The following is a 64,441-nucleotide window of genomic DNA, read 5'->3' as shown; positions in this document are numbered from 1 at the left end:
TCCCCCGTGCGGAGGTTTTTCTGTTTCGGACTCTCTCCTTTTCCCCTCTCACTCCCCGTAGAGGGTAGAGGGGGATCGCCTCCCACCCTGGAGTCTCCGATCCCGGCCCGATTTTATCTTCCCCGGTTCGCACTCACGTTAGAAGGCTCTCTCAGTGGATTCTGCGTCCTTTTTCTCCCAATCTCTCAGGTTTTGTAAGGTTTCCAATGTCTTCAGATCTTTTCTGTGTGATGTATGGGCGCGAGTGCAAGTATGGAGCTCCTTACTTCTTCGCCATCTTGCCCTCTCTCCTAAATAAATGTGCTTTTAAAAAATTATTAAAACTATTTACACATTGGGATGTTAGCCAACTGTCCATCATATTAGATGCACATATATATTTCTGGTTCATGTTTATATATTTATGCTGTTTTTAAGATATTCACTTATATGTTACATATAAATACCACATATGGTACTTATGGTGTTTGCCTGCATGTTTTCCTAGTTTATAGTTACATATTTATGGTTGTGTTTTATAGATCAAATATATTGGTTTCAGTTGTTGTTTCTTCCATTATGCTAAATATTGTCTTTAGGGTTTTACATTTTTCTTTTTACTGTTTAATCCATCTAGAATATGTTCTTTAGCTATAATATATCTTTTTAAAAATATTTTTATTTAGACATTCACATGGGTGATATATTTTCTGAGCACCTGTATATGGGAGCTCGTGGTACAAGATTTTGGCAAGTATATCAGGTCACAATATTTTCTTTTCAGTATTTTATGAGGATCCTCTCTGAATTTTGAGAGCTGGTGTCAGCCATGTAGAAGGCTTAGTAATATTGTCCTGACTCTCTTGAGGGAAGGGCCACGTGGTTTAGCATTTCTGGTATCGGGTCGATATGATGAGGTCCTTAATCACGTACCATCTTCAAAAAAGCAAAGACAGTAATTGTGAGTAGATGAAAAAGTGAAGGGGGAAAAAGCAGCTTTTTTCTTAAGAAAGTTTGTGCAGAATAAAAGAAGAAAATCCAGTGATTTTGGTGAATGCCAGTATAGCAGAGCAAAGACAGTCACTTTCTGTTGTGGGCTCTCAGAGCTGACCTGATGTTAATAAAAAACAGAGAAACTTCTTAGCTGTGAACTGTGTGCTAAGGTTCAAAAACTCCAGAAAAGAACATGATGACTTTTATTTCATGAAGGGCCATACAGATGGCATTTCACAGAAAGCTTCCTGGTGGCTGGCCTGGTTGATGGTCACAGTGTAGCTTGTAGTGGATGCTAATTTACCAGAGGACCTCAGTACTTCAAAGACTTTGGTACTTAAGTAGACTTCTGGCTGTAATGTTCCTGGGGTTTGCAGTAAGTGAAGCTGTTTGGTTTTGCTCATAGATGCATCAGATGATGAGTGTTCTTTGACGTTACCCTTCCCCCACCTCATCTATCAACCCTTCATCTCTTTGTCTGCCAACTCCTTACCCCTTACACTCTGAGCCTAGTAAAATCAGAAAGTTGTAAAGAGGGCAGCTTAGATGAAAATGTAAGAAGGATTTCCTTTAAGCTTACCACACTCCGAGTTCTGCTTTTGATCATAGCAATCTTCTGTCCAAGAACATGCAAATGCCCCACCAGCATGACTGTTTCTTTTACAAGCTGCATACAACACCCTTAGCAATCAATTTGGGTATCTCTTATAAAGAATCTTAAGGGGCTGTTGGGTGGCTCAGTCAGTTATGCGTCCAACTCCTGCTTCAGGTCATGATCTCATGGTTCATGAATTAAGCCCTTTGTGAGGCTCTGCACTGACAACATAGAGTCTGCTTAGGATTCTTTCTCTCCCTCTCTCTGTCCATCCACCTCACATGTACACTCTCTCTCTCTCAAAATAAATAAATAAATAATCTAAAATGAAATGCACCAGATGGCATGTTTATTGGTACCAAAGAACTTTCAGAAAGTTATTAGAAGAAAAAATATTTTTATCATAAGCTTAGTTCTTTCATTATTACATTTCTGTTAGAATATTTTAATTGTCTATTTTGTGCTACATTTAAGAAATATATGTAATATTTAATATATAAATTGTATATAAGTTGTTTTCACAGATTAATTATAAAGGAAAAATATTTGGATTTTATGCTTTTTACCACTAATTTCCTGTTACTTAAACAAATAGCTTCAGGTGTATCTTTGGAGTATTTATGCTTCTACTTTTTGAAATAACCTAGTTAGGAACTTGGATTCATATTCTGTTGAAACTAATCAACAATCTAATTGTCTTTTAGAAATTGGAGGTGCCTTGCAGACATTACCATCGAGAATGTGCCTGAAGCTGCTTCACTCTGGAATATTGTCAGATCTCCACCCTTCTACACAAAGTGGCATATGTAAGTTTGGCTTCATTGAGGGAGCCTACAAACTAGAAAATTATATAAAAAGCTACAATTCTGCTAGATTGGTAATTCTATATCCATATCTGTGATTTACTTTCTCCTTCCATGATATGATTTGTTTTTCTAAGCGAGATAAACAGGAAAAACTGAAATCTGAGTTTTACTTGAAGTTCTTCTGAAATGCAAGATAGAATAAAAATGATAAAAAGGATTTTGCACAATGGCCAAAACATAAAATGCTGCTACGTTTTAAAAATAAACATTTTTTACTCAAGTAGTCTTTGGCTTGAACTGTGACACATATATTATAAAAGTAATAAAACCTTCAGATTTTCAAAACTGGAATGTAACCTCTCAGGGAGGCGGGCTTCTTGCATTTTTATCATTGCTACATTCTAACTAACCCGAGATATGATAAAACTTACATGCATTTTTAAAAGTGAAAATATATGTTACTAACAAATAAGGTGTTTATATTTGCCTTATAATAAGTTATTAGGACCTTACAGATGGATTTATATAAAATTTAATATATTTTGAGTGTATTACTTATATTCACTCAGTACATTATTTACATTGATACCTGAAAGATGAGTGAAAAATAAAAGCATAATTGTTAAGAAAAAATTATCTTCCTGTATGTTGTGTTGTCCAGGATTGGTTGGTATCCCTCTATTTTTCCATAAACCAATTGATTTTTTTAGCTTGGAAACTTGTATAGTAATTACTTTTAAATTCATGACTATTACATTATATTACATTATAATACAATTTTTTTTTCAGAATGTGTCCAGATATTCTGCTTCATTCTTTCTGGATCAGGATGAGCCCTTTTGATTTGCATGCTTTGATCCCTTTTCAGTCACGTTCAGCCTGAACAAAATTCAAAATTGTTACTCTTTATTGGATTTCCCTGGGGCTTGCATCTCAGTTGATCTTCCCTTGTCTCTGTCACCTTCTATGTGGCATATCACACCAATTCACTTAGCTGAATTTCCTCCCATCGTCCACAGGTGTGTCCACCCCATCTGGGATCTATACCACCCGCCCTATAAGCCTACCTCCATTTTTGTCCTTCTAGCTTGTCCCATCCTGCTGAAGCTAATATTGTGTCCTCTGGTGATATGTAATATCATAACCTTCCCTGTGTGTGGTCTAATCCTTTAATAAACATAATATATCTAAATTTAGTAGAAAATTTAGAATTTTATGCCTCTGTCTTGCAGAAATTAATCTTGACTGGCATCTGATTTTTGTGTGAATTCTATTTATGATCTCCTTACCAACATAACTTAAAATCTTCACATGTTGGGAAATAGTCACAATGTAAGTTTTGCAATTTGCAATTTCATGTGAAGAGATATGAGAAGTGTCCTATAGTAAAGGGTGAGTTGGATGAAACACATTTTACACTCCTGGAGACAGAATCCTTTCCTGTACAGCTCCTATTTCCCTTCTACTAAGCACATTTTGGGAATGTTACTTGAGAGAAATCTCTTTAACCATCACAATAAACAGAAGGAAGTTAACTTAAACTGAGTACCACCCAGTGCCAAACATTATATATTTAATATGAATTAATTTTTACAAAAATCTTCTGAGATTGTTTTCTTACTGTCCTTTTTCAGTTACAGAAACTGAGGCTCACTAATTTAGGCACACTTGTTCATGGTCACACCTGGTGCAACGAAGAGCAGAATCTGTACGTGACTCCAAATTCCATGCTCTTTCTACAAAGTTTTGCTATACCCATTCATTACATTCTTTTTTGCTAAAAGTGGAGCTTCTGAAGGATTTGGGTAAAATCTCCTAAACTACCTTGGCTACTTCTATTGGCAAACAACAAAAACAACAAAAGAAAAAAATCACAAAAACTTACTTTTACCTGATTATTTCATCTTACTGGAAACCAATTTAGCATACACTGTCTCCCCAGTTGGTAGAGGAGTGAAGGAGGTAGGTCCTAAATTATCTGGTGATGAAGCAAGAAAGAATGTCCAAAGGAAAGTTAAAAGTTTGCCAAATAGTGTTAATAATAATTTTCTTTAAGGAACCATGATAAAACTGGAAAAAGAATTTAATTTTTAAATTAATATATGTCAGAACATTGGTTCTCCACTTTATTGTATCTAAAAAAATCCATTTTAACTTGTAAATCTTCTTAATAATTAATCTGCATTCTGGGATTAATCTTTACTGTTTTATGGGAAAGATGGATTTCTGTCATATAGCTAGAGCCATATTGAACTAAGAATAATATAAAAATAAATCAGAGGCTAGTTGTCCTTTTGGAGAAAATGATTCTAAGTTTCGCCAATTACTAAAATAATACATTTTTGTGAAAAAAATTAAAAAATTTGCTAGGGTACTTGAATACTGTAATATTTTGCTTAATATAAATTGCCAAATTCTGACTATCTTCTGTGCTTTATATAAAGCAATGATACTTCCAAAGATATTGAAAGGCCAAAATATATGTTGGAAATTAAAAGGAGCTTCAGTCTCCCTAGCCTCATTTCATCCTCCCTACAGCTGCTGGAATAATTTTCCTTCAACAATAGAAAGAATAGAAAGTGCCTCTATTTCTTTTACATCACCCATCACTACACACACAATACATTTTTATGCAAACAAAACACATTTCTAGTAAGTGACATTGACAAATAATAACACCCCAAATAGATATTTGATCAAGATGAGAGTTAGGATATGTGTAGAACTGATCAATTGTTCAAAAATGTACTAACTCAGACAATTTTGAAGCCATCAGCAATTTTACCTTAACTTTTCATTGAGGAGCTACCTTGTATCTCAATGAACATTCTGTTATAGAACAATCTGAAGTTTATGTTAGAGTTTAACTTTGCTGTGGGTGGGGGAACATCATCCCACTGAGACGTTAAAGCAGAATTCATTTGGCATAGTTCCTATACAAAGGAATTCTATTTCCTATAATTTATTTATTAACAACCTATGAAAATATGTATTACCAGTTATATGCAAGTAAGCACTTCAAAACAAGAAACAAGAAAATTAGACATGTGCTTTGGTGGTTGGAGACGTGGTTTGGTGGTTATCTTATTGGAACTTCTCCCAAGTTTGCCTCATTAAAATATCTTCCTTTTTAAAAAAAACTTTTTTTAACATTTATTCATTTTAAAGAGATAGAGCATGAGTGGGGGAGGGAGGGGAGAGAGAGAGAGCAGGAGACACAGAATCTAAAGCAGGCTCCAGGCTCTGAGCTGCCAGCAGAGAGCCTGACACGCAGGGCTTGAAGACTGTGAGGTCTTTGTGAGATATGACCTGAGACAAAGTCAGATGTTTAACTGACTGAGCCACCCAGGTGCCCCTAAAATATCTCCTAAAAGGGCTTTTTGGATTTAGGAGAAAATGCAAATGAAGAGGTGTACTTTATTTTCCATTATGGTATTTTCCACTTTAAAAGATATTAAAATGTATTGCACCATGATCCAAGATAGTATTTTGTAAGGCTGGCAAGCATGACATTTGGATTAACCCATCTCATTATATTATTATGAGGTTGACTTTCCATTTTTAAAGATATAAAAAATGTGTGTGCATTATATATATTTATTTCTCACAATATACTTGACGAGTACTCTCTGAGCTTTAACTTTCATGCTTGCAATTAATTAAGATTCATTTGTTTCAAACTCAAGAAACTCTTACTTAACAAATTGATTGGGGAGATAGTGGATTACTCACATCAATGTGAGTAGAACATGATATACAATATGTTGAAGAACATGACCAGTTCTAAGGTGCCAGGTAATGACCACAGTCTTCCCAGGACTATGCTGGTTTGAAGTTCAAATTCCAGCACCGGAGTGTCCGAATAGCTTGGTTTGGATCATATGGTTGCCTCTTGTTCAGGAGAGGGCAGGGCACTTTAGGTCAAACTGGGTCCAGTAGGGAAAGATAACTCTCCTAAAATATACTGAAGTGCTATGCAAAAAAAAAAAAAAAAAAAAAAAAAAGGAGCGGGCACAGGCATTTGAAAACCAAGAAACAAACGAGTCTCCGAAGTTCATTTTTCTTCTACTTCAGCATTGTGAGATCTGCCTGCAAAGAAGTCTTTGAATAGGGGGGTCTCATTCTTATTCTTGCCAGCTGTGTGTGTCTCTGTGGTTGACTAATGTGGGTCATCATCCTCTGGCTGTAGATACAAGAGAGGGAAGCCATGAGGTTCCCCCACGGATGTGCAAATGAAATCACCAGTCCATCTAAGAACCCCCCTGCCAAGTCCAAGAGCAGACTTGGAAAATCAGTTAATAAGATGGATTCTCCCAGAAAATTAATTCTCAGTAATAAGCACATCAGGAAGCCCTGAAGGTTGGGTTTAGTTTACCAAACAGTATTTCCTGAGTCTCATAAATTGTGCTTTCTTCTGATGTTAGAAATGAATAAAGTCAAAGGAGAGTAGAGAGAAAGTATTTTAACTTTCCGTGCAGTACACAAATCAGTGAGACTCACATATTCCCATGAACATTAAAAGTCCCCCCTTGTATTACTCAGCAATTACTGGCAAGTTATTTGGTTCTAGATCTCAACATTATCACTTCCTCTAGGAGTTTAGGATAGTGTTTGTCAGTATTCTTGGCAATATATTATACACACAGGGATTTGAGGCAAAATGGAAAAAAAAATTACCTTTATTATGCAAATTTTCAATTTGAGTAAATCTACCTAGACATAAATGGAGAAACTAGAGGCCTAAACTGTTGCCTGCAAGGTAAAGAGGTAGAGGCAGGGTGTGTGTATGTGTGTGTGTCTGTGTTGTATATGTGTGTGTAGTGAGTCTGTATGGTGTGTGAACCTGTATGTGGCGTGTGTGATATGTGTGCATATGTGGGGTATGTATGCGTGATATGTTTCCACACAGTGAGTATGGTGTGTGTGTATATGTGTGGTGTGTGTGGTGTGTCTGTATTTTGTGTGTATGGCATGTATATGTATGTGGTGGAGTGTGTTTATATGGTGTGTGTGGTGTATATGTTGAGTGGAGTATGAGTGTAGAGGAAGTGTGTGTGTGTGTCTGTGTGTGTGTGTCTGTGTGTGTGGTATATGTGGGTGTGTGCATAGTGTGCGCTGGTAGAAGTTTCCTTTTCTATAGAATCACAAATGCTTGAGGTATAACTGGTCCCCCAGAACACCATTTTTCTTGAACCAAAAGACTGATGAGCATGAAGAGGTAGATAGGTAAAAACGAAATGAAGCAAGAGAAAATATTTCTAAAATTATTAACAGTGGGGATTATAGAAAATATTTTCCTTTCTTTTAAGCTGTATAATTGGAGCTTAAGCAATTCTGAGCCAGGGAAAGAAGGATCTTAGTGTAGCTGCAACAGCAATGCGACTGATTCTTTATCACCTTAGGATCTAATATCATTGAGGTCCCTTGGAAGATGGGTAGAAAAATGGCAAAAAGGAAAAGGGGGCAAAGGGACCCTCAAATTGAGGAGAATAAAAGCTGCTAAATGACTCTGTCTCTCCCCACCCCCAAATATGTATTCAACCAAAAACAGTGGACAGTGACAGAAGCGGTGTGAGATGTTTTGTGCTGCCTAGACATTTTTGAAAATAAGCATGTATTCATATAGTTGTTGTGCTCACTTAGGCAGTACAAATACTAAGATTAGAATGATACAGAGAAGGAGCACTCCATCGGTTAAGTGTCCGACTTTTGATTTCAGCTCAGGGCATAATCTCATAGTGAGATAATAATCTCATTGTGAGATCAAGCCCTGGGTTGGGCTCTGCACTGACAATGTGGAAGCTGCCTGGGATTCTCTCTCTCCGATTCTTGCTGCCCCTCCCCCCCATCAAAATAAATAAATAAACATTAAAAAATGTATTGATACATGAGAGCAATCATTCAGGCTCATACTTTATACTTTTAAAGTATATATATGCACTTTAAAGTATATATAAGTATAAAGTATATATAAAGCATATAATGCACTTTATTTTTTTAATGTTTATTTATTTTTGTGAGAGAGAGGGAGATCAGGGGAGGGGCACAGAGAGAAAGAGGGAGACACAGAATCCGAAACAGGCTCCAGACTCTGAGCTGTGAGTACAGAGCCAAATGGGGCTCAAACCTATGAACTTTGAGATCATGACCTAACCTGAAGCAGACACTTACCTGACTGAGCCACCCAGGCGACCCCCCATGTAATGTACTTTAACAGTAAGTGTATATTTTTCTTTTCCCATGTAGTTGCCTAAATTAGATACTTCTTTAAGTTCTATACATACACAGTATCTTCTTTATCAAAATACTTTCTTGTAACAAATATGCTCTTGGAATGCAATTTTGTAAAAACCCAAAAGAACTATGAAAACAAGGAGAATTTGCCGGAGTAATCTAGAAAGCAGAATTACAGCATGCACAGAACTGGGTGGCCCTGGCCCACAATTTTGAATCCCGGCTCTGCCATTTTCCTGTCTTGAGATTTTGTGGAAATGATGGAATCTTTCTGAGCCCTAGATTAATTTTCTGTAATAAGAAAGTAATCATACCTCTCTTGCTGGGGGATAGAGCTTAATAAATAAAGAAAATCATGTGGAACTCTGTCCATGCTTAATAATATTAGCAAGTTAGTCTGAAATGTCCTTTTTATTAAAAAGAAAATGAGGTAAAAACAAAACAAAACAAAACACCTACACTAGTAGCAACAGAGGCTGGCCTAACTCCCAGACCTAACCAGACCGACCCTAAGGAAGGATTTCTTTTGACTTCATGTCACAATCAGGACAAAGTGAATGTGATACCCTCAAGATCAAATTCTCCATGATCATCAAAAACTTAAAATGGGCCCTAGTGGTACATTTCTTAGATAAAAGAGACTGTGTGGTAGGACTTCTTACCCTCAGCTATTCCTCACACAGCTATTCCTCACATAATTTCCACAAATTGTGTTGTGATAATGAAGCAAGTGCCACAGCTGAGAATAACCTTTATAATGGGCTGAGACAGAAGTCCCCAAACAAATGATTTGGGGAGAGGGACACAGGAGGGACTGGCTGGCTCTCGGGCCATGGCCACGGCCTTAGAAATCTGTCTTCTTGGAAGGGCAGAGCAAGGGGTCCTCTTCTCACATTTGCAGTTGCCCACTGGGAATTCAAATTAAATTAGGTCTCACTTAAATTGGAGTTTTTCCCATTACATTAGCATTGGCACCATCTCGCCAATGTTTGCCAACTTGCTAATTAATAATAGGAAGACTTCAGTAACAAAAATGGGATGGTTAAGTCCTGTTTTGTTGCCGTTGGATTGCCCTAGAATGAGTCCATCAAAGGGTACTTCTTGTATGTGTGTTCCGTTCTTATTCTGACAGGCACATCTCAGCTGGTAAACTTAATCCACCCCTCACAGTTGTTATTGCAATGACTTTCCCACTAATCTGAGGAAACGGAAATTTTAAAAAAATGTGCTTCGATGGCACTGACTTGTAAAGTCCATTGTTTTTCTGATTCACTTATGCTGAAGTATTGCTCAAGAATGGTTTGTCCCTTTAATAAGGAGCAGTGAAAACAAAAACAAAGAATTAATGTAAGAGAAGGATAGTTCTTTCTCAGGAATTGTGTTTTAGGTAGTTGGACTCAGGCTGAAAGTAGTTAACTTTCTAAGGCTCTTTCACTTCCCCATTACACAAAGCTTCAAGTATATTCAGAAACTGAAAAAAGAAAAGTATCTGAGCTGGAATTAAGCAGTATAACTTCTGGAAGTCGGAGCTAGATAATTTCAGCAGTATGTTGTATTGTTTTATTTGATTTCAGGTTCAGCAGACGCTCCTGGTTTTCTTTAGGTACTGCTAGAATCACAGATATCTGTGGATCTCACACTCCTGTTATACATCTCACAAAAAGGATCTCCAGTTGGTCGTAGCAAAAACCTTATTAAATAGATGAACGTAATACTTTTAAATCTGCTTAGTCTTTAGACATCTGTCATGCCACTGTACAACTTAATTGCCATACAATTTGGAAACATTCATTTTCCATTTTAATAGGCTTGAGAATGTTTTTTATCAGTAATTACTCAAATCCATGGGAAGAAAAAACAGAGTTAACTACAAATCCATGTATCTCTGAACTACTACGGAAGTGTATACGAACACAGCCAACACTATCATCATCACAGTAGAGTTTATCTTTCATAATCTATTCCACGTAAAAATGAAGTAGGCTCACAATTTTCTGTCATCTTAAAGGAATGATCTATTTAAAGAACAGTTTCAAGTTTACTGTGTTATTGAACCATTCATTGAGTTTCAGGAAGTATATACACCTCTTCAGTCCTATTGACAGGTTCACTGAGTCCAACAAAGATGAACACATATCTAGTCAAACTGGCTAAAGAACCAAGCCCCCACAAAAATAATGGGAGCAATGTTACAAATTTACCACTGCAGAAGCTTTTCCCTCAGGGAATATACACTTCAATCAACATATGACATCACTGCACCAAAAGTGGAGTTGCTGAAATTTTGAAATCACCTCTGTAAATCCAACAGCAATATGCTGGAGAGAGTTTCAAAGAACGGCGCATAATCCATCTGCCCAATCTCATGCCGAGGAAACAGGAAGTTGTGTTCCATTGTGTGACACCGGCTTCTCAGACTTGATCAGGAGCTTAGCTGTCACAAGTCTTTTCCTCTATCCATGCCAAAGGGAAGCACTACCAGGCACAAATAATGGAGTAGATGATATGCAGTTGTGCAGACACAAGCCACAGGAAAAAGAGAAATGAGGGAGCTTGGCCAAGTTTTCCCTCTGCCCGTATGCTCTGGCACTTGTGTGTGCTTCTACTGATTGACTTTCTTTTCTGAGGAGAAGCCTATGAAAAACAGCAGGAAAATGTTTCAGATTAAAAATTAAAAAATCATTTCTCTTCTGGTTTAAGGCTGGTAAAAAAGAGAGAGAGAGAAAAAGAAAGATATTTTATTCATGAGCTCCCATCAGTTTACACTGAGAAATCAAGAGGTGGGAAATGGAGGGTTATTATTTTAAGCATTGACATATGCTTACCACTTTGTAAAATCAGCTGTGTCCTAGTTCTACTCATGTCTGAAGAAGAATTGTCTGTACTACTTCTCATCCTTACTGGCATTTTGGTAGCTCAGGCATTTGCTTATGAAAGGAAGTCATATATGATACTATCGGGTTCAGTACTTAGCCCACAGAATGACAGCTGTCACATAAACTACTTTAAGTGTGGTAACGGGTACGTTATTGTCAAAGCAATAGAAAAGATCACAGTTCTTAAGATGTGTTAATGGACCATGAAGACCAATATGAAAAACATAGTATATTTTAGTAGGACTATAGGGAAGCACTATAGGGAAGACAAAATCAAAGATCTACTCATGGCGACAGAAAAAATATATATAAATTTCAAGAAATAAGGTGTTTTGCTATTCATGATAACAATTTAGAACACATTAAATGTTTTATTCTTGCTGGCCTGCATTTGGTATTTCAGATAAGCAAACACTTAACCTGACTCACTAACAGTTTCCTTTCCAGGTTTAAATAATATTCTTCTAGGAGCGCCAGGATGGCTCAGTCAGTTAAGCATCTGACTTTGGCTCAGGTCATGATCTCGCGGTTTGTGCGTTCAAGCCCCGCATCTGGCTCTGTGCTGACAACTAGCTAGGAGCCTGGAGCCTGTCTTCAGACTCTGTATCTCCCTCTCTCTCTGACCCTCCCCTGCTCACGCTGTCTCTGTCTCTGTCTCAAAAATAAATAAAACATTTAAAAAAAAAAGATTTAAAAAAATATTCTTCTAAGCATGGCAGCCATTACATTTTGTAATGTATCCAATATGTTAAGAACATAAATTTGGACCCAGGGGCATAGTTCACAGGTATAAACAATCTAAGGTTTAGACTTAATTCACTAATGATATCTTAAAACATTAAGAAAAATTAATTCCTCTGTAGTTTTTACCACACTCTTGTGAAATAAGTACAGAGGCAAGGGCCATTATCCTTGTTTTAGATGGAGAGAGGTTGTGACCCAAGAGATAGTCCATGGCAGAATGGAAATCTGAATGAAAGCAAAAACAGGTCTTTAGTTCCTTGAAGGGAAGGCAGAGTGTACCCATATAGTGAATGAGGGAAGAGACTTCTGTCATCAGACTTGGCTCCACGATTCTGATTGCAGGGCAAGGGAAATGTCACAAGGGAATCATGAGTTCTCACAGTGCTGGACACAGTCCGCTTTGCCTTATTGGCTGGTAAAGAATTCCACTCACTAATGTGTGGCTTATTACCTATTAGTGGTATGTGTTACACTCTATGCTTTTATGTTCACAAGAGTGCATGTTAAGTAGCACGATGCTGAAATGATCTGAATAGAATCCAGAGATCTTGGTGGCAGAGGCCATGTCTGACCCTGTATCAAGGATCGGCTGAATCTGAAGTCCCCTGAGAGGAGAGGGTGCACCAGTGCAGCAGTAGGGTTAAAAGGATTGAGGTGACTTTGCTCAATCTCTCTCTCTCTCAATACACAAAACTTAATTTAATAGAAATTTTGTTTGTAGCTCTTACATTCTCCGTGTGAGCCGAGCTGTAACCCACTGCCCCACCCAGAAGTGGATCAGTCTTGGGAGCAGGGAGGAAGGGAGATGATGGGTAAGGGTCAGAGGTCAGACTCTAGGAGCCCTGTTCTTCCTCAGTGCTGAGGGCTGGGGATGCCACCCTCTTCTCTTGCCCCCCTCCGGGACTCAGGAAGGAAAGTAGATGGAATGTTAGGCCTGGAGCTTTTTCTCCACACTCCCCTGCCCCTTCAGGTTTGAAGGGGACTAAGGGATCTGGGGAGAGAAGGGGACAGAATGAGGGAAAGATATCGATCAAGAAAAAGAAGGATCATGCCCACTCACCTCTTAGATTGTGGATGCTTACGCATCAACAGTAAGGAAACCTAGGGAAGTAAATATTCTTCCCAGTTGAAGTGCAACAGGGGATATAAACCTCACTTCCCTACAGAATTTTATCTTCCTTTTAAGAGGTATATTGCAGTTTTATTTACATAGTCGAATTGTGACTAGTCTAGCCTTATTGTGTGCATTTTTCTCATCTAGGCTCTATCTACCTACCTACCTATACCTATATAGAATGTTAACTACCTATACCTATATAGAATGCTTACAAACCAATGTCTGCATAGGAGTATATTTTACCACCTGTATTTTCATATGTTCCTGTACATATAAATATACATTTATATTTTATTTAATATTCCCTTCACAAAATCACTTAGTTTACCAATAAGCTGACTTTTATAGCATTCTAAGGTGAGGACACCTTTAATTTATCCTGCAATTCTCTGAAACTCCAGAAATAGGCATAAAACTGTCTCTAAATTTTGCTTAATACTCTCTATTAACTCCTGGTAAGACAATTATAAAAGTAATGTATTTTATAAAAGAAAAAAATTAATATTTTACTCATATGTACTGAAAACCACACAAGCATAGTCTCTAAGTTTCTTCTGTTTCTTACATCTCTTAAGAAACTTTTACTATTTACACTCCTTCCTGTATCTCCTCATGCCATCAGGTACTAAAAAAAATTTTAACTAATCCAGCCACCTTACTAATGTATAATTATCTGTAATGATTGGCTATAAAGAGAGCTACAAAAAGACACAAAATGAGAAAGATTCTAGCTTTCAGGACAGGGTCATTAGAGTTTATTTAAGTAGGGGTGCCTGAGTGTCTCAGTCTGTTACGCCCCAGTCTTGATCTCATGGGTTCATGAGTTCGAGTGCCATTTTGGGCTCCCTGCTGACAGCACCAAACTTGCTTGGGATTTTCTCTCTCCGTCTTTCTCTGCCTCTACCCTGCTTGCCAGTGCATGCACGTCCACTATTTCTATCTCTCAATAAGTAAATAAACATTAAAAAAAAATTTATTTAAATAAAATATATCAAAATCACAACATTATTATATTTTAATGTATAGTCTGGGGTTGTCCATATTGCTTAGTGGTTACAGTGTGGGCTTTGGAGCTAGACTGCTCAGGCTTGTCTATGTTGTGGGCAATAACCAGCTATTTGGACTTGAACAAGAGACAGTATGTCTCTGTTCCTCAGTTTCCACATTTATAAAACAGGAACAACAGTGGTACTCATTTCATATGGTTGCTATAAGGTTTTGATGAGATAATTTATAAATATATATAGCACCTAAAATAGTGTCTGACACAGGATTAGTGTTCGGGGTTGAATTGTATCCCCCCAAAAGATATATGTAAGTCTTAACCCCCGGTCACCTGTGAATGTGACCATATTTGGAAATAGGACTTTGCATACAGAATCAGGTTAATATGAGATTATACTGGATTAGCCTAATCTGGCATGACTGGAGTCCTTAAAAGAAGATGAAAATTTGGACACAAACACAGATAAGAGGAAAGACAGCCATGTGAAGAGAGAGGCAGAGATTAGAGTTATGCTATCATGAGCCAAGGAGCATCTGGGGCTACTAGAAACAGGAAAAGGCAAGAAAGGAGCCTGCCCTAGAGGATCTCGGGGGAGGGGGGGGTATATGACCCTCCAACACTTGGACTTCAGACTTCTAGCCTCCAGAGTGTGAAAGTATATATTTCTGCTGTTTTTAAGCCACTTAGTTTTTGATACTTGGTTATGGTAGCCCTAGGAAACAAATTCAGTCAGTGTTCAGTTAATGAGTTATTATTAGACATTAGTAAAGGCCAATTATAATAGTTGGTCTTTGATCTTTTGTGTTGTAAAGAAATAATTATGTTTTCTGATGACACAATCTCACATGCCTACATTTCATGTCTTTCCAAATATGTAAAAATTAAGCTCTAGCTCATTAGACGAAATTCAGCGTGGCACCATATGAAAAATTTGGAAGGTACAGAAATGACTGGCATGCAATATAGTTAGAAAGCATAGCCTTTTGCCATTTTACAAAGGAAGAAACAAAACATGTTTTCAAGGTTATCCTAACTTGACTATGCCATAATTGTTCTAGAAACATGGAAGTCATTTTGCATACCATTCTGTTAACAGATGAAATTAAATTAAAATGTTCTTTGTAAAATCACGTTTTTAAACGGAAATTGTAACCCCTTAACATCTGCGTACTTCAATATATAAAAATGCCATTATTTAGTGCTATGCAGAGAGAAAACCAAGTAAGTCTTAAATGTCTTGAAAACCTTTATTTAAGTCTTCAGTTTTTGAAAGAAGAGTTAATTTTCTTTGTGTGTGTGTGCATTTTTTTTTTTTTTAAGAGAGAGAGTACACATGTGCAAGTTAGGGAGAGGGGCAGAGGGAAAGAGAGAGAATCTTGGGCAGGCCCTATGCTCAGCACAGAGCCTAATGCAGGGGTCAATCCCATGACTCTAGAATCATGACCTGAGTTGAAATCAGAGTCGAATGCTCAACCAACTGAGCCACCCAGGCACCTCAGAAGAGTTAATTCTCATTGTGTCCCCAAAGCTTTATAAAATAATCAGAGACAGAAACTGACAGCAAAGATGGAGATTAGTTGATTCAAAGACTGTTCAAGAGTACTCAGTACCCATTGACTTAATCCTTGGCCAGGGAGTCCTTCATTAGGTCTACACTTTTAGAGGACCCTGCTGTGGCCTTCCTCTAGTAATCCCTGTCCCCCATGTGAGTCTTCTTTCTTCTAGAACAAGCTCCTAGTACCCACATGCAGATTCCCAAATTTCCTACCCATTGATCCTATTTCTGCTTCTAGACCTCATGTGGTTCTCTTTCCCAGACCTGAAGCCAAGGGGGTGCTGTTTGTAGCATAATGAGGGATATAAGGATGAAGTTGGGATATTCAACTGGGCTGTACTCAAATTCACACTCAAGACCCCTCCCAGTGGAAAGGTGGGAAGAGTAGGGGAGGGGATGGGCCACGGCTTAGGTCTTCCTGTGCCACTGTGTCCTGGAACAGAACTGGTTGGAATATGGGCATTTTAAATTTCACTCTGACATTCCAGGTATATGTATCAATAGGAGGATAGACTATAGTAACTTCTATGCATGATTCATGACATTTAAATATTCAACATGAAGTATGCAGCTCTCCGTGTATTCTTGCCTCAGGCTTTGGGAATGTTAAAGGAGGATCTAGTGGTATCATAGCAATTTAATCACTCATTACCCACTGTACCTTTTAAAAATCACAAGGCTACTGCTCTACAAATGCTTCACGTATAGACATCAGAGTCAGTATTTCAGGTTAGATGATCACAAGAGGAATAGTTATAAGGATCAAAATATAATGTGCTATATATATTGCAGTCAGAAAACTAAATTTGTCAGGAGTCAGGGAAAGTAATAAAAACTGAGAACTAGGGCAATGAACAAAGCACACATACAAATTAATATTAATTCAAATGTCCATATTTCTGAAAGGATCATTTTCATTTAAATACAAGTAAAACACTTACATAGTTATTATATGAATAGAATTTATACGAGTTTTAAAAATACTCTCTGTTTATAATTTAACAGAAACAGAGGCTACCTAATTTTTCCACCCATTTTTCCTTCCATTGTTTGAATTTTGGTATTTATAGCCCAAAGCACAGGGTATATTGACTAGCAGTAGGTTCCTGAATAGTGAAAGATAAACGTATTAGCCATATAGTAAGACAGAGTACTATCATTTAAAAAATCTGTATAATAAAAAGATTTCTAAACTCATATTTAACAATACCACAAAGTTACTTTTAAGAATTCTGAGCAATTGGGGGCACATGAGTGGCTCAGTCGGTTGAGTGTCTGACTCTTGACTTCAGCTCACATCACCATCAGGCTCTGTGCTGACAGCTTGAGATTCTCTCTCTCCCTCTCTTTCTGTCCCCCTCTCCAACTTGAATGTGTATGCTCTCTCTCCGTCTCTCTCTCTCTCTGTCTCTCTCTCTTTCTCTCTCTCTGTCTCTGTCTCTGTCTCTCTCTCTCCCTCATACCTATAAATGTTTATAAATAAATAAACATTTAAGAAAAGGAATCCCAGGGTCACCCTGGTGGCTTAGTCGGTTTAGCATCCAGCTCTTGGTTTTGGCTCAGGTCATGATCTCACGGTTTGTAGAGTTTGAGCCCTGCATTGGGCTCTGAGCTGACAGTGCAGATCCTGCTTGGGATTTTCTCTCTCTCCCTCTCTGCCCCTCCCCTACTTGTGTGCTCTCTCTCTTTCTCTCTCTCTCTCTCTCAAAATAAATAAATATGATTAAAAAAAGAAATTGGGTTGACCTACAAATCAAAAGGAGCTTTCCAATTAAATGAAACAAAAAATAACAAGACTCACCACCGAAATTAAATAATGACACATGAGATTTTTTTTGATGAGAGTGATTTCAGAGCTTTTGCCAGTTTTTATGACCTGGCTTGAACTTTGAAATAGCATCAGCTTGGGGAGCCTGGGTGGCTCAGTTGGTTAAGCAGCCAACTTCGGCTCAGGTCATGATCCCCCAGTCTGTGGGTTTGAGCCCCACATCAGGCTCTGTGCTGACAGCTCAGAGCCTGGAGCCTGTTTCAGATTCTGTGTCTCCCTCTCTGACCCTTCCCCACTCATACTCTGTCTCTCTGTCTCAAAAATAAAATAAACGTTAAAAATTAAAAAAAAAAAAAAAAAAGAAATAGCATCAGCTTGGAAGTTAGGAGAGAGCAACAGAAATCAAAAACAGGTAGATTTCTGAGTAAGGAATCTCTTTCTATGGGGTCCCGTGGCCATGATCAGCCCTCTTCTCTGCTACAGACAAGCAGAGCTGCAGAGCTGTGTTGGGATGGAGAAGGAAAGGTTTCAAATGGCAACATACCTCATCAGTTTCTACCAGGGCTGCCCAAGCATGAACTCATTTATAACATTTATCATGTACTTAATTTTGCATAGTACTGTGTCTTACCTATGATACTCAAAATATCAAATGAGTAGCGCAAATAATATACGTTATAAGTTCATAGGAAGAAAAGACTATTGATGGTTAGATTATAGTCATAATTATCAAAGTTAAAGCCCCCATTCTCATTTTACATCAATCATTTTAGAAAATTTTAATATAGTGAGAGGGTGGTTTTCAGGAGAACTACAGGATGTGATTCAAGGATGGGTTTTGAAGTTCTCTATATTTGGAATCTCATCTCAGGGCTAAATTTTATGCACTGTGTGATTTAGGCATGCTACTAAAATTCTCCAAGCCTCAGTTTCCTCATCTGTAAAATGGTATAATAACAAAACCTATTTTATAGCATGTCGTGAATATTTAAACAACATTTTAAAAACACTCAGGTTGCTACATAATAGAGGTTTCTTTTTTATTGTAATTTTGCATCTGTAGACTGTCACACAACATATCACACACCACAAACTTCATTATTTCTTCCCAAGTAGACAAAAATCTGTGGGTCTTACATACTGACTATAATATTCTATGTTTGCATAATTTTATTTAGTTTCTGAAGGTCCTAACAATTCATTTCTATTTTATATAATTATTAACTTCTATTGGTCCAAGAAGAATCTAGTAGTGATACATAAATGGCTTTATGATGTTAGTGAATTCTCTACTGCATAATTGTATTTTCTAGTGATTAAACTCCAACTCAGAGAGAAAATATCTTTAATATTCATTCCGTACCAATATAATACAAAGTGGAAAATTATAATTGGTGGCAGTTCAGCTTTTATACAACAATGGATTTCAAAAACACAGACATTATGCAACAATTATTATGGTTAATAGTATGCCACTCTAATAAAAGCCCACTGTTATGGCTGGAACCCAAAGAATTCATTAAAATCAATGGCTACATTCATAGTAGAAAGAAAAGAAAAACAGAGTCCCACAGTTTTCTGATAAATACCTAGACATTTTATTATAGAGCTCTCACTTTTTACCTTTTTTCTCTCTAAGGCTACTGTAAGCTATGGCCTTTGTCACTCCTAGTGCTGCCAGGTACAGCTGCCCAGGGTGTGTAAAGCACACTCTTTGTTGTAGGGGCTATATTTGCTTAGACTGCCATGAAGAACTCCTTGGACCTGTGAAGTATACAACCTGGAAAACTACACATTATCCCTGGCTTTCTATTTCCACTCCGTAATGAGTTCCTTGTACTAAAAACTAGAATTCTGTGATCTCATATCTGAACTAAATGAACTGAAGTTTCAAGTATGACCCAAAATTGGAATATGGCCCATCTTTAGCTTTTCTAGACAGATTAAAATCTCTGGAAATTAACAACATAGAGTCATAGGTGTGTGTCATAGGAGATTTTTAAGCATGTAGCAGGCATGGCTGACTTTTGCTGATATGTAATGAGAATAGAGATGAGATTATGGTTTTAGCACAGTTTATACAGCCCGTTCCTAGATGGCCTCTTGAGACCATAGAAATAAGTAGTAGAAAGTATGGCAGATTCTGGAAAGAAGAGGAGAATGGTAAACCAAAGAAAAAGAAGATAAAAGAATAGTTAGTTGCAAGTACTTTCTAGGTGCCTTTCTAGTTTTTTCCAGCATACTTAGAGGTGGGTGTTGTGGGCTACCTTGGCCTAAACTTGGAGTCTGACATTTAGTCATTAGGGAACACATTTCTAAGTCTTTGGCTTCCTCTGTCTGTCTGCCAGTGACATTTAAAACATCTGTCTAGCAAACTCAACCTGGAATAGTGGATGTGCATCTGCCCTTTGTAGTGGAATCACAGAGTTTTGCTGTTGTTGTTACAGTATAGCTCTACTTGAAGTTTTCCTTTCTAACCCCAGATGGAATACTGACTCTGAGACTGGAATGGGAACAGAAGCCAGAACTGAGATTCATGCATATCTGCATTCGAACATTTTCTTTTTCTGAAGGAGTTCAATGTAGCCCCAGGTGCATCAAATTACAGTTGTGTATGCAACACAACTTTAGAGAAGGCCCTCCCTGAGTACGAATGAATGTATGTTGAGTAAACATCCCAAAAAAGACCCCATTAAAATGTAAACATGAAAGAATGCTCAATACAGCTGTGGTCTTACCATTTGCCTTGTGCTGCACATCTGGCGGAAACTGGTCATGAGCATACCACTGATAGTCTGGCTGTGTGGAACAATAAAACATTATTATAGCAATATGGACTTCAAACAAAACATAGTGGTACATTAAAAATATAATTATACTATGTGGCTTTTATTATGCAGGCAACACAAAAGTAATTTTTATCCAAACCTGTTGCCAATCTTGCTCATCTTTCTTACCTCCATCGTCACTATTACCATCTCCCAACCCCCCTCTAAATCCACACTGTGCTAGCCAGAATGTCTCATACTTTGGGGTTGTGGCATGGTTTTGTTTTCTTTCTTTCTTTCTTTCTTTCTTTCTTTCTTTCTTTCTTTCTTTCTTTCTTTCTTTTTTTCTTTCTTTCTTTCTTCCTTTAGCAGATGTGTTTTGGATATCTGCAGAAGTATAAACACTTCTGTAAAACTTACTACAGCCCATAAATAAAACAAAGCAGTTTGCCATCAATAAATACTATGTTTAAAGCTCTCACACAGGAGGCAAAAGAAAGACCAAGAAGACAATTACAAGTTTAATGTTTTCTGGTACAAGGAACAAATCTAAGCCATTAAGTGAGGACATGGCTTATAGAGGCTCAGGATGGTGAAGCAGGGCAGATCTTCCTTTGTAGTGTTCCTCCATGGAAACTCTTCTCTAAATCATTCAGATGGTTTAGACTAGAGAGGCAGTGAGAGAAAAGGTCAGATTTGGGTTTTGCCTGTGGGATTTTCTTCTAGGTTTCACCAGTTAAGAAGATCTAGATATTGAACATCAAGGAACATGTCAAACAAACTGCATTGAATAAATCATGAGCTATAGATCTGAATTTCAAGATTCAGTTCTAAGATGAGAGTCTCTGTATTGAACCACTTGGAACAGAGCAATCTCGGGTTCACCTGCCCCTGAGGATGGTCTGTCTTCCTGCTGCCAATGCTCACCCCTGCCCCCTATCTCCCCTCAGACACAAAGAAGACAGACCTTTTGTTCTATTATTCAATTACCTCCTGAAAATAACTCTGGGAAAATTTCTCTAACAATGGGCCAACAGGGAGCATTTACAGGGCTGCCAGACCACTGAAAGTAGCCTTAAAGTTCAATTATCTGACAAGACACTAAGAAACGCTGCATTTAGTACAGTCTGACCCTACTTTACCCCCACTCAGACACCTAGGCTCTTGGCTCCTTTTGGTCCATGAAAAAGCTAAAAGAGGAAATGAGATCACCTCTGTTTTTTATCTCCTCGTTTATTTTTAGATGTCTCAAATAACACGTAGGATAAGTGACGTGAGCCTCAGTTTTATATTCCAGGAGAGTTGCCAAAAGAAGGCAAATATACTGTAATTTTACAAACACTATCACTTGTGCTTTAATTCAGGCTTAGAAATAAGCATAAAACATGAAATATTCCTTTTAAATGAACCCTGGGAGTTAAATTCTATTGTTATAGCAAGATCCTGTTTAAATGAATACTGAATAACTGAATACAAGCCATTATATACATGCCTTGGAATCTTTTTTCAAATATAGACCTTTGGTGATAATTTTGCAAGGTCTGGACCACTTTACCTTTTATAATTGATTGGGAAAGTTTGATGAGCTTTTAGAGTAGGTGAGTTTCTGCCTTCTTTCCATAAATGAATTTTGAAGAAAATAGTCATTTTTACTTCTGGATAACCTTGCCTGACTCATTGACTTTATAAGCTAACCTTTCACAAGAATATTTCTACAATTCCCCAACCTGTAGGAGCTAATTCCAAAGTAAATTTCTGTCTCTTTCTGTTTCCCACAATATTAATTAACTTCTACATTCTGAAAGCAAATTCAGGGAATAAGAACTGTGTTTGGGGATCCCCAGAAATGTTTCTGGTGAAGGTTGAAAAGTAAGCAAGCAGGTAAAGAAAAAAGGAAATGGGGTTGGGTCACAGAAGTGACCTGGGGCAACAACACAATTTCTCAGCAGTGTGCTGTGTCACACGGGGGGTCAAATAAGGGATGCTCATTAAATTCTGACATCCTACGCTACCCGAAGAGTCATTACCTCCTCCCTTGGGAAAAGGGCTTTGAGTCACACTCAAATACAAAAGTATGGCAACCAGAAGAATCATGCTCTCCATACATGCTCTGCTAGGAAAATGCCAGGTAAAATCTCAAGATTCTTAGCATAATTAAAAACACAGTTAAAAAAACTAAGAAGGACGAGAGTCGTCTGAACATTTCCAAAATGCAGAGAAATGATTAGTCTTTTTTTTTTCCTGTATAAAGATTCTGTCTATGTAGCCAAAACACAAATTAGAGATGCATCCAGACCATGGGGGATGGTGGGTAAAATACCGCTATGGAGAAAGGAAGGAAGGGTGCTTTGGTTCTGACTTATTCAGGCTGACTGTCCAAATCAATTCCACTCACAAATAATTGCTCCACTGTTCGTTTCATTTTGCCTGGGTAGACACAGCCACAGAGAGCAACTTAAGTGGGTCACTTTTTCTTGGATCCTTTAAGAATACCCTTTTAATTGGAAAATGTCAAAAACTCTGTGGCACAAATGTAACAACATCCACAGTAGTTCAATATAAGTTTACAATGGAAAAAGGCATCTCTCAGACTTGCTATTTTCACTTTGCTTTTCTTTACACACAAAAATGTCCTGTTGGAAGAGTCAGGTATTTCATTTAAAATGACCTCTATAAAATGTTATATGTTCATTCAAAGAATGACAGCTTAATTTGATACCTTTCAGTTAATTCATTTATATCTATGTGTGTTCTGTGGAACCAGTGTCCCCAAAAGATGATTATAGTGTAATTGACCACTGTTTTTTCGGTGGGGTTTTTTTGGTGTTTTTTTTAATATATAATTTATTGTCAAGTTGGCTTCCATAATTGACCACTATAACTGTAAAATAGAGGCTGAGATTAAAAGAGGCTCTTTCTGTGGAGAATATCACGTGCTCAAATTACAGAGACAGGCATAATTTCTACCAAAAAAAAAAAAAATACTATAACTTCTACCAAAAAAAAAAAAAATACTAGCACTTATTAGATAATATAAGCACTTATTGGTTGAAATGCAAGCTTACTTACTGAGTATTTCTGTAGATCTTGTGCAGCCCCAGGGTCTGCCAGTGCGCATGGATCCCGCAGGTGGAAATTCAAGGTGCAGTTACAGATTGGGAAATACATCTGAGGAGGACAATGTTGTTGGTTCACTGGGAGAAGGTGAAGCTGGGGAGCCACATTGACACTTCACAGACACTTGCTTCATACAGCCACTGGTTTGGCTTATGTCTTAAGATTTAGTCTAACTGTTGCATAATTTTAACTCAACACAGTAGACATATCAATGTAGACTCTGGACTGATATAGATAAGGCTCGTGGGTCAATTTTCACCTATGGTGAAACTCTAATTAGCTTTTCATTTTGAAGAACTTGGAAACACTTGAAAAGTATAGAGTTAACATTATGTTTCCAAGTTATCTTCACAGGGGATCTTTGCTTAAGAAGAACCAGTGAGTCAGCCATAAAACAAGTGTTCTTAAATTGTAGCCAGAGACTCCTATAGCATAACTAAAGTCCAGAGAGGAAATTAAGAATTAAGAGGAAATAATATTCATTCTTGAAGGCTACTAGAGAAGCAATGGGACAGAATGCTTCAGTGCCCTATAAGATACTGTATTTTCTCAAAAAAAGGCACAAATATTTGATATAATTTTCAAAATGTAAATTTTGTAAGCAGCTGCAAAAGATTCCAAGGAAATATATTTCCCAGGTGTTCATGGGTCTATGAAGAGATCTCCATTTGCATGAATACACACTAAGGCTTGTGCTACAGCTAACATGTTCTGGAAAGTATGTGTTTTTCATGTGCATTAGGGTTGAGAGACGTTGGTCATACCTAAGCCTTATGTATCCACTGACATTTTAGTTGAAGAGGAAAAGCATGGGTGTTCTGGGCAATCTACAGCAGAGCCTGAATATGCTTTTAAATGGAACCATGAAGAGCTGCTGTGATTGGAAATACATATGGGGGTGGAACATAAAATTGCCATTTCAACTATGACAAGAAGATTGGTGATTTTAAGTGAGGAGCAACGTACCTGTTTTAACTGCTTTTCGAGTTTTTCTTTCTCCATCTGACAAGTTTTTATCTATGAACAAAACAAAGGCATTTGTTTATCGAAAGAGTTCACATAGTTTGTTCTAAAGTTACTCTTTACAATCTTTTTTAATGTTTACTTATTTATTTTGACAGAGAGAAAGAAAGAGCACATGCAAGAGAGAGGCAGAGAGAGAGGAAAGGGAGGGAGAGAGAGAATTCCATCGTGGGGCTAGATCCCACAAACTGTGAGATCATGACCTGAGATGAAATCAAGAGTCAGACATTGAACAGACTGAACCACCAAAATTTGCCAGCCATCAGCGACCAGCTCAAAAGCTCACAGAGTGAAGCATTGATAGCAGCAATGCCAGCAGTGAAAACAATCAAGTTTGGGATTTTCCAGATCTGCATTGGTTCTATCTTGAAATTCCCAAATGAAGTTTGGAAAGTTGAATACAGTTTTAAACTGTATTCCTATTTGTTGAAAGTATTGTAAGTCTAAGTGTTAGGTTGATATACTGAGACACAGATATAAATAAATAGACATAGGGATAGATATAGATACAGAAACAACTTTCACTGTCAATTGAATGTATTGGAACTGGTCAGCTGTACATTCAAAAGCTTCCACCATAAATGTGAGAAGTTGTACATATACTTAATCCATGCCAGACACTGATCTAAGTGCTTTCCATACAGTACTGAATCCTCCCAGTGCCTCTGTGTAATACTTATTATTACCACGGTTTTGCAGATGAGGACACTGAGACATGAGATGTTCAGTAACTTGCTCAGTCACACTGCTGTACTTTATGACTTCTCACCATTTAAGGCCCAACCTCATTCGGCAGAGTTACCCTCTCTGGATTCCTTCAATATATGACACAATGAGAAAAAGCTGTTTTTTCTTTGACTCATTAGTCATGCTACTGTCATCCCTACACAGCGTGGTCCACATCCTGTGAGCCATATATCCCCACTGAATGATACCGTTCCAAGTCTCACCTATCAGAATTATTCTCTCCTCCCTTTGTCCTCCCATTTAACATTATACAGTTTCCATGTGGCTTTTTAGAGTCCTATATGTACTGTGCATGGTTGGCTCTCATTATCTGTGGGAGTTATGTTCTGTAAAGTCACCATGAACACTGAAGTGGCTAACCACCCAGTGCTCCTAGGGAAATGCAAGGTTAGACTCCTAGGAGCCTCCGGTCATACTATGTTAACTGATCAATATATAATCTTGTTTTTTGCATGATTCTGTGAAATAAGTATTTAACTTATACTGTTGATGGATTGGCATTGAGCTCTTGGCCTACACCACTACGGTAATCCCTAAACAATGCTTATCTAACACATGTCTTTTCTCTGTAAGGTACAGCACAGCCTTCCTGTGCTGAGGAACACTAGGTAGTACTTCAGCACTACGTTTGAGGGCGATGTTAAGCAATGAAACAACCAACAAAAAGAACAAGAATGAGAAAATGTGGCACACAATAAACCATGAAAAGGACATTTTTTACAGTCTGAGAGCCGAAGCAAAGAGGCAAAGACTTATTGGATCTCAACTGGGAACAAGCATATAAGGTGATTCAAGTTTTCCGCTGCATGTCCACAAATGACTTCAGGTGGCACTAGTATTGATTCTGGGGTGACAAATACATTTTAGTGAGTAGGCAAATTCATGAACATGGACTTCACAAATGATAAGGATAGACTATAGATGTCCCCCTCATTATATTGTGAGTTTTTAATAGCAAGGATCATTTTTTTTATTTCCTCATAGTACATAACAAAATGTCTTGCAGAAAGAAAGTATCAAAATTGAATTACAAGGAACTAAATGTGGCATGTTAATTATACAACTAAATTCTATTTAAAAACTTCCCCTTCCAATAGACGAAAATCAATTATGAAATACCTGTGATCCATAACCAGAGCTAGATATTTTTGTATAGATTTTTTCATTTAACCCTGAGAACAATGTTGTTAAGTCTATGAGGTGGGAACCATCATCCATATTTTACAGGTGAGTATACTGAGATTTAGTAACTTATTTTTAGCAATAGAGCTTTTAGAATCATAAGAAATATTTTAGAGATCATCTGGTTCAACTTTGTCATTTTTACAGATGAAGAAAAGGAAGCATAGAAAAGTTGGAGAACTTGCTCAGTGTCATTCCTGATTGTCAAAGCGGGCACAAACACAAAGATTTTACCCCTAAGTTTCTCCTACTCCTAAGTATCTCTAAGTATCTTGCCCTTCACCACACTTTTATTTTACCAGTCATGGGCTTAAAATATCCTTAGTGATAGAATGAATAAACTCTGGTATGTAAACAACTAGTGCCAGAGTGATTTGACCTAAAAAATTATTTCTTGGTTAAATGGCCCATTTGATCAGATATTATGTTATTCAAATAACATCATGCCAATTCTATTATTATATCATGGCATTTAATCTGCTGTTAATACATTTAACAGAGATTGTTAAGCCATCTACTACTTCGCCTTGTGAACTCTACTATCCTTTTACCAGAGTGAGACTTGTGAAAAGTAAATCTTTGGACTATCATTATTTAAAGAAATAATGATAGTTTCAAGATATCATTAAGATTATCCTTAGTTCATTAACACAATTACCCCAAACTGTATGTAGACAATGCATTATTTTGTTATATCAACAAAAAACTTAGTTTGCAGATGACACAGAAATGAAAATTACCTCTGGATTAGTCTATATAATTAGATGGTTATATGTTCCTGGACGCACTAGAACTTCTACAATGGCAAGGACAGTGCCAATGTCAGACACAAATTTATCATCAGTCTGAGCTTAATATGGTAGAATGAATCAAGTTAAAATGGCTGGAGGTAAAATAACTTGTGCAGTGACAACTTAGAACAAATTAAGGGAGTTCTGCATGTAAGGCATACAAATTCAGACTGATTTCCTCATTGAAAGTAATCAGGACTGAACTATTTTCACAAAAGCATTTTATTATATTTTTACCACTATTTTATTCCTTTCCATTTCTTAGAAAATAGTTCTGCCAAATAACTTTTGCATGGAAAATTAAGAACTTCAAGTTGAAAAAACATCAGAAATTAAATTTAATTCACAATATACTTTCTATTAGGAAGAAGGAGATGACAAATAGTTAAAAATTTCTTTGGAGACTAAAAATCTTGCAGCTCCAGAGCTGTCACAGCATGTCCCGCAACAATTTCCTATTTACTGAAAAGCACTGGATGATTTTGCAAATCAAAAATTCTGTGGTTCTTTTCTTAAACCAAAGTTGTGTTAGCTGCATTTTCCTCATTAACAGCAATCTTTACCCATTGTGGCAACTTCCTGAGTCTACTCTTAATGTATCCTATTGCATTTAATTGTTATATGCTTATATTTAATATATTTTATTTCAATAAACCGGAGAACGCTATGTGGTTTCCTTGAGAGTGCTCCAGTCACATTTAATCAGGGAAGCCACCAAACAAAATTCTCAGTTTCACTATATTTTATATATATGAATGACATTTAAAGATATGTATGTTTTTAGAAGACCAGAAAATGACAAGAGTTTAGAACAACTTCAATGCGCTGGTCCATTTTGGATTTGAATTGTGAGTACTAGGTGGTTCAACTCCCATTCTACCAAGATAAATATTATGAGAAAAAGATCAGAAGAACTGGACTTTATACAAGACTCTGGAATCCAAATTCTTAGGTTACTCCTTAATATATTTAAGTTAAAAGAAATCTCCAATCATTTTCATTCCTTTACAAGATTGTTTAAGAATGATTTCATCCCAGGTGCTTTCCTCTCAAAGAAAATCAATGTCAATTAACAGAAGCCAAAGTCTTGAAATTTTTTAATGAAAAAATAAAAAAAAATACGCATGAGCTGGCAAAGATTATTTTTGTTTTGACTGATACCTGAGAATTCAGCCTATTCAACTCGGATTGAGAAGTTTGAATAATTTGCTGTAGAGTCTCTTTCTCTTGATTAAGTCTTTCTCGGTCTGATCGTTCCTTTTTGAAGTCTTCTTCATATATTTGCACCTAGGAAATATTGATTTGCTGTTACTGTGAGCATCCTTTTCTCTTAAGCCATTTAAATGATTTCAGAAGAGTTATTATCTGGGTTTGTCCAGTCTGAGTAAATCTTATCCTCTTAATGAATAGTTTTTCACGGTGAGACTCTATTCCAATGAATATGGCCATAACTTTATCTCTCGCTTTGTTTAGAATGGTAGTTATCAACTTTCCTCCTTGAGTATGTGTCAGGAATTCAGAAGTAAAGTAACAACATCTGTATTTTGAAAAAACAATTCCCCTCACCCATTATTCTCCCCATTATTCTGCTGCATATTTCCTTATTGTGATGAGTATCTTCCCCCCCTCCCCCCCCCAGTGTTAAGTATCACTATTTTGGAGCAAGTCGTCCATCCCTAACACAAGGCTTTGATGTACAAAGGGTGCTTAAAGTTTGAACAGACAGTTTACTGACAATACCCTTAAGTGAAACCACTAAATACTGGCATGCTAGTTTCCAAATATAATAATAAGTTGAACACAAGATAGAAATGAAAGGCTCATGTATGTGGAAAAACAAAACATGATTGTTAAAAGGTACTCACAATTTGCCCCAGTAATTTTGGAGGTACATCATTTAAAAAAAAAAAAAAAAACATTGTAATCTTTTGGAGTACCTCTCAAGAAATACTCCAAATATTCCAGAAAAGCAATCAAACCAAAAGAAAAACTAATTTAATCATTATTGTTTGTAATTGGCATAGTGTTGAGTGATGGCTTGGAGACTAGTATGTGGAATTATGAAAATAAATGAAGTTTAGGGAGGAAGGAATTCATTCAAGACAATAAGTTAAAGTATAACTTACATGGGAACTTAGTAGCTAGATTTCTGTCTATTAGTATTAATGAGCACCGCACCTTCATCACCAATAATGCAGCACATTTTAACTAGAGGTTTATTAAGGTCAATAATAATAGAGCAGAATATTTATTAAGCAAGAGAGGATGAAATCAAACATTGTATTTAGATCTAGATGAAGACATACACATTTAATTTTTAAGGCTTTATTCACCAGAAACATTGTAAGGGAACTACACCCAGCTAAGCTGACATTTTGTTTTGGTTTTGGTTTTGGTTTTAGTTAAGGGTTGAGGCTCAATTCCAGACATAGTCAAACTAATGCTCTGTAAACAATTACCAGAGGCAATTGAAATGGGAGAAGCTCATCTGATCAGAACTGAACCCTCTTTATCAAATACAATATGATAGCGATGTCATCACGTTAATCAGGTGGCCAAGATTCTAAATCAGTTTCTTTGTGAATTTAACTCCTTTAGTGTATCACGTGACACTTGGTGATATAGTGATTGTGGCTGAGCAAATAGAAGTGTGCACAGTTAAAATATGTATACATAAAGTTAGCAAAAGAGCCACAGAAAAACTAAGAAGATGGATTCTAGACCTCTTGGGGATAATGAAAAAAAGGATACCTGCCATCGTCTGCATCCAATATGAGCTAAACCCTTGCTGTAAACTCTATGCATGTGTAAGAGTGACTCACTTGCATGTGGGATACATTATGTGAGAGCATCAAAAATGATTCAAGTGTCCGAACATAAGAAGTAATTTTTTTCAGAGGAATCCTGGCTAGTGCCAATGGTACTTTAGGGGTTGAGAATTTGGCAGAGCTTTAACACTCTGAATACTACCCTTATTCTCTTCATCGGCTTATTTTAAACTGTGTATTTGATCCTGAATGTAATGAGGGAGGTTATTCAAATGGGGTTGACATAAGAAAAAATACAACCTTAACATCAAGAGCTCTGAATTTTTTAGATTTACAGATAGGTTACTTCCTATGAAATAATAACAGCAAACAACAACAACAATAATAAAATTGCTTAATTCTTTGGTGTATTACATCAAGAATCCTTGTAAATGGCCTTGCTCAGAGCAAAACAGTCTACAAATCAGTTCCAGGGACATACTTCCCAGCTCTTTGTTACATAATATCCTCTCTCCCATTGCTAATATATTACTGACAATGTGTGCTTCAGAGATTAGAATTCCTAATATGTATCCTGTATTTATTGACATCGCCATGAACTGTTCCAGCTCTTTACCTTCATTAGTTTATTTAACCTTCTACAAGAAAAGAGATGGGATGTGCATGGGTGGCCACTTAGCTAAGCCGGCTCCAGGTGGCTGAACTAAATTTAGGCCCAGATAGGTTAGGCAGTGCTATGTGCCCATAGCCCTATGTTGCTGATACATATAGAAGCTTAGAGAAAGCTTCGTTTACTCTTCTCTCCACTTGGTGACATGGAGTGAGGTTGGGCGAGTGGGGAGGAGGAAGACGAAGTGAATCAGTACACTGCTAGGTGGTGCCATCCATATGCTGTGGTATATGAGCAGATCTGGCTCTTCAGAGATTACATTCAGTGCAGAATATTCCCTTTAAAACTAATCCCATCATTCAAAGGCATGGAAAGCAGTGGCTACAGAATAACAGTGTGGTTGCTATCATTTGCTGAGAAGGTCCAGGGTTTGGGTTAATAGTGTTTTCAAAATAAATCATGTCTACAAAAATTTCTCTAGACTGGTGCTAATTAAATCTCACCAAAAAGGTTAATTAGGAAGTCCTTCTTTTAACCGAATGATCTTGGACAAGCCATTTAACCCATTTGAAATTTAATTCCCTCTTTTATAAAGTGAAAGTTGGGCTAGCTGATGTATATTCTCTTATCAAGCTTCAAAATTAAATAATTCTAATGAAAACAAATGCAAAAACTTTGGACACATTTTGAATAGAAAGACTTCCAAAACTGTCCAAAGGAGCACGAACAATGGTCCTTGTGTTCTCCACATGATAATGCCACTTTCAACTTCTCACCTGCTGTTTGAGAACTTCCATTTCTGTTCTTATCTCCTCATGTCTGCACTCCAGTTCTGACTTTCCCAAACATTCCTCAGGAAATGAAGAACACTCGATTTTCAAGGCATCTTGAAGAGCCTATGTTATAAGATAAGCAAACCACTGAATTCAGAGTTACCACATCTTAAAAATTCTTCTAGCACTGTTGGAATTATCTCAAATGCCTCCCCCCAAGATAGAACTCCATTTTTGATGCCACTTTTATGGCTGAATAACTTTCATTCCTTCTCATTTTCTTTTTTTTTTTTTTAATTTTTTAAAAAATTTATTTCTGGGAGAGAGAGACAGACAGCGTGAGCAGGGAAGAGTCAGAGAGAATCTGAAACAGGCTCCAGGCTCTGAGCTAGCTGTCAGCACAGAGCCTGATACGGGGCCCTAACCCACAAATTGTGAGATCATGACCTGAGCTGAAGTCAGACGCTTAACCTACTGGGCTACCCAGGTGCCCACTTTCTTCTCATTTTCTAGCATACAATTTTTTTTTCAGAATCTGTCTTTTCTCCATGATGATGCTTATGTTATTTCACTGTCATTGTTATTTATGAGGAATTTTGATACTGATGTCAGGGATGTCCCCCTCCACAAAGCCAACCACAAAAAGAAAACATATCAATAGCCCTTCTCAGAGTTTCTGCTTCAGTCAAACACTATCAATAATGCTCAAACGTTAGAGTATCGGAATCATCTGCAGAGGTAGCAAACATGCCCATCCTTGGGCACTATCCCCAGAGACCCTGAATCAGTTGATCTAAGGAGAGGGTCTGAGAATATGCATTTCTCAGAAGCTGATGTTGCTGGCCTCAGATGACATTTTGAGTGATATTGTGCTCTACAGCCCTGCCCCCAATAGGAGGGAAGGAAACCCACAGAAATGTGAACCCATGCAGATCACTATTCTTTAGATTTATTGTACTGTCCTTCTCAGTACATAACGCCCTGACTTAGCCATCGTCATATTTATTCTCTAATAAAACATTCAGTAACTCACTACAGGGTGCAGAGAAGCTCTGCTTTCTTGACATCCAGTACAACTTAGTGGCTTCACCATGGGGTGAGGAGGTGAAGGAAACAAGAGTCTCTTAGATTTGCCAACAAGATAACCATCATTATTCACTAGACTATAATACCTTACATATCCTATATTTTGTCAGATCACATAGAATACATTCTTTCTATCCAGAAGACCCTGGTTCATGATCGAGTTCAATGAAACAGCCACCAAAATTAAGACACAACACACCTCATCCTGGTGTGGTCTCAGAGCCCACATACAATATGACTGCTTGCTCATTATCAAAAGAGTCGTTTATGCAAACAGAAAAGTTTCGCTTTCAGAACTCCAAGACTTCACTTCCTCTGAATTTCTTTAGTAGCTTCAATGATGTTCATTTGATGATACTATTCATAACTTTCTTTCCCACATTACTCTATGATATGATCATAAAAGTAGGAAAAGCAAAGCAAAGTTATGGTGTTAAATATTGTAGGAAGGCTAGGAATTTCCTAATAGAATGTGTTTATAATCTATGGATACTGTCTAGTCTAATGTAAATATCATTTTTCAGGAAGTTGTAAAAGAAACAAGAACTTTTTTCTTCCTCCAAGAAGAATTTAAAGAAACAACAAAAGCTGTTTCATAATTTATGTTTTGTTAGAATTTGTTGCTAAGCTACATAGTTTTAGGAAGTAGTATATTAGTTATAATTTTTAAAAGTGGAGAAAATCTAGGATGGGGTGAGCCAAATGAGTTAAAGACAATCAAATATCCCAATTTCATATTCTACACCTATGAACAGACTATTTTTGTGGGTCTTGTTATATTTGAATTTCCTGATCTACCTTTCATGCTCTTCAGGCTTCTAGAAAATCTTCAAATGAGTCATAACTGAAAGGTGAGTTTAATAGACATTTATTCCACCTTGGGTTTTTTTAATTTCCTTGAACAAATACCTGTAATTTATTCTAGAGTAGTAATTTACTGTCAGCACAGGCATACTAAACAGATCTACCCATCTCAGAATGGTGAGATGTTGGACAAATCAATTTTGCCCAGGGGTGGCATTGGCTGACTAGCCTCAGGTAATTTCTCTCACTTTGGTTAAACATCTGGCTTCTTTTCAAGAACTCGAAAACAATGCCCTTGGGTATTTCCTTCAAAGCAAATAAGCTGAATTGAGTACACAGAGTTGTGTGAACTTCTGAAAACCATATGTTAATTACTGAGCTGACATGCTACAAATTTCTGCTGCATGAATGGGTCAACAAACCGTCTGCTAGTGCAAGTAGGGTGGGCCCTGAATCCCAGCTGTGACGGATGGTGTGCACAATCAACTACTCAAATCAACATTCTGATAACTTCTATTTATTCCAGTGGTAAGAGAAGAGAAAAAGAAATCTACAGTGTATGTATATATGAATAGTAATTTCTTATATTTCCTTAGATATTAATACATTTACTAAATGAGAAAAAAAGTTTTCATAGCTCATCACTTTAGATCTATGCTTTTTAAATGATATTTTAAGGCATAGATGTAGTGGAAGTACATCTGGGTTGAAGTATCCTTTTATTATATTTTTTTAATACTCATAAGTAATGTGTTATGCCTGCTAAGGCATGAATCTTGGGGCCAGAATTGGCTATTGAACATATTATATACTAGCTAAATTATTTAATTAATTCATCCATTCAATAAATATTTAAGAATTTACTGTGAGCAAGGCCCTATTGTTGGCATCCAAAATACAGCAATGAAAAATTAGAAAAATTTAGGCTACACTGTTGTAGTTGTGAGTCCATTCCTCCAAATAAATGCATATTAAAATTATATTTTCTAACTGAATTCTTACAAAGATGAATATATTTAATATTAATATGTAAATGTTTTTTGACCTAAAGGTCCTTTTTTCCCCAGATTTTGGAAGAAATTAAACAATTTAATAGACCACTAAAAGTATTATGAGCCCTCAATACTGTGCCTACTATGCCAAATAGAGAAGTCAGTTGTGCATTCCCACCGTCATGGAGCTTACAATCAAGATTGGGAGACAGGAAACAAATATGGTAGTTAATATGAGACATTAAATATATGTTAGATAGCAATAAATTCCAAAGAAACATTAAAGTAAGAATTATCAGAAATGGAATATATAATTTTAATTAGGGCGGCCAGAAAAATCCTCTTCAAGAAGGTGACATTTGTATAAAGGCCTGAATTTTACTCAAATTAATGTCTCTCATTTTCTCAATTTTATTATAATCACAAGAGTTAAACAACTTCTACTAACTGAAAACATTGTGTTGACTATAAATACAGATACACAAAAATGAAGGGTACACACAAACAGGAGCAAACAAACAGAGTTCATGGCTGTTCTAATTTCTATAGGGAGTATATTCTTGTGCCAACATTTACAGAAATGAATTAGAGAGCAGAAGAAAACTTAATCAAATAATATATCACAAGCGGGAAAGATTTCAAACATAATCAACATTAGTTCCTCTAATTCATCTGTGGAGGATTTCCAACAGGATAAAAGAGGAAATTTATTTGCTCTAAATTTGTATCTCTGAACACTGTTTTCCTCTGTTAAAGCATAGAGAAGTGCGTTGCCTATGAAGTTAGTCTCCACTTTTCCATTTTCTCCTGACCAGTAACTTGCCCCACAAACAGATCAAATACAGCATCACATTTGTAAAGCATTCTGTCAATTATACAGGCACATACTCAACCCTGTGGGGATCTTTAAATGATCCTCTGAACCCTAGTTAACAAAAAGATACACAGTCCAAAATCCACAGTCATTGAGCACTTTTTCAAGGCCAATCATCTACTCTTGTTTTAGAAGGCAATTTCTGTTACTTTGGTCAAGAAATATCTAACTTGAGGGATTACTATCTCAACTCAAACATGTACTACAAGTACTCCTATGGTCCACATCTGATGTGGCCCTTTGAAAAATCAGAGCGAAGGATTTAATTGTTAACTTGAATAGGTGAGCAATCCCTTTCCCAGGAAAATTAAGCTCTCCATCCATAAAACACTCTCTCTTTCTCTCTCTCTCTCTCACACACACACACACACACACACAAATGCACAAATTCTCTAGAGCCATCCTTTGGCAGCACTCCACAGGTAGCCCTTTTGAACAGTTAAGTTGAAGCCAAGGCACTTAACCACTGTGTCTTTTTAGCACACCTACCCCCCCACCCCGTCCAGGGGACCCCACACTCTAATTAAAACTGAGGTTTAGGCTTATTCTCTGGAAGACCACCATCTCAGCCTTGGGGCTGGCATTTAGCATGGTTCCATATACTCTGCATCATACCCAGCTCCACAATGATGATTTTAAAGAGCAGCCTGTTTCCTCAGGAAACTTTTGCGGTTGACCAAGAGGTATGCTATTGTTCACAAACACCCACTTGCTTTACGTGGTTCTTTGAACTAAAAAAAAGGTCTGTCTTCTGAAGTTACTCCTCATTTCTCTTTTTCATGATGATTCTTTGCAGGGACACGTATTCCTGAAAGCCTCCTCAGCCAAGAAAGACTGAACGATGAGCTACGAGTGACTTATAAAATTACAGAGAAGGTCCAGTGCAGGCTCCCAAGAACAGGAGTTGTACTGCTGCACAGATTTTGTGGTGACTCTCAGTTAAGAACATACTCTTTCTACAGGGACCTCTCCTTCCCACTGCCCAGCTTGATCTGGCTTGGTACCTTATTGAGGCGCTTTATTTCACATTCATAATGTTCCTTCTTCTTGCTCACAAGAGCATGTTTTTCCTTCAAAAGCTTATTTTCTTTCTTCAATTCATGTAATTCTTCACTTAGGCTCTCCTTTTCCTTCTGAAGTAAATAGCAAGAAAACAAAACCGAAATCAATAAAATTCAGATGAGATAATATTGTAGGAATACTTCTGAAATACAATAAAAACAGGACCTTTTAGATTTTCATTTAACGTTCCATTAAAAAAATTGTTTTTAATTTATTTTTGAGAGAGACAGATCATGAGAGGGGGAGGGACAGAGGGGGGGGAGGGACAGAGACAGAGGGGGACATAGAATCAGAAGGCTCTGAGCTGTCAGCACAGAGCCCAATGCAGGGCTCGAACCCACGAACCATGAGATCATGACCTGAGCTGAAGTCGGATGCTTAAAGGACTGAGCCACCCAGGCACCTCTTGACATTCCATTTAAGCAATATTCTCTGGGTGGAGGACAGGGTTCAGATAGAAAAAAAAATTTTTTCTTTAATCCTTAGTGCTACTAAGTTTCATGACCCCAGAAAAAGCTCAAAATCCCCATTCCTCATGTTCAAGGGTCAAATGGGTTCACAGAATAAGCAAGGTCCCATGTACTGTTCAGAGCGATGGGTAAGTGACTTAGTAAAAGTAATTTAAATTTTAAAAAGAAAAAATAGTAGATTGCAACAAAAAATATGAAATATCTCAAAGACCAATCCTGCCTGCATCATTCTGAACTGAAGAGAGGGAAAAGAGGATAAAACTTCAGGCAAATAAGACCCTTCCCTACAGATAATTATTCAGAGAACTGTATTGTTGTGATTGTTGCTTTTAAAAGGGAGAGTTCAAAAAGTCCAAGTGCCATCACTCCTCCATGTTTCAGATTACCTTCAAGAAGTCCTCTGTTTTAAATTACTGAAGCAAAGTTAGTTGCCTTGACACTAAAGTGCTCTAGATTCAGACAAAATCTATCTTCTAATTCTTAATTTTATATTTTAGATAATAAAATTTTTGTGGAGTGAATTGAATTTTTTTTTAAGTTTTATTGATTTTTAAAAAGCAAGAGAGAAAGAACTCAGGTGTACAAGTGGGAGAGGGGCGAAGAGAGAGAGAATCCCAAGCAGGCTCCTTGTACTGTCAGCGCAGAGCATGATGTGGGGTTCAATCCCACCAAACTTGACATCATCACCTGAGATGAAGTCAAGAGTCAGATGTTTAATGACTGAGCCACCCAGGCACCCCTGGAATGAACTCAATTCTTAATGGCATTTAAATTTTAACTTAGTAAAACAAATAGTCCAGAATTTAGGTAAATCAAGATGAGAAAATAGCTAATATACATGTTAGAGTATGTTGTTTTAGTAATTAATATTTCCCAAAACAATAATTAAGATATCTATGTGGGGTGCCAGGGTGGCTCAGTTGGTTAAGCATCCAACTTCAGCTTAGGTCATGATCTCACCATTCCTGAGTTCAAGCCCCATGTTGGGTTCTGTGCTGATAGCTCAGAGCCTGGAGCCTGCTTCAGATTTTGTCTGCCTCTCTCTCTGCCCCTCCCTCCTCACTCATGATCTCTTCTTCTATCTCTCTCTCGCTCTCAAAAATAAGTGTTAAAAACTTTTTTCTTAAAAAGATATCCATGTGAGGCGATTCTTTTTTTTAAGTGAAAATATTCTTATTTGCTTTTACTTAAATAGAATGGGCTTATATACGCTTGGAAAATGAACCAATCATTTTCTAATTTGGCATAATTTAAAAATGACTTCAAATAGAAGATGGTTCCAACTGCATGAGGGAATAATTGCCATGATTCCCAGTCAGGAAAAGGAAAGGACTACAATAGGGCCAGAAGGGAGTTGCTAAACCTTGGTTGTTTTCCTCTGACTCACTGGGACAGAGATAGCCTTATCAAGATAAGAAAACCTACACCAATGGCTGTCTGCACTGATTTCAGCCATTGCCTTAAGATTGGCGCACGTGTTAAAATGCAGCCAAGGCTTCATATCTGTCACTTCACCTGAGACTATTTATAGTTCTTGTTTTTTTCTTAACATACATAAAAAAATGATCGGCCATTAGAGCTTAAGATTTTCCTCCCATTTTCTACAATATGCATAAGTCTCATAACTAAGTAAACCTGAGAGTATTTTAGAAGCCTGTCTGTCATCTTAATGGCCACCATCTTGTTCTCAGGGGGGATTAACGGAGATTCAGAGATTTTGAATCTGGAGGCTGGGTTCAAGTTCCATTTTCTCAGGGTTGGTAAGGTTAGCAAGTCTTATAACCTCATCACATCTCAGCTTTAAAATGGCAAAAATAGGGGCACCTGGGTGGCTCAGTCGGTTAAGCATGGGATTCTTGATCTTGGCTCAGGTCATGATCTCCTGATTCCTAGGACTGAGCCCCACATCAGGCTCTGCGTAGACAGTGTGGAGTCGGCTTGGTATTTTCTCTCTCTTTCTCTCTCTCTCTCTCCCCCACTCACGCTGTCTCTCTTAAAATAAATAAACTAAAAAAAAAAAATGGCATAAATACTATTTCCCTCACAGATGGGCTGAGAATTTTAAATGAGATCATGAAGGTGAGACAGTTTTTTAAATGTTTTATTTTTAGGATTACAAACGCAATACCTATTTGTAAAACGCTGTAAGCTCAAAAGCAGCTGTACAAACACAAGGTATTGTCCCATTATGATTAACACTCATAATAAAAATTATATCTATTATATAGATATCTATATAATTATAAATATATACTTATATAAATATAAATATATATATTTATACTTATAATATATATAATATATAAGTATAATATATATAATATATAAGTATAACTTATATATATACTTATATCTATAAGTAAAAGCGAAAGGGTAAAATTAAACTTCTCCTAGGCTGAAATGCTCTAGGAAGACGGCACCAAATCTATGGATCAGCTCTCCCTACTCCCTACTCCAGCTCCCTCTCCCTACTCTGTCTCCAGGGTAGTGCCAGGCGCAAAGGCCTGCCCATTTGGACAACAAAAGAGGAAGCAAAGCCAGCAGGACGTCTCCCTCCTGATCGCAGAGAATTAGCCCTTCTTTGCGACCCCCCAGGACTTGGACTTGCGTAACCCATCCTCCTCGGCGCCCAGCAGTCCCCGCGCACGCGCACACCCGTCCCCGCCCACGCGCACACCCGTCCCGCCACACCACTGTCCGCCTAGTGTGCTCAGGCCCCGCCTCCCCGAGCCCCTCCCACCTCCTCGCGCTGCAGCAGCTGGCGGGTCTGGTCGTGAAGCCGGTCGCTCTCTCTCTGACTCTGAAGCAGCTCTTTCTCCTGCGAGCTGAGGAATCTTTCTGCGGCGTCCAGTTTCATTTTCAGCTCTGCGACCTGAGGAAGTCGTATACACAATGTGGCAGACACTGCTTCTGAAATTCACGCCCCCTCCCGCGGCCGGATTTATTCCCCCACCCCGCGCCCTCAGGGACAGACACGCCCCCACTCCTGGGCGGCCCCCAAGGAGAGGTTCTGTTTCCCACCAGCCTTAGCAAAGGTCAGAACCTGTGCACTTGGGAAAGAGCTTCCGCTACCGGAAAAAGTAAACACCGAAACAGCCTTCAGCCCCTTCCCTCCTTTCTGCAAACCACACCGCTTCCGAGAGAATGAAGATTTATATCTTAGACGGGGACGCTTCTGGGCCTGTCATTCTATTCCTAACTCTCAAAATGTGACTTTCCTGACCTGAAATGGGTATCCAGGGATTAGGGGGTAAGTGAATATGCCTGGGCCAGAGAAAAACAGACATGGCATTTACTTTCTCAATAATTTGCAATGCTTGACCCTCTACGAAATGCCAAGCTAGTCCTCAGAGCGATGACGATACAGTAAGAGAGGCCTTAGAAAAGGGTGCCTCATCAAAAATGGGAATTATGCCCATTGTTAACTCAGGGTCTTCACACACCTGCAAGCCGTTCTTCCTGAGCAGCTTCCACATTTTCTTTGGGACCAGGTACTTTAAAATTTGGAGACCCAAAAGCTGCCCCAGACTGAATATAACAGGCCTGGTGTATTGGGAACATTATCCTGCACTTACTAAAATCAATACTTCAGTGTATCAAAATGGGGAAGAAGAGAGCAACACTGCTCTATTACTCACTTGTGGTCAAGTTTCTTAATTCTGAATTATTTAGGGGAATTTACTTTCTCCTTTTTTTTAAAGTAAAATAATTTAAATTACAAATTGACTTTACCTATTAAAAGATATTCTCTCCAAAAAGTTCTTTCTCATCAAAGCAAAAGATTCTTGACAGAGAACATACTTTAGGGGGAGGAGGGAATGCCCCACTCTCCCTCACACTTTCACTGTTACCATTGTTTACTTCTTTATCTGTGGAAATAGCTGATGGTATCTAATTAAAGAATTAGAGAAATAGCCTTATATAAAACAGTATGAACTTTAAGCCATCTCTTACCTCACATATAACCTTGTGTATTTATGACTGCGAGTAACAAATCCAAAACAGGATAATCCGTGAGCTATAATGAATGTGCCTAAGAGCTCTAGAGACATCTCTAATGTCTAGAAGCTATTTTTAGTACCTTTTTTTTTTTACCATGCTCAAGATAATTCGCTGATATCCTTCATTAATCTTCAGTATCAAGAGACCAATAATGCACTCAGCACCTTCCCCCTACCCCATCATTTTTCAGCAGTTGGCTAGCCACATGAATCCTTCAGCTGAAATCAGTGAGAATCTTCACAGACTTGGTGCTCCAGCTTACTGATCTAAAGCAAATACTAAACAGAGAGGTGTTTACCTTTCGTTCATATAAGTCTTTCATACTTCTAAATTGCTGATCCCATTGCTGGTTAACTTCCAGGAGCTGAAATTATTAAAATTTGGTAAATCAATATGGATTTCTGCCCACTTAGAAATTGGGCCAAAATGAAATCATTTTGGGGGGGGCTAGTAAGATTTGGCAAGCCATGGTTGAACACAGTATTCCTTCCACCAAGTTCTTATAGGGCTGGGATAATTGAATTGAGCACACTTTCCTTATTTTCATAACTGGCTCACATATGAAAAACCTTTTAGTCTTAGGTACATCTTGACTCGTCAGATGAACCGTTTATTAGCAACTTTCATCTGTGCTTAGTCATTTGAAATTTTCATCATTGATTAACCCAATCAATCTGGTAGAACTTTTTGAGTATGAATGGTTTTCTATAAGATTTATTAATATATGAAGGGTCTTTTTTTCAAATCTTTCCATATTTTTCTATGTGCTTACATTGATTATTATAAAGAAACATTTCTTCCAGCTTTTCCACAGCAGGATTTATATTAACAACTTCCAAATACCAATAACTTATCATCATGTGCTTGTAATATTGTGCTTTTAAAAATCAACACATGATTTGTAATGTGTATGCATGAAGGCATATCACCTTTTTGAAAGTGTAGATTTTCAAGGAATAATAGTTTTATCATAAGAATATTTAGAAATAATTTTGACAGTAATTTAGAAGCATTAAAATTATGTGCTAAATGAAAGGAAGAAAATACACTATGACCTGTGTTTTAGTTTTCTTGTAGGGGAAGTCTGTAACTTCCTACATAAAGAGAAATTCCAACACTTTCAATATGGGACAGAGATCAAGAAGATAGTTACAATGACTAAAAGGAAGCAATATATTCTCCTAATTATAAAACAAAATATCTAATCCAGACAGGCAGTCAGTAGGTAAATCTTATGCTGGAAAGAGATATGGGTTTTAGTATAAACTATATTACATTATTATATAAAGATATCTGATCACTTGGCATTGGTAACATTATCCTGCTATAGTTCAGTAATTTTCCAGAGGGATACAATAATTTTATGCAATATCAAAGAGGAGTAGAAGGGACCATACAGAAGAACATGAAGGATATAACATATATAATGGTTTAGGAAAGGAAATTAAAAATTGACAACATTCATGTGCTAAAATTGTTACACTTTTCACTTCTTCGTCTTCAAGAAGAATAAATAGGTTCTAACATTCATTAAACTCAGAAAAACAGAATTCATAATAATATCCATCACATTCCTAATGGCATTTTATAAACAAAAAAAATTTTTAATAATACTTAACGCCTATGTGGTTGGATACTCAGTTCATGAAGTCATAGCACCTAAGTCAATTACACTTAAAGGCTTTCACAGTTTGAGTTTCCAGGTATGTCAAGTTGCAAGGCATAAGGCACATGTGATACGCTCACATAGTCCATGGAAAAAACATCTAAGTTTTGAGAAAAATTAAGATTATGATTATTGGATTTATGACTTTGTCACTTTTCATTCATTTACACAAACACTGAGAGTCTGGGTAAAAGAAGTGTAGGTGAATAAGAAAAAAGCACTTGCTCTCAAAGTAATGCAGTCCAAAATCCTAGAGATAAATAGTGTGACCCAGTGACAAAAATAACTCTATTTTATTCTCAGCATTAACTCATGATACATGTTGTTTCAACTAATGTTTGTAAATTACCTCTTTTCTCTGTTTTTCCAAGCACCTTATCTTTTGTTCAAGAGAACTTGTCAAGTTCTTTCTGCTTGATGATTGATCGTGCTTAAAAAAAAAAAAGAAAGAAAGAAAGGGAAAGAGTGAAATAAAATAGTCTATAAAATAAGCAGGAGAAATGTTGTCCTTCACAAACTCCATGCATTTGGCCAACTGTCCTATTGTGATTTGTAAAAATATCTTACTCTAGGGGTAACAATCCTCACACCATTATTCCGTCATAGAGACCTGTTGATGGAGAAGCATTGTATTGTATTTCAGATTCCTTTATATGAATTAATTAACAAAATGTATACATTAGGCGAATGAGAAATTAGGATTTTATGAATTTGGATTTCAATCATTTGCCCCAAAAATGGAAATTCAAAGTATAATGCTTATAGAAATCAAGTAAGTTTCATGGATACATTTAGCGTATTTACATAGTAGTAAACATTTCTAAAAAGTCATTTCTGTAGACATGTCCATATCTGAAGAGTGGCCCTAGCAAAAGTCAGAGGAATAACAGAATCATCAAGAAAAACAGACCAATACATAAAACTAAAAGGCAGCAAATCCATTCTAAGACTATAATGAATTAGCTACCTCAGTGTCCTTCATACAGTTATATTATAGAGAGGTTATAGATTACCTGGTATTGTGCAATTTTAACCAGCCCTTTGAATAAAGCCAGCAAGTTATAAGTTTAGATAAATAATAAATCATTGGCACAATGAAAAAGTTAACCACCTTTCTTTTCAGGCCCCCCTCCCCCCCAGTGTTGGAGGTATTTATTTAAAGAAAGCACAAAAGCTCTGGAAACTGTAAGCCATCTGTCTAAATGGACCACCAACAAAGCTCACTTAAGTGCTGTTTTCTCTATAGTAACTCAATAGTCTTGTTACCATCTCATCTCTGAATCATATAAACAGTACAACAAATCTGGTGGTGAGGGGAGTCCTAAATCTGCTACTTAGTTTCAAGCTCAATAGTTATGGAGATTAATTAAAGATATTCATGAACAATTAAATACTTTCAAAACATGTTGGCTTTTGCCAAAAGCATTTACAGGGAATGTTTTTGTACAATCATCATGGGACTTCAAGGACTTTTTTCATCAGAAATGATTTATAAAGCTATTTTTCTATCTTTTCTCTACTTGCCTATGTCTCACTCAATTTTTTAGGGCTGGATATTATTTTACATCTTGATAGAAGCTGTCCTTAGTTTTTTTTAGCTTCTTCCTAGACCCATGTACAGTTAAGACTTCATTTTATTTTATTTTTTAATGTTTATTTATTTTTGAGACAGAGTAGAGACAGAGCATGAGTCGGGGAGGGGCAGAGATAGAGGGAGACAGAATCCAAAGCAGGCTTCAGGCTCTGAGCTGTCTGCACAGAGCCTGACACGGGGCTCAAATGAGCTGTGAGATCATGACCTGAGCTGAAGTCGGACACTCAACTGACTGAGCCACCCCCAAGACCTCTTTTTAAAAGAAATATTCTTCTGTGGGCCTATAAATTCAGAATTAATTTATTTGCTTCTGACCTCAAATAACTGGTTTAAGCTGAGTTCTCGAAGTAACATCAAAATCCAGATGACAAATATGTTGGGTCTTAAAATTGGGCTTTCCTTTTTAAGAAGGCTAGCCTCATTCTGGATCAGAACAGACTGAATATTAGGTACCTTTGATCTGGAAAATGCTGTGAGCCAACTGTATCTTGTGTGACCTGACCTCAGCATCGCAGAGGTACAGTGAGACCAGATTCCAGATCAGTGGTTCTTAGAACAAGAACATGTAAAAGTTACTGTGGAAGCTTGCTAAACATAGGGAGGGGCCCACGGACACTGAAATATAAGTTCTGAAGAGAGAGTCATAGCACCTCCATTTTCTTCTTAATAGACTTTATTTTTTAGAGCAGTTTTAGGTTCACTGGAAAATCTAGTGGAAGGTACAGAGTTTTCCCATATGCCTGCTACCCCCACACCTGCACCTTTATCAACATCTCCCACCAGAGTGTTACATTCATTAAAATTGATGAACAGTTATTGACACACCACCCAAATCCATAGTTTACTTTAGGGTTCATAGTGTGGTACATTCTAGGAGTTTGAACAAATGTTTAAGGACATGATAGTATCATACAGAATAGTTTCACTGCCCTAAAAATCCTCTGTGTTCAGCCTATTTATCCCACTTCTTTTTTAAATAAATTTCACAGGTTATAGTGATTCACACGAAAGTTCAAGGTTCTCCTATTTCAGACCATGCTTGGGAACACAGATTTGGGGTTCTTAAAAAGTCCCCTCACTATTTGTGATGTAGACAAAAAAAATCTGTGTCCAGCAAACATTTGTATGACCGAGGCTTCTGGGAATCCAGATTAAGAATAATTAGATAGTGTGCTTTTTTTTTTTTTTTTGGCCATATATAACTTTCTCTGGAAAGAAATAGTAAAACATTTGGACTTTGATTTTTTATTTATGAATAAGAGTTACTGAAAAGCTAGATACTAAACCTGCAAGTGAGAGAGAGAAAGCACAGTAATAAGAACTGCTGATAAGTCATAAATGTATCCCAGGAGTTTCTCTGGAGATTAATCAACATTTTACCGAGTTTCATATGTCTCAGGTATGTATTAAAATAGAGCAAAGTCAATCAAACACAAAATTTGGGGAGAATTTTTCATTTACATTTGCTTTGCTTTTCAGTTGCTAATGAAGATATCTGATGTTTCCATAAATACAAAGATATTTAGTCATTGGTTCTACTAAGAGCTCCACTTACAGGACAATTATTCCTTATACAGTGCAATCTGTGTTTAAAATGTGCGGGCATTTCTTTCTCATTTACCATAACACCGGGACCAACTTCTAAGATACTCAATTCTGACACCGCAAAATTAAGTATCTAAAGAACAAAAGAGTTCCCTTAATTTGCTATCATACCTTGGTTATCTCTCAATAAAACTTTTAGAAAGAACACTCATTCATTCATTCATTCAGTTGGGTAAGTATCTGTCGCAGTAACCAGTAACCAAACAAAAACTATGGTATTCATTGTACATATATAAATATTTTACTATGGATTCTCTTTCTATAATATGTTCTACTTCCAACTATACCAATATTTTTTTTTACATTTTACATTGAACCAGATTTCCCTAAATCAAGAGCAAATTATGGAGCCCACAGAACTGGTGAGCTATAAGGACTTTGGACAGGATTTAATCTCACTTTGTGAAAGAAGAAATGGAGGTCAGAGGGATTAGAGGAAATGCAGTAGTTACCCAGATACTTTTTCCTCCTTAAATAACATTGATTAAAACAGAGCAGAGGGGTGCCTGGATGGCTCAGTCCATTGAGCATCCAACTTCAGCTTAGGTCATGATCCTGCTGTTAGTGAGTTTGAGCCCCTAGTCTGTGCTGACAGCTCAGAGCCTGGAGCTTGCTTCAGATTCTGTTTCTCCATCTCTCTCTCTATCCCTCCCCATCTTGTGCTCTCTCTCTCTCTTTCTCTCTCTTAAAAATAAATAAACATTAAAAATTTTTTTAAAAATACAGAGCAGATATTATCTAAAGAAAGCACACTAGCCATTTCTACTCTTATTCATCATTGCATAATTAACCATAAGAAATCAACTGATACTAGATATGGTCAATTCTTCCCCTAGAAATGCATTCTTACCTCTTCATGCTCGGTAGAACTTTCTGCAGCACTCATTCTAGTTGTGCCTTGTACACAATGTGCCATGGAAGCTGTTTTTCTTGGAGTCTTGGAAGACAGAAAGAAAATGTCTCTTGCAGTATCCTTTAAAGCGCAACCAAATACACAAAATTTTTAAAAGACCACACTGTTAACTCATGGTAGAAAATGACAGCAATTGTTTTTCGTTAAAAATGAACAGAAGTGACTCTGTACATGAATTACACAGAATAAGCTTATAAGCACAGTGTCTGTGACTTTAACTTTTCTTCTCTTCCAAATAGGGATTTCCCAGGATGTCTCAAGTAGGCAGGCTGTGACTAAGAGAGGGGCCATTAGCCTTGCTATGGTATGTAAATTGTCATTCTTCCCTTTACTGGCAGTTTCTCCCACTGGAGGAGGAAGTTACCACAGAAAGCCTGGGCAAACCAAGTCTTTCCTCAGTAGCCAAACTGCCATAACTTCACTGTATTTCCCAGAGAATTAGGTAACTGTTGACTTTTTGACAACTCGATTACTTGCTTCCCTGAAGGCAAGATTTTCTGGCAGTGCCTTCTAACTGTGAGCTTAGCTGTGTGGAACTTAATGAGTCATATGTAATTCAGTACATGCTACTAATTCCTATGGAACTAAAGGAGAAAATTCAGTATAACAAAAATGGGCATTGTTTGGAAAGCTAATCTTTCACATTGGCAGAAAGTTGAAACTTGCTTCTCAAGTTTAAGGCTGTCTTGACCGTAGGTTAAGTCCAGATTTCTCCATGATCCATTTGCAGTTCAATCCTTCTTATTTTGTACTAATATTTTAATGTTAATGAGTTGACTCATCATTTTATAGGGCACTGAGGTAATGGAATACTGGGTAATGCAGATAAAAACATGAAAAGATGATGCTTGCAGCTACATAAATGGGTCATGGTAGAGCAGAAGACCTCATTCCAGACTTGGAGGAGAGGGGGCACAAAAGAGCCAGGAATACAGAAAGAAAAGAATGTGTTGCTGAAGGAAGTAAAGAAAGAATTTATAGTCAATCACTTAATTTACACTTTTCTTTACACCTTCCTATGAGATAGTCACTTGTATGAGAGATAAATCCTACAATTCCTGAGATTCAAACTCTTTAAGAGAGAACCGTGCGTGTCTAAGATTTGGATGTTGTCTTTTTTTTCCTACTTCACATCTAGCACTACTTTCCAACTCTCCTTGCGCCCCAGCCATCCTGAATCCCCTTCATTTCCTGAAATAGGCCATGTACCTACCACCTGCTGCTTTCTCTGGCTGGAACATCCCCCTGTCTGGGCCGCCTCCAACCAGTTGACCTGGGAAATCTGCCTAATGCTTCTTTTACCCCCTAACCTTCTTTGAACTCCTTTTACCAACCAAGCAGAGCCTTTACTTAGCATTTACATAGTTTATTTATATGTTTCCATATTCACCTCTGTATCTACACACAGCACGTATTCATACATTCTGCTGAATGAATAAATTGATGAATATCTACATGCCACATTTACAGACTTTTTGCCGTGTATATATGTGTACATGGTTTTGTTTTCTGCTAGTTTCTTGGTCTGGTTTGGGGGTACATTTGTGAAATGGAGTGATATTTCCTTAAGGCAATATTCAAAAATGCAGGTGGGAATCAAATTGTTCTGGTTTCTAAAAGTAAGAGTTACAACTCACATATGATCTGATTTTAGAGAATATAAGGAGAGATTTCCTGAACACTGACACTTCATTAACACTAAAACCTCCTCATCAAAAAAGAAAAATAAAACTATAACATAAAAATATTTTCTTCCATGGGCACCTGGGTGGCTCACTCAGTTAAGTGTCTGACTTCAGGTTAGATCATGATCTCGTGGTCCATGGGTTCTAGCCCCACATTGGGCTCTATGCTGACAGCTCAGAGCCTGGAGCCTGCTTCAGATTCTGTGTCTCCCTCCTTCTGCCCCTCTCTGCTCCCACTCTGTCACTCTCTCTCTCAAAAATAAATAAACATAAAAAAATATTTTCTTCCAATTGCTGTCTCCCACAACATAGTTATACATAGACAGAGATAGAGAGAAATAGAGGTAGAGATAAAGAGATAGAGGTATATAGATATAGTTCAAGGTTCCCTTCAGCCGTATCTGTGTATTTGGTAGTAATAACCCAGTGGATGTGGTAACACTGACCTAAAGAATTAGTTAGAAAGATCATTTCTTGCCAGAAAGTACCATCTTTGGTCTTGGTATCTTTTGGGTCTCCTCTGTACAGTATCCTGATGCACACTCAACTGTTGTAGCACAGCATGGTGTGCTGCCTTCTATTGAATGGAAATCCTATACCACTGCATTTTTTCATTATAATTCCTTTATCTCTTCTGCTATGCAGTTTCACAGCAAGCAGATTATCCATTAGCTTCAGAGAGACATGTGATAATTTATAAATTAAAAATAACTCTTCTGGAGAACCCCAAGTTTGGTTTAAGAAGACAGGAGCTTGCACTAGGCCAGTCTTAGAAATAAACTGGACATTTTCTGTTACATATGCCCTTCTTACCTCACCTCCAGCCCTCTTATATGTGCTATGTACTTAAGAGTATGGCTTTTAAGGGTGCCTGGGTGGCTCAGTTGGTTGAGCATCCAACTCTTGATTTTGGCTCAGGTCATGATCCCACAGTCAGAGGATCAAGCCTTGCATTGAGCTCCATGCTGAGTGTGGAATCTGCTTGAGATTCTCTCTCCGCCCCCCCCCTCTCTCTCTCTCTCGAGCACTTCCCCATTTGTGCTCTATATCTCTCACAGAAAAAAAAGAAAAAAAGAGTCTGGCCTTCTGTCAAGCTCTGTTTTGTAAGAAGTCTTACGGGCTGCAATAAATCTCAGAGAAAAACACATATTCCCAAGGGGATTCTGAAGAGTTCTCATTTCTCAAGTCACTAAAATATTACACAGAGGAAAATAATTAACAAAGAGAGATATGGTGAAGAAAAAGTACCAACGAACTACCAGCCACTGGTTTGTAACTTTCATCTGAGTTGATAATAATTCTCTCAAAACTAGTCTAAGACAGATCATCACAGTTCTATAAATGCTTGGAGGCATTCTTTGTCAGGTAAAATAAACAGGCCCCCACCTTTTTTTTTTTTTTCCATCCTTTTAAAATGAAGGTTGAAAACCTCTTTTGCTTCCTGAATCTATCTGCATGAATTTTTTTAAAATTTTTTTTAATGTTTTATTTATTTCTAGGAGAGAGAGAGACAGCGTGAGCAGGAAAGGATCAGAGAGAGAGGGAGTCACAGACTGAAACAGGCTCCAGGCTCTGAGCTGGCAGTCAGCACAGAGCCCGATGCGGGGCTCAAACCCACGAACCGCGAGATCATGACCTAAGCGAAAGTCGGACGCTTAACCGACTAAGCCACCCAGGCGCCCCTGCATGAATTTTTTTTTTTTAAGTGAGTGTGCTATCCAGGCAGGACTGAGAGCCTTGGTTGGTGATCAAAAAGGTCTGACTCTCAACTCAGGTCATCTAGATTCATATCTTGACTCTCCCAGTCACTACTTGTGACTTTGGACATGATGCTTAAGGCCTTACTAAGGTGCAACTTCCACATTTGTAAAATGAGAATAGTAATAGTGTCTTTCTCCTAGGGGCCCAATAGTGGTCTCCTTGCTACTTATGAGAATACATATAAAAACTTAGATACTACTACTAACAATATGATCTTAAGGATGGGGAACATTGATCAAATTATTTAGCAACAAATAATACGAAAAAAGGAACGGACCATCGATCATTTATGTTTCACTTGGCACTGAATGGATGCCAAAGGAAAATAAGCAAAGGTCCCTGCTTCCAATTAAATTAATGTGTATGCACATAACGTATATCTGCTTGCATGTAAGAATTCAGAGGAGAGAGAGCTTTTTCTCAGCCTTAATAGTTATGAAAGGAGCTACACTTCCTGCTGAGCCTTGAAGGTTGGATAGGATTTTGATAGATGTTAAAAGCTGAGGCATATTTCTATAATGTGAGCAACATAAACAGAATGGAAATAGATAAACTTAAGTATGATGGATTCTAACAAGCCCACTGTAGCCAGAGTAGAGCTCATCTAATGTTGATTAGTATCAAATTTTGAAAGCCTTTAAATTTCACATTAAGAAACTTTGAGATTATTGCATAGGTCAGTGAGAGCCACTGAAGATCCTTGAGGAAAGGAATTTTACATGATCAAAATAGCTTTTTCATAAAAATAAACCTGGATATATGTATGCATCACGTACCAAATGAGTGAGATTGACAACTGCAATACCACTTAGTAGATATTATCAAAAACAATATTTGAAATATTTAAGAGAGTGTGGGTAATCCAAATATTGAAAAATCAGTTCATCTAGGGCACTCAGAATAAACAGTAAGATTCCTATATGAATTGCCTACTTGTCATCTGTATCTGGATTTCTCTCTTTCTCTGCTTGCATAAAACCTATTTCCTGATCTTCCCCATAAAACTTGTCTTTCCCAAAGTCAATGGTGATTTTCATGCTCTATATTACAAATCTTGGAATTGATATATTTGCTTCCTCTTTCTCTCACAACCTGTATCCAATTTATCTGAGCATTTTGCGGGCACTTCAGAAGTATACCAGAAAGGAGAGCAGCAGCACATCGGCACGAGACCCAATTTAATGACAGAGTGTCAAGGTGAAATAAACATGCTTTTTAATAACTTTTTGAAAATGGGAACTTTAGTGTTTGTTTCCTGGCTTTATTCATTTGAAAATTTTTAGAGAACATCCAATAGGGGCTGAAATCTGTCTTTATGTCACATCCTACCTCTATGTTTACTAGTTATGTCACCTTGGGCAAGATGCTCAGCATCTTTGGACTGATCAAGCTACCCACATCCCTTACGTGGATTATTGCAATAACCTAACAGCCTCTGTGCTTCACTCCTGCTCCCCTCCCCAATCTATTATCAATATAGTAGCTATTGTGAGTCTTTAAGAATGTCATTTCTTGTTACTTCTTTGCACAAAACCTTTCAGCGACTTCTCCTCTCACTCAGAGATGAAAGCACACCTCTGTAGAGTGCCCCACAAGACTGAACACACTCTAACCCATGGTTCTCTGACCTCTTTCTCAGTATTCTTCCCTTTGCTCACTCTGTTCTGGCTCCTGTCCACACTGTTGCCCCATGAACTGTCATGAACCCTCCTTGTTCATTCTGCCTAGAACTATCTTTTCCCCAAATATCCATATGGCTCATCCCCTCACCTTCAATAGGTTAAATTCAATTGCTTAAATGTTACCTGTTTCTTGAGTTCTTATCTGACCTCGCAATTTAAAAATTGCTCTCCATCCCAGCAGTTTCTATCTACTTTTCCTGCTGTATTTTTCCATAGTACTATATATAAGATACTATATATTTTTCTTCTTTGTTGCTCTCCACCATTAGAACGTAAACTTCATTGATAACAATTTTGTCTCTTGTGTTCATTCCATATTTCTCAAATTTGAAATAGTGCCAATTATTTTGGTGCCTACTCATGTACACATAATGTTCAGACACACATCAAGGCTCCTCCCTACCCAACACTATATCAAGAATATTCCTGAATCAGCTGTCTTCTTAAGAGATTATAAAAGATCTAAAGATCAGAAATTTCATCTTAGTCTCAAAACTAGTAAATCACCTCTCTTTCAGACCCAAACCTGGGCTTGGACGAAGAGAGTTGGTTGAGAGAGGGATCCCAAATCCTATAACTTCATGGGGATAAATGCTTTTGTCTCTCCAGCCTGCAACACTGAAGCAATTTTTTCATGAAATAGAAATGTTGCTTGAAGCCTGTTTCCATTATACACTTTTAGCTTTTAGTAAATATCAGATACATCTTAGGGCAAATTGGCTTTTGCCAACTAGTCTGTAGTCTTTGTAAAATTGCAGACTTTATGCAACTTCCATGTCTGAAGATGTCTCAGCACTGCACAAAGCATTAAACAATCTGAGCCAGTTTGACCATCGGTCCCTTTTTGATGTCTCCCCTGGCCCTTCAGAGCAGTGTGAATTACTTCCTCCTTTTGTGATCCCAGGGTGCTCTGTGACATATAACTTCCAGCATTTACAGTAAAACAGTCAAAAATTTTATGTACCTTTCTTTTCTGTGAGGCTGTAAGCTTCTTGAAGGTAGGGTCAATTTTTATCACTTGAACATTGGGAACTAACGTAGTACCTTCAGAGTTCAGAGTAGTGATACTATTCATTTTTATTGAATGAATCGGTTTATGCATGAATTTTCAGTAGGAAATCATAGCACATTTCTGCTTCTCAGATTACAGCTCAGAGAAGAATGACCACAGTGATACACAAAGTTACATATTTTGCCTCAAAATAAAAAAAAAGATCAAGTAGGAATATCAAAGCAATTTTTTTACAAACGGTTCTATTTCAATCTATTTTCTATTCATTCACTTTATATGTAAATACTTTATCCTTCCCTATTTTGGTTATATGATCTATCTATATTTCTATCTATACATCTATATCTACATATCTATATGTACGTCCATAAAACTCCTCCTTTAAACTTTTTACTCTTAGTCTTGGTTACTATTTAATAAATAATCAATATAAATAATTGTACAAGCTATGGGGGGATTTTTGTTATTTTTAATGTTTATTTATTTATTCTGAGAGATAAAGAGAGCATAAGTGGTGAAGGGACAGAGAGAGAGGGGGAGAGAGAATCCCGAGCAGACTCTATGCTCAGCGTGGAGCTAGATCTAGGGCTTGATCTCTCCACCATGAGATCACACCTGAGCCAATATCAAGAGTTAGATACTAACCCACTGATCCAGCTAGGTGCCCCACTATGGGGGAATTCATATAAGGCATAAATATGGTCTTCAATAATATTTCCTAAGTGTGCACAGTGCTTTTTACATCTTAGGAGATAAATTAATATCTTGAAGTATTAACTGATGATCCCTCCAAATGAACAAGGCTCTTTGTTTTATGTAACTAATCCTTTCTTTGCAGGGCTGATTAAGTTTGCTGTAAATACCAAGGGAGAAACAGCCCTTTGTTGAAAACAGACTCTCCAAACTCTGGACCAAAGACCAACTTTGAAAACCAAACCTTTGAATTGCAAAAGCTAATATATTTTTTCTGAAAATTATGTTAAAAATTTTAAAGACAAATTCCTTTCATGCAGTTTATTTTGAAATGCCTCAAAAAATAACAGGGATTGATTGATGCCAAAAGGGGTGAGTAGGTGGATAGGTGTGTGGTAAACAAGTAGAGAAAAAACATTAGTGGCAACATTTAAGTGCTGGACATACAGGTGTATATTATAAAATCCTTTCAACTTGGCTCTTTATTTGAAACTTTCAGAATAAAATGTCTGAGAAAAAGTCAGAATCCAGGCATAAATTCCATTAACAACACATAGAAAAGATGGTAAATGAAAAGTCAATCTAACCTATTCCTTATCTCTTCCCCCCAACCCTCATTGAATAATAGGGAAAGTCTTCATGGCTTAAGGGAAATGAGAAAAGATCAGAGTAAAAGAGTATCTGGATAGTTGTGAGGGCTCATGAAGAAATGGAGCCCTATTCCCCTATTTCTAAGGACTCATCCATCATCTATCCAATTGCCCAGATTGAACAACAAAGAGCAGAGAGCTTCAGCCTCACCCCTTGGATGAATCCTGGGGAAAAGGCAAGTCTTGCAGAGAATTTCTCTATACCATCATGGTATCCTGCTGAGACTTTGTGGCATGTCTAGGTAGAGAGGTCCTGAGACACCGCAGCTTCAGAGTGTTGTGGAAGCAGAACCAAAAATTTGCTCCTGTCTTGAGAGGAATGCAAAGGTGGTTAACTGAGGAGGATGGAATATTTCCCAATGGCTCTGAGACATGGAAGCTTGAGTGACTGCAGTGAAGATATAGGCCAATGAGAAGACCATAAGGAATACTTTAGATTAGTGCCAATGGCATCATGAGATGGTGGATTATTGAAGGCTAAATGTTTTCACCCTAAAGTTGCCAGAAAAATACAGGACTTCCAGATAAATTTGGATTCCAGATAAGGTTTTTGTTTTTGTCTTTTTTGTATAAGTATGCCCCATGCAATATTTTGTTGTTTGTCTGAATTTCAAAGTTAATTGGGTATCCTGTACTTTTTTTTGCTACATCTGACAACCCTATTCCACCTGGATTACTTCACAAAATCTGCTTCACAGACCCTAGTTTCCATTATGGGGAGAAGGAGGGAAAGGAGAGAGGTTTTGCAATATAAAACTGCCTAAGAAAACAATAAAATGGCTGACATTTTCTGTAGCCAAACAGATTAACTTATCTTCTAAGAGATAAAATGGGGGTCCTAGACAGAAGCTAAATTCAGTTTAGGAAAAATATATATATATATATATATATATATATAATATATAATAAATGTAATAATAAAGCATAATAATAGAATACAGAATATATTATATATAAATATTTAATATGACAAATATACAATAAGTATATATATTATATATATAATTTTGCACACATGAGCTCTGTAGTTTGGAATATTTGCTTTTAAAAAAATTTTTTTTAATGTTTTATTTATTTCTGAGAGAGAGACAGCATGAGCAGGGGAGGGTCAGAGAGAGAGGAAGATACAGAATCTGAAACAGGATCCAGGCTCTGAGCTAGCTGTCATCACAAAGCCCGACATGGGGCTAGAACCCAGGAACCTTGAGATCATGACCTGACCCAAAGTTAGACGCTTAACCAGCTGAGCCACCCAGGCGCCCTGGAACATTTTATTTGCTTTAATTTGAACTTCGTAGCAGCCCTATGAGCTTGTCAGGAGAGGTATCTTTGATGGTAACAAAGATTAAGTTGAACTTTAGAGATGTTAACTGACTTGCCCATGGTCACTACATGACAAGCTGGTAGCTAAACCCATACCAGAGTCCACTTAGTCCCCCAGGTTTACTCCCCTCAAAGAACCTATTAGCTATATGGGGGAGATATGAATAACACAGCTGAAAATTATTGCACAAACATCATGTACTTGTTTAATGCAAGAGCCAGAGCTATTAAGGAATATCATTCAGGAAAGTATCAAGGGCATTGAGCTTTCTTGAGGTTTAGATATGAATTGGCTTGATCTCCAAGATTATATCCAAACAAAATCTTACCAATTTCCACCAATACTTGCCTAGAGATTAATATCTCCTATGAATAACTAGTTGTCAGAAAAGAGAAATTTAGCTTCCAAAAAACTGTAAGTCTATTTGAATTCAATTTTTTTCCCTTCTCAGCAAGGACATTAAATCCTTATCACTTCATATTAATGCAGATCACTTTATTTATCTCATCCTTTGCTCATGTGTTGACCTCAGTTTCATCCATGTATGCATTCTTATAACAAATATTTATTGATTATGGACTGGGGACTATGCTAAGTACTAAGATACAAAGATGCAAAACACAGACATGTCTTTCACATATTTTCTATTTTTTAATTATAAATCTGAAGATCAGAGGGACCACTCCATTGATGATGGCATTGTTTCTGTGTCATTTCATAATTGCCTAGTAATTAGTTTGGACATTTCAGGTAGAAGAGACTACTTTATTCCTGAGACAGTACTTTCCAACATCATGCACATAGATTTCGGTACTATTTTTAAATAAAAATATAACTGTATAATTAAGAAAAATGCATGTGCATATAAAGATGATTCTGGAATTGGAGGAGCCTGTGGTGATAACTAGGTGGAAACACAGGTGATGCAAAGAGTATATATCAGGAGGGTTTTGTCTGAAAATGAGGCTGACTCAAAAGTATATATGCTAGTCTGGGGTGCTGGGTGGCTCAGTCGGTTAAGTGTCCAACTTCAGCCAGATTATGATCTCACAACTCCTGGGTTCAAGCCCCACATCCGGCTTTGTGCTGACATCTCAGAGCCTGGAGCTTGCTTTGGATTCTGTGTCTCTGTCTGCCCCTCCCCTGCTTGCATTCAGTTGTGTTTTTTTCTCTCTCTCTAAAAAATAAATAAACACTTAAAAAGTTTTAAAAAAAGAAAATATGAAAAATATAAAAATTGCAAATATTTTCCAATTGCTTTTTAATGATTTAAAGAAAATGTATTTTAAAAAGTAAAGCTTCCTCACTGGAAAGGAAAAAAAAAGAATTGATCTCAGCTTTTGCTACTTATCCCAGAATCCTATAGGAAAAGACATCTATAAACTTTATGGGTCAAGCCTTATTTTCCCCATAAGTACAATATAAAGTAAAAAGAGTCTTAATACATTTCATCTAGAAGGTAGCTATTATAATAGTATGAGCATTCTTCAGTGAGAGTTGACAATGCCCACTTTGCTAGTACTTTTCCCATACTTGTGAAAGAAGTTGTTTCCAACCAAACTAGAAGTGGGAAGTCTTGCTTGAGAAAGAAGGCTTTTTGAGACATTAGATTCCAAAATCCAGCCAGGGTTTGGAAGTCCTTGTGAGTGATCTACAAACTGTCACACAACTAAACAGATCACAAAAATAAAGAACACATTTGTTAAACAACTCCTATGAACACATGATTCACAATGTCTCCTAAGCCAAATATTTCACTTCTTTAATACTATCACGAGTTTACAAACTTCTTTTTTTTATTATTTTTTAAACATTTATTCATTTTTGAGAGAGAGATAAAGTACAAATGAGGGAAGGGCAGAGAGAAAGGAAGACACAGAATCTGAAGCAGGCACCAGGCTCTGAGCTGTCAGCACAGCGCCTGACACAGTGCTCGAACCCACGAACCATGAGATCATGACCTGAGCAGAAGTCAGATGCTTAACCGACTGAACCACCCAGGTGCCCTGAGTTTACAGATTTCTTAATGCAGAGGCTAATGTTATTCTTCTTGCATGATAAAGAAGACATATCTAAAGTCTTTTTTTTTTTTTTCAAATTTGTGTACAGAAGTCTGGGAGAAGACAATCAAAGGCAGAGTAATAATTCTAAAAGGAAGGCTAACACCTTTGACCTGTTCTGTAGAAACATTGCCACTCTGAATTCTCTTCTTTCGCTTTGTAGACTCCTGGGTAGCTTATATTCTTTTAATCAGTTGAAATTATAAAATCAATGATAGTTTCCATCCAGTTGTCACTCTTCACTCCAAGTCTTGGTGGCTTCCTCCAGCAGCCACCTGCCTCCACCCCAACTCCCACTTCGTGTTGTCAGGCTGCTCTTCTGGACCCATGTGATCTCAATTGGAGCTGCCAGGATTACCGTTTTCCCTGATGCAGAAAGAATACTCTTCCACCCATTGCTTCCATCTTTCAAAAGACAACTTTCCTCTTCCAGTTTTCTGTAACTCCCTTTCTTGTGGAACTTGAGGCAAATCTTCCCAACAATGGAATGAGCAACATTTGAGTAAGGAAAAGTGTTCTTCTCAAAAATGTCTCAGTTTATTGCTTCATTTCTCTCACCCCATAGAGAGCCTTTTGTCTAACAAGTGGATGCCTCTCAAAAATTAGGGAGAACTTTTGTCTCCATTCTTTTTTAAGAGTTCATTCTTGCATCTCAGAGTGCAGTTTTTGTTTACAGACCCACATCTCTGTTTTCTGTTGTGCCAGGTGATGTACTTTAAAATAGAGTTGAAGATGGGCATACACAGCAAGATCTCAGTATCTGGACATATACCTAATAATCATGTAGGCTTTAAAAATCCTTGTAATTAATGGAAGGAGGAATAAGTCTTAGATTAGCCATGGAATCACTTTAACTCTGGAGATATTTTTGAGAAACACAACTTGGCTTCTTTACTCACTAACCTGTTTAGTTCTGAAGTTCGATTATCCTTTTAGAATTAGAAGACCCCAAACTAATAGCTGAACTTATAAATGGAGAAAGATACATGGCTCATGTAAGTGACTTCACCCAGGTTGCCAACACTGAGCTTCAAACACAAGGCATGGCCGCTGAGCTACAATAGGCCTTCTTGGTGCCTGGGAACATGCAGGCAGAGCTTCGGTAGCCAACTATGCAGGCATTTCCTAATGAAGAGTTAAAAGATACTCACATAACACGTCATATTTTTCTATTAGATAAAAAAGGATTAAAATATTCCAAAGCCACCACTACTGAAATTAGATTCAAAGAAGAAGCTACTCATTATATGAGAAAAAGGTAAAAAATAAAAAATAAAAATGGGGGGACTCAAACTCACCCTACTAGCAAAAAAGAATGATGATGGTTGTGGCAAAAATGCTACACTTGTCTAGCTCTTTATATTTATGAAATGCTTTCACTTTTTCACTCACTTTATATTCTTTTCACAATCCATTTTACAAATGTGAAAATAAGATTTTGATCATCAAAATTTTATTTTGATCAAGAATACTTGCTTAGCTTTCAAAAAAGAGAAATAAGGAAGAGGAAATTAGTTTTTCGGTTTTTTTAACAATGTGGTTACAGAAAACGTGTGTCAACTTACTGTAGTTTGCAGGAAGGTTTTTCCTTTATTGTCTTTCCAAGTGTCATAAGTTTATATTACTCTCTGAATCATCGAAAGAATTTTCCCAGGGCTTTTTACATTGGGAAAAATGTCCAGATCTAGAATTTGTCCTCGGTTACTGGGAAATCCTCCCTCAACTTGTGCAGTTATTAAAAGCCAACTTGGGGTACTGCCTCTCAGTAAAAATCAGAAATAGAATCCAAAGACAAGACAAGTTTCTTAAGCAAATTCAGTTCTAGTGAATCTTCTTAAAATTTGGATAGTTTTCCTTCTTACTCCCAAGTTGCATCCTTGTTTCTAGGAATTACTGGAAATAGGGGCGATGGGTGGCTCAGTCAGTTAAGCATCTGACTCTTGATTTTAGCTCAGTCATAATCTCATGCTTCAAGAGATCAAGCCCTGTGTCAAGCTCCATGCTGACAATGCAGAGCTTGCTTGGGATCCTCTCTCTCCCTCTCTCCTTTGTCTCTCTCCTGCTCTTTCTTGATCTCTCAAAATAAGTAAACTTAAAAAAAAAAAGAATTGCTGGAAACGTATTTGTCCGAAAAATACATTTTAATTCTCTTCTCATTTTCTTTTGTATTTCAAGACCTACAATGATAGGGTCCCAAAATCTCCATATATTAATTTTCTCATAGCATTAGTACCCTGTCTTGATTTAGTGTAACTCCTACTCAACATGCATTTTGGAATTTGAATATTATTCTTACTTGGGCAATTATTTTTCTTTTGCTTACAAGACTTTCAATGCCCTTTGTTGCCAACTGTCTACTTCATCAGTCCCAGGATATTAAAGCATGCTCTCATAATGATGGAGTTCCTCATGGTCATCAATAATGTTTTTCTGTTTCCTTAATGTAGAGTCAGTCTGTTCATTTTCTCTTATAGTAATCCTCCCTCCTATTTTTGTCAAAGGTAGTTGAGCAAAAAGGGAATTTGACATATGTCTCAGGCCCTTTCATTAAATCATATCTCCTTCATTCAGCTACACTTTTCCCATCTCATAAACTTAAAAAGAAATTCATTTTCTGCACCTGGAAAGGGAGTCTAGTATACTATTGTTCTTATTGTTACTTCATTCAGTGGAAAACGAGAGACACCTCCAGCTGTCTCTCTGTCATTGGCTCATGCTTGTCTTACACCAAAAAGAAATGTCACTTTTTCCAGTTTTATAAGTATCTTAGTAAGAATATAAAAGTTTTCATTTTGTTTTGAATGTAAAAGTCAGTCTCCCTGTAGAGTCCTATTGGGTAAATAGTAATTCCGCCAAGATTCCAGTTGGAAATTAAACTATATTTACTCAAGGAGTCAAATATTGGAAGATACCTTCAGACAACAATTGAGAAAGGTATGCCTGAAATCTAGTAGGATGAAAAGAGACTCTCAGGGGTTCTTCTTGGGAAGCTTTACTCATAGAGAGACTAAAGCACAGGTTTGTTTGTTTGTTTGTTTGTTTTTGTCTTTGTGAAACATTTTATTGGGTCAGTCACACATTCTGACCCTGTCTTAGGCCAGATGATGACAAGAAGGTGCCAGAAGCGCTGGGACTCTGAAGTGGCTCAGATGGAAACTGTAAGAATCATATCCAAAAGGCCTGTCTTCAGTGCCTCAGTTTCCCCTTCATGAAATGAGAGGGTTTTGTTCCCTTCTGATTTTGAAACACTGTTTGATAAGATAAAAGTAGGGCAAAAACCACAAGAAAGAGTTTCCCCACTTCCAGAACCTTCTCTGAAGCTCCTACCTCACACCATGGAGCCAGAAAAAGGGAATTTTCCCAAGAAAATGTGTTGCTCAGTGGCCCCTGCTGTGGGGGTAGGGAGTGTGCAGCTCTGACTACCTGGACGCTGGGGCAGAAACAAAGGGAGAGTCTTGTCTGGACAACATCTTGGCTTTCCAGGAAGGAAAACTGACCTTCCTGAGCCATCAGGACAGGGGCAGGAAACCAGGGAGAGCCCCCAGCCTTGTTCATCACAGTGCTTGACCCAAGGATTATGCTTTAGCTCAGATAGGAAGGGTTGCTCTGACAACCTGCTCTCCTGATAATAGCTTGAGCTCTGGCCCAGTTGCCAAATGACTTATGTGAGAGAGAAGGAATTAAAATCAGGAAGTGCAATTCAGAATAGATAGAACTGAGTTTAGATCCAGAATCCAATTCCTATTAGACCATGAGAAAATGATTTAGCCTCATTATTCCCATCTGTAGAAGGGCAAGGATTGTATTTAAATGCTTTTCAAAGTGCTGCGCAAAGTAATCACTCAGTAGATGGTAGCTAAAACACCCATAATGGAAAAACCATACACATCTCACTGTGAAACTCTGGATCTGTAAAGGAGCTTTGGGAACCCATGCAGCTAAAATTGGGAAAGAAAAAGCCTTCCTACTGAAGTGGAGACAGCAATAGTGTTTAGCTGTATTTGGTACCCTAGAGGCCATATCCCATACCGGGCATACTAGTACAGTGAGTGGTATCACAGCAGTCCCAAGGGAGGTACAGCTGACATATAGAAATAGCAGTGATAGGTAAGCACCTGACAACCATTGACAGTAATTTAGGAGACCAGAATGGACAGGAACAAATGGCACTTTCCACACAAAGGATGAGACTCTGGATCTTTGAGTATACATTTGAGATTTCCCTACAAACTTTGAGAATTACTTGGATGGATACTAGAGATAAGCTGAGTGTAAATCTAGCTTTATCATGGCTCATGAAATCAAACATGTTGTTTAACACTGGTGCCTTCTAGAAAAACCTATGTTGTGACACTTTATATCTTCATGTGACATTTTATAACTCATCCTCAAGAAGTCTATGGCTGGTGGGGATGGTATATCTATACATAAAAGATTACAAACCCAATGTGATAAAATGTATGAATGAACTATTAAGAAAGTAAATGGTTTATGACAGAGCAAGAGGACCTTGAGTCACTTATAACAGACAGTTCATCAAATAGGTGGGGAGACAAGGGTTTCCATAAAGAATAAACAGCATGTGCAAAGGCATAGCATATGAAACTACATGGTCCGCTAAGGGATTATGGTGTGGCTAGAGCATAAATCGCATCTTGGAGAGTGGCACAATATGTAGATGACAGCATGACATTGTAAGAAAAATATGCACGGGCTTGGCTTCCTATCTTGAGACTAGAACTTTACAACTTTGTGAGTTTAGGTATCATTTAAAAATTTCTGTAAGCCTTAGTTCCTTTATCTGTAAAATGAGGATAGAGATAGTCATATTTAAGTGTTGTTATAGGTATCAAACATAATATAACATACCTCCGTATCTGTTATGCTCATTGATCCACAAATATTAGATTCTCTTCCTACTGTTTTATTCTAAATGTAGGCTGGGACTAGACCCTGGAAGATTTTGTATATTAAGTCAAGGCATTTGGATTTTATGATGCAGGTAAGGAAGTCTACGTTTAAGTTCTAAGCACTTGTACATTAGCAAGACCTGTATTGGTGAATATGAATTGGTGTGGAGCAAAGCTTAAGAAGGGCAACCAGTTAGGCATCTCCTGAGAGTAGTCTTGGCAAGAAATCATGAATATGTGAACCATTGTATGGTAGTAAGAATGAAGGAAAAGAAATAAAGTCCAAAGATTTTATGAAGGTAGAAGAGGCAAGAAACTGAGGGTCCAGAGTGAAGGATGGCATTATTCTAGGAATGACTCCTGGAGTTTGGCAGCATGGTAGCCCTGTAGAAATCCAGGATTATACCCAAATTTGGATTATTTGGTGAATAATGTTCCATTAACTAATATAGAAAATGTAAGGGGGAAGAAAGAAGCAATTTTAGCAGGAAGGGTATTGAATTCACTTTGGAAAATACTGAGTGAAATTGATGTGCATGTAGGAAAGAACTCCATGTTTAGAAAGTGATGTATGTGTGGAGTCATCAGCATATATTTTATAGTTTAATGAGCCGAGGACTACGTACATATCCCTGGGTAACACTGATATAACATAGGCAAGTTATGTAAGTGAAAACTGAAAGTTAACGAGAAGGAAAGATCAGAGGAAATAAAGGTGTGTGTATAAGGGAGGGGGGATGATGAAAGATTGATTTTAGAGTTGTTGATTAAGTAAGACATTTTTTAAAAGATTCAATTAGTAAATAGCATCAAATGCATATGAGAAGACAAATGAAAAATCAGAGCAAAATGACCATTGGATGTGTCAGAGTAGAGTATATTAGTGGTGTGACAAGGGACCAAAAAGCTTTGGACACCTTGATCAATAAACTTGACTATGATGCACAAGAATGAGATAGAACATTACTCATAAATAATATGGGATCTCATGCGGTTAAAAGTGGAGAAGACCTGAACATATATTAACCTGGTGAGAGGTGATGGAGATATGGAAGATACAGGAGCTCAGAAACCATGTGGTGACTGGGCTTCTCATAAAGTGGTGGCCATCAAGCTCAGCTCCATCCTCACTGTGATTCAGCAACTCACTGCAGTTTTATGCCTCTTTTCTGTCTCCCACTGCCCACTTTATACCATCCCCAATTTCCACTTACACTGAGTCTCACCTCTTACCTTCTCACTTTCTCTAAATGTTTTTATCTCACACTTCACAAGGAAAAGAAACAAAACAAAACAAAATAAAACATCAGCTACAAATCTTCAGTCCTTTGCCTGGATGTGTGGTATGTAGGAAAATGAGCAAATTTCATCAGGGAAGAGATGAGAAAATCTGTATCTTAAAGAGATGTACAAGTTTTGGTTAAGTCCGCAAAATAGAGGAAACTAATTACCAAGAGGATGGCAATGAGGATGTAGAAGAAGTCTTTACCATATAAGAAGGAATCTAGAAGACAAAATGAACAGAGTTGAGAGGGAAGTCAGTCACGACTAAATGACTCTCAGAGGTTGATAATCAGAGCATATGAGGATCAGGGTACTGGAGGGAATTCCAAGTCTCACCATAAAATCTTTTTTCAGGAGTAGACAAAAAGCCCACTTGAGAAAAGCATACATTTCTATGAAGAAAGAAAGTCCTAAGTGGGAGTTAGAGGTATATGTGGGAGGGTTGGGAGGAGGGGGTAAGACAAGAAGAAAGAAGTGGAGAGCTAAGCCTTCCTTGAGTCCTAACCATCAGCAGATATTCATTTCTAACTTTAAAAATAGATACTACCTTTTCAGGAAGAAGTGACTTTCTAACAGCAGTACATAGATACCGAACAAACACACAATACATGTATAAATGCATATTTATACATATGCATTTATTAAATGCATGAAAAAAGAGTTACAGGAGTAACCATACACATTTTTAAAGTGAAAAAAGGTAGGTTCAATGAAATGCTGTGTGCCTCTGTGTGTGTGTGTGTGTGTGTGACAAAAAGAGAGACACAGAGAGACCCCAAATACTAAGAGATGCTCTCTGGGAGTGGTGGGCCAAGAGGAGACTTCAGAGACATATCTAAGTGTAGTGAGGCCTGAGGTTT

The 64,441-nt window shown here is 37.4% G+C and overlaps 1 protein-coding gene across 1 annotated transcript; it reads right to left on the bottom strand.

Moving 5' to 3' along the window:
- Window positions 1–10,162: 10,162 nt before the first annotated feature.
- TNIP3 (TNFAIP3 interacting protein 3) lies at window positions 10,163–46,540 on the bottom strand. The gene is made up of 11 exons (XM_039217773.1): window positions 46,458–46,540; window positions 42,758–42,838; window positions 41,041–41,106; window positions 39,481–39,612; window positions 36,213–36,341; window positions 31,456–31,575; window positions 28,463–28,588; window positions 24,525–24,575; window positions 23,511–23,609; window positions 20,412–20,472; window positions 10,163–11,241 (listed from the first exon to the last, which is right to left on the bottom strand). Exons 1-11 carry the CDS (start codon window positions 46,521–46,523, stop codon window positions 11,210–11,212), a joined length of 963 nt encoding a protein of 320 aa, XP_039073704.1. The 5' UTR covers window positions 46,524–46,540; the 3' UTR covers window positions 10,163–11,209.
- Window positions 46,541–64,441: the final 17,901 nt, after the last annotated feature.

The sequence above is a fragment of the Hyaena hyaena genome, unplaced genomic scaffold, assembly GCF_003009895.1.
Source record: "Hyaena hyaena isolate Hyena2069 unplaced genomic scaffold, ASM300989v1 scaffold_716, whole genome shotgun sequence".
Taxonomy (NCBI): Eukaryota; Metazoa; Chordata; class Mammalia; order Carnivora; family Hyaenidae; genus Hyaena; species Hyaena hyaena.
This window is presented reverse-complemented; position numbering and strand designations above follow the sequence as displayed.

What these genes read in the sequence shown, in the direction of transcription:
- TNIP3 (XM_039217773.1), bottom strand. Translation starts at nt 46,523, where the DNA reads ATGGCACATTGTGTACAAGGCACAACTAGAATGAGTGCTGCAGAAAGT. An exon ending in TGGAAAAACAGAGAAAAGAG is followed by an intron (nt 41,107 to 42,757) that starts GTAATTTACAAA and finishes TAATAATTTCAG; the next exon opens with CTCCTGGAAGTTAACCAGCA. An exon ending in AGCTGCTGCAGCGCGAGGAG is followed by an intron (nt 36,342 to 39,480) that starts GTGGGAGGGGCT and finishes TATTTACTTCAG; the next exon opens with AAGGAAAAGGAGAGCCTAAG.